At 42.4% G+C, this 70,590-nt stretch overlaps 5 protein-coding genes across 6 annotated transcripts; 3 read left to right on the top strand and 2 right to left on the bottom strand.

Moving 5' to 3' along the window:
- Positions 1-23,539: 23,539 nt before the first annotated feature.
- LOC111655076 (microfibrillar-associated protein 3-like) lies at positions 23,540-28,533 on the bottom strand. Of its 2 annotated transcripts, none has more exons than XM_023406324.2 (3): positions 28,387-28,533; positions 27,582-27,858; positions 23,540-26,327 (listed from the first exon to the last, which is right to left on the bottom strand). In XM_023406324.2, exons 2-3 carry the CDS (start codon positions 27,811-27,813, stop codon positions 25,591-25,593), a joined length of 969 nt encoding a protein of 322 aa, XP_023262092.1. In that variant the 5' UTR covers positions 27,814-27,858; positions 28,387-28,533; the 3' UTR covers positions 23,540-25,590. The 2 variants fall into 2 exon arrangements, with proteins under 2 accessions (XP_023262092.1, XP_023262093.1); XM_023406325.2 differs by having other exon boundaries at positions 27,594-27,858.
- A 770-nt stretch (positions 28,534-29,303) lies between these two features.
- On the top strand, positions 29,304-35,871 carry fam114a2 (family with sequence similarity 114 member A2). The gene is made up of 14 exons (XM_023406331.2): positions 29,304-29,553; positions 30,159-30,371; positions 30,728-30,827; positions 31,159-31,260; positions 31,404-31,507; positions 31,940-32,074; positions 32,198-32,362; positions 32,502-32,625; positions 32,711-32,796; positions 32,916-33,014; positions 33,668-33,792; positions 33,874-33,946; positions 34,383-34,436; positions 34,694-35,871. The coding sequence occupies exons 2-14, from the start codon at positions 30,180-30,182 to the stop codon at positions 34,793-34,795; spliced, it is 1,461 nt and encodes a 486-aa protein (XP_023262099.1). The 5' UTR covers positions 29,304-29,553; positions 30,159-30,179; the 3' UTR covers positions 34,796-35,871.
- An 822-nt stretch (positions 35,872-36,693) lies between these two features.
- On the top strand, positions 36,694-41,831 carry cnot8 (CCR4-NOT transcription complex, subunit 8). The gene is made up of 7 exons (XM_023406327.2): positions 36,694-36,773; positions 38,034-38,243; positions 38,370-38,563; positions 38,911-39,072; positions 39,641-39,785; positions 39,907-40,017; positions 40,998-41,831. Exons 2-7 carry the CDS (start codon positions 38,127-38,129, stop codon positions 41,124-41,126), a joined length of 858 nt encoding a protein of 285 aa, XP_023262095.1. The 5' UTR covers positions 36,694-36,773; positions 38,034-38,126; the 3' UTR covers positions 41,127-41,831.
- Positions 41,832-42,067: 236 nt separating this feature from the next.
- On the bottom strand, positions 42,068-56,000 carry gemin5 (gem (nuclear organelle) associated protein 5). The gene is made up of 28 exons (XM_023406326.2): positions 55,771-56,000; positions 54,850-55,004; positions 54,155-54,336; positions 53,665-53,816; positions 53,429-53,527; positions 53,155-53,287; positions 52,754-52,919; positions 51,865-52,077; positions 51,194-51,279; positions 50,715-50,797; positions 49,954-50,090; positions 49,442-49,515; positions 49,046-49,227; positions 48,631-48,770; positions 48,340-48,511; positions 48,043-48,255; positions 47,896-47,952; positions 47,679-47,813; positions 47,226-47,321; positions 46,913-47,050; positions 46,207-46,354; positions 45,975-46,094; positions 45,642-45,852; positions 45,165-45,431; positions 44,905-45,067; positions 44,121-44,580; positions 43,562-43,649; positions 42,068-42,958 (listed from the first exon to the last, which is right to left on the bottom strand). Exons 1-28 carry the CDS (start codon positions 55,910-55,912, stop codon positions 42,794-42,796), a joined length of 4,377 nt encoding a protein of 1,458 aa, XP_023262094.1. The 5' UTR covers positions 55,913-56,000; the 3' UTR covers positions 42,068-42,793.
- Positions 56,001-56,217: 217 nt separating this feature from the next.
- mrpl22 (mitochondrial ribosomal protein L22) lies at positions 56,218-59,470 on the top strand. Its single transcript, XM_023406328.2, has 7 exons — positions 56,218-56,313; positions 56,411-56,453; positions 57,198-57,333; positions 57,544-57,609; positions 58,092-58,169; positions 58,277-58,346; positions 59,146-59,470. The coding sequence occupies exons 1-7, from the start codon at positions 56,289-56,291 to the stop codon at positions 59,355-59,357; spliced, it is 630 nt and encodes a 209-aa protein (XP_023262096.1). The 5' UTR covers positions 56,218-56,288; the 3' UTR covers positions 59,358-59,470.
- Positions 59,471-70,590: the final 11,120 nt, after the last annotated feature.

Here is a 70,590-nt window from a genome sequence, read left to right as displayed (position 1 = left end):
AGCTGCTGACATCAGGAAGCTGAAACAATACGAGCCCACAGAAATAAGTGGACCACTTCTCCCGTGACGCATGTTTATCAGCGGTATTTCAGAATTTGACAAAGCAATTATACACAATTGTTTATTCTCACCATATAATTACCTATACACACAGCAAGAAAACAATATCACGTTTGCTTTTACAAAAACCCTGATTTGACATTAAATCCGATGCTGTGATGATGATGAGTCTGCAGGAGTCCAGGGGCGGATGTTTCCAACACGGGAGTTTCAAACGTCCCTTCTCGCCGCACAGCCGTTTGTTTTCTGCAGCGAACCCGGCGACAGAGAAGCTGTGGATTGTTTTTCAGTCAGTGGGTGTCTGATAAACAGCCCTCTAACCTTTTCAACAATTCTATCTGAACATCGTCAGCAGCTGCGGCTCAGCTGCCGGGCCTTGTACTTTTTATGAAATTATTTTCTGCTATTGTGTTGAAACAATCAACAGAAACAATAGAGTATTATAACTTATGTTGTTTTTACAAAAGTATCATAAATCACCCAATCACAATCTCGCAATCACTTCAGTTTAAGATAAATCTATCCCAGTCGCCTTGGTAACACAAATCAGTGCCTCAGTTTCTACTGAGGTGGACAATAAAGTCAATCAATCCATCAATCAATCAACTTTATCTGCAGTAATGATGATGTACAGGTGTGTAGAAGCAGCAGCTTGTGTGGCGTCTTAATTAAAGTAAAGAAAATACAGTTTGTTTTCTGATCAAGAATCTGACGAACCAATTAGGGAACTTTTTATTTTCATTTTTTATAAACAGTTTTGTGACTTGTGCTCCATTTAGACCGACATATTTAGTTGAAAGATTTAAATGTCACATCAAAAACATCACATCACATAAGAGGGAAACAAAGCTGCAGCCTTCACAGCTGACTTCTGTATCAGTGTCATGTTTGTATAAATAAGTGTGTGCGTCTGACACGACAACTTGTTAATATGGGGAAAAAAACAACTTCAGATTCCGAGCGAGCAACGATTTCGCTCCACAGGCTCTCGGCATTGATTAACAGCTCAAGTTTTCCAGCTCCTCCGTGTTTTGTTTTTCTCTTTGAGGAAGTTATGAGTTTTCTTGAATTGAGCTAAAGCGAGTTCGATGAAAAGATCCTCTGCATAATGAAAAACCCAGAGACAACCCCACAATCTCTGGGGTTTAAGTCTGGCACAGAGATGGTAATTGGTCCCTGTCTGTCTCTTTCTCTCTCTCCCTCCCTCCATTAGTGTGTGTGGGATGATAAAGCGCTCCATCACGACGGATTGCTGCCGCTGTCAGGGAGACAGACGGACAGACAGACAGACAGACAGACAGACAGACAGACAGACAGACAGACAGTTGACGAGGGGGAGGGAAAGTGAAACGAGCATAAGTGAAAATTGGCAGCGATGTGAGCGTTGATAGTGGCGTGAGAAACACTTCACGTGTGTTTTTGTGTGAGTGAAGATTTTTCTAAAGCGGCAGAGACACTTTGAAACTACACTGTATGTAAGTGACTGTTCTCTGTCACATACCTTTCATTTGTAATGATCATTTTGTATTTTGAGATAAAGTGTAGTTTTTGTTTTTTCTTTCTCTTTCTTTTTCCTGCTTCTGCTTCAGTTAATATTTTACCACATTTCCTACAACATGACCACCAGCTGCAACGGATTCTGGTCTCCACTCAATGACATCTCTACAGAAGTCGCAAATATTATATATATATATCACATATATGTTGTTATCTCGAGATAACAGCTTTGTTGTCGAGGTAACGGACTCATTATCTCGTTATCTCTAGAAATGGCCAGAAGTGTTTTCCCAGAACATTATGATGTCACAGTGAAGTTGACCTTTGACCTTTTGGATATAAAACATCATCACTTAATTTTATCCATATAGACATTTGAGTTAAATTATGTCATAATTAGTGTATGAAGTGTGAGTTATGGCCAAACCTTCATTCATTCTCTGTATAGAAATGTAACTTCGGAGACACAAGAGTGGAGGCCGAGGCTTTGGGGCCTCGGATCCGTCGGGCCCCTGGACAATTCACTAATATATTCTCGACCCAATCCAGTGTGGGATTTGTCCGTCTCTCTGTAGTTCTTACACTCCAGTAAAGCCAAACTTCCACACATGAGTTTTAATCATGTAATGTGCAGGTCACATGAGGACTTCCATCTCCCAGTGGCTTCCAGCTGCACACATCCATACGTTAGTTTCTCAGTGAAAAACAGCCTGATTAGCTTTGACTGTAGTTCATCAGATCAAAGCACATCTACATGTATGTGACCCAATGACGTTACACAGCGCCGTGTGTCCCCAGGGCACCTGACAGCTTTGTTTCAGCGACTCACTTCCAGGCAAATCCAATCAATTTCTACGCCTCCGTGAACAAGAGGCAGCGTGAAAACAGCCGCTTTCTAGTCTACACATCACGTGACCGCATATTCACTTTCTTTCATCTCTTACATCTTGCAATCAAAGTGCTTTTATGGAGCCTAATGAAACACAGATGGCAAAGTTGGTTGATAATTTAGATGAAAACGCAACAAAATTAGCTCGTGTCTCACCAGTTATTGATTGTGTGCGATGTAAAACAGGGACCATTTGTCATCAGAAAGGGGCTTTAATCTCAGCGAATTCTCCACATCTGAGAAATAATAGTGTTGATTCAGGCGGTGAGTTATTACATTAGCTACGCGTAAGCAAATTGTGTAAAAATTCTCCTCAGCCGTGCAGAATTTGAAGGTCCATTTATTTTCAAGATGTGGCTCTAAAGCAAATGTTCGTCTCTGCCATAATAACATCCCCCCACCCCCCACCCCCCTCACTCCTTCTTCCCTCCGTTAGCTCCTATGTGCTTATCATGTGTTTATTTCTGATGCTTGTTATTGTTGTGGAAGACCAGCATGCAGCAGCAGCGTCCAGTCTGTGCGCTTCAAGGCGTCAAGGCTCTGTCACACTGCCGTCATATAAAAAACACATTACACAGACTTTGTTGGAAGGTAATACTGAATTTGTCAGTTATTCCATTTCATATTTACACATGCTGCTTACTTTCACCCCTACCCTCACTGGTAGCCACACTCGGACTTCTTCAGTAGCAAAAACATGAATCATTTCACGTCCAACAGAAAAGACTGAAAAATTAAACTGTTTAGATGTTCATACAGACTTTGAAATGGAAATTTCTACCATTAGAAAATAGTTGTGATTTCATTTCAGGGATTCAAAAATGATTTAAAACATATATAGGTCTGGTGTTGCACTCACGTATTCAGCTGGTTCCCCAGTTATAAAAACAAAACCAAGCCAATTAGAGATTTGCAAGTGTGATTAGGAATGGCGATCATCTCCCTCTGCCAAGTCCAGATAAATGTGTAATGATGACGGCAGCAGAAAAAATGGCCACAAAAAAAGCTGCCAAGCACGACGATGCAGCTGCACTGGCTGTTAGTCAAAATAACAACTTTGTACATGTCAGAGTTGCATAATGCTTTATCTGTTATTTCACCTGCAGACTACTAAATGTTAACTTTTATAAATTCACTTCTTGTAACTTTAAAGGAGCTATTTGTAAGTTATTGCTATTCCTACATAGCTAACATTAGCATTAGCAGCTGGTTACTTACCAGTCTTGAAGAAACATTGCGAGTTCAAACATTAAACTAAACTAGAGCTGTGTCCAGCTGTTGAAAGCAACCCTCTTGTTTGCTTCTATTTCTATGACTTCTTTTTTTCTACTGAAGTTAGCATGCTAACTCGCTAGCCACGGTCCAGCCTGTTACTTTCCAATACCGAGTCACTGTAGCGTCCAGGCTGCCCTGAAGAAATAGCGCTGCTCATGGGGACGTATTACAACCTCTTGTCTTGTTAATGCAATGATGGCTGGAGCTGGCAAGATGGCAAATATACAGCTGTTAACGCTAATCTTAGCAATGTAGCATTAGCAAAACTTACAAATAGCTTCTTTAATGGATGTAGCAAATAACAGTAAATTAACAATTTTAATGAAAAACCATGACAGACAGCAAGAGGCTTTTCAGTTTTGCAACAAAGACAAAACTCTTATTGTTATTGTTAGCGAGATGTTAGCACAGCAACAAAACTCTTCAATAAGCTAGCTCGTTAGCAACACACAGTCTAGCTGGGCCTGGGGGTATTTCTTAGTAGAGGAGCAGTCAACCCTTGAACTGAAGTTTGAATTTGACAAATGAGGCTTTCAGAAGAATTAAGAGATAATTTGTTGGGAGAGGTCAATGTTAATGTTGCATCCTCTTTGGCGCTTTTTCTTTGCCTCATTAGTAATTAATTTTAGTTTAATGACATCTCTTGTGACTTCCAGATGTATTTTGAGATGCAGGTGCTGATCAGTGTTGATAATAAATTATAATGTCAAGCACTTAATATGCTGATATATTCCCAAAATGCCCTGGGATAATATATTGAGCCTTTATATGTTCTTGCCAAAGATTGCTTGAAAAATCGCATTAATTAGCAGCAATAAAATTGGCTCATGACTTTGATAATGACCTTGCCCCCCCGTCTTTGTCTCACAAGGATCAGTGATCTCAGTTTGTTTTCTTATAATGTTGTACCAGCTCAGGTATTACCAGATCAGCAGAATGCTAATCATGTCATTAATGCCAGAGTTATATAGTGGAGAACATCAGATTTATTAAATCAAGAGGCTGACAGCCCGAGGCGTTAAAGCAAAACATGAATCATGAGTTTATGATGGATGTAATACAGCTTTGGAAAACAGAGTAGTTGCTGACTGCTGTTGATGACTTTTCAGTATCGTTATGTGCAGAAATTCAGAAATTCAAAATGCCGTTAGGGGTTTCTCAATCAAACCAATCACAAAAGACAGCATTGTCTGATGTTGTGAAATAGCTTGGGATTATGGGAGTTGTTGTCTTCACCACCATTACCCCTCAGATTCTCCTGGTTAGGATTCCTTCAGGGTCAGAGGTTTTTACCAGCAGCTGAATTATCCACAGAGGTCTTCTCCTCTCCACAACAAACACACCAGGGGATTAAAACAAGTAGAAACACTGAATAAAACAGTTTCACAATAAAAATCTATTATTTTTATCAGTGATCAGTACCATTAACATGATTAAAATTGCAGATTTCTCTGGTTTGAAAACTGATGGAAACATTTGGGATAATGTAAGAACACAACTCAACAACATACAGAACACAGTCTAGTTGTTTTTAGGCATTTTAATGTGGAAAATTGACAAATTCTAACTTTAATACATGACAACATCCTGGAAAAATGATTAAGCAATACAACTATTGCCTGACTATGTGATCAATTTGCCTCTTTTAATCTCTACTTGCTGACTACTCCAGTCAGTCTGGGCGGAGCACTTAGAGTGTTATTAAGTACAATCAAAATTTTCAAAATCAAGCATTATTTTTTTCATTTCTCAATTACACCTGACGAGCTCCGCATAACAGTTTCTAATGGAGATGTTATTTCAACGCGGTCCCCTGCAGCTCAGCCAAAAAGTTAATTTAGAACAGTGTGTTAAGCTGTCGCCACCACCGCCACACACTCAGGTTTCATCAGCATTTCAGCTCCAGGCCTTTTATCCATCTGCCTGTGCAGGAAGACGCAGGAAATATAGGACACATTCTTTTGTCCTTGGTGCTTGAAGGAATGATCTGTTTTGATACAAATACTAATGTTGACAGTCGTAACACCATGTCCTCTGTGATGGTTTAACAACTGTGCGCTGTGACCGAGGCAACAGAGGATTTATGTCATTGTACCCTGAGGGTTTTGTGGTTCATCCTGCATCGTGTTTGCATCAAAGGAGATTACAGAAATCTCCTTCGAGCATGCAGCCATTTAACCCACAAATACCTTACATGAGGAGATACTTTAGCAAATTTTTTTCATGTGACAACCAGCCATGACACATAATAAATCTCCAAACATTTCAGATACTGTTTCATGTTGCATATAAGAAATTCCTAAGTGAGTATAGGAGCTCAAACCCCCCCCCCAAAAAAACACCAAATAAATCAATGTACAAAAGATTCCTGTTCACGTTTTTAACTCCCCAGCACCGACTCCTCTGTGTAATCATGTTTATTGTGACATGCCGCCTTCTTTTGTCTTGATAGAACACAGGTGTTGTGTTGTTTACAGAATTAGCTGATTGCAAAGTGCCTCCACAAGAGAACATTAAATCACCGTGCCATTCATCACTAATGCATAGCTGAGCTGGTTGAGATACCCAGAATCAATCATCTAAATGGGGCCATGAAAGCGTAGTGTGTGCCATTAAATGAGTTGTATCGGCGGCTGCGCTCGCTGCTCACCTCAGAGTAATCAGCATCGCGGCTGGAAGAGAGAAAAACACTTAAACATACAACAGCTGTTTAATCGCTGAACTTTAAATTAGTCTTCAAACTATGAGGTGTAGTTGGTTATGATGTCTACTAGTGAATAAAACATCGAACAGAATGTGTGTGACAAGGAGCCTTTTATCAATCTGATGAATAAATTAATAATCAGAATAAAAGCACAATCAAGACAACAACAATGCCTCATTGGTTGAACTTTGGGAAAACACATTCATCACTGCAGTGATTCACAATCACCATAGTGAGACATGGATGCAGTGTATTCTTGCTAAACTGTCATTGTTTGGTAGCAACATAGGTTGCTGTAAGTTGAGGAATAACAAGGACACAACAGCCACTCATGTTCAAGCTCCTCCAGTCTAAAGGTCTGTGTCCATGTGTAGTGTGATTATAGATCAGCTCTAGCTTCTATATTAATACTGTGAAAGTATCAAAGCCTCAGTCCACAGAGAAATGCACACAGCCTGTATTCAGAAACTGAGCCTTAAAACCAGCCGTCAGGACTTCCTGTAACTTTGTGATGTCACAATGAAACACTACTACTACACCACAGAAGCCTGAGAGAGGAAATGTAAAACTACACTGAGATGGTTTTTGGTTTGGATTACCATCCACTTTTAGCCCTTTTCCATCGCATGGTACCAGCTCGAGTTGAGAGAAGCAACAAAGTTTGATTGACTTGTAGGGTAGATCAAACTGAGGCAAACATTTCCATCATTTGATTGATTGTAATTTCTCTCTCTGACAGTGACTCTTTTTTTTTTTTCTAACAAAATAACTGTTTTCATCATAAAGTTATTTCAAAATCATGTCAGAATTTGCGGGGGCAGAGGCCGTTTTCCAGGGATTTGTTTGCCTCCAGTAGCTGCTAAACTACAAAGCAGCAGGCAGGTCAGATCAAGCAGGTAATAATTCGATCAGCCGGAGCCTGAAGCAGCTGTTCTACATGATGGCTTTCCCCCAGCGGCAAAAAAAAAACTCCTTCCTACTGCTGGCGTGGAGGATTATAGAGAGCACATCAAACACACTAATAGAGTGTGTGTATGTGTGTGTGTGTGTGCTCCAGATCTTTACCTGTCCCGTATAAACAGGAAACAAAACAATATTTCATATTTCACACTTTTAAATGTGATGCCAAACAGAGGCCGGGGCAGATACACTGCAGATGATGAGTGATAGATTGCAGGTGTGGTGGTGAGCTGCTGTACAGACCACGCCCCCACTGAGTCACCTGATGTCAGGGGAAACACACACACACACACACACACACACACACAGACACAGTGTGTGTGCAGGGGGGGTGATCATGTAAAACAATGTGTCCCCTTGTTGCAGTAGAGCTGAGGTCACTGACTTTGACATGTTTTATCAGAAGACTCTGCACTTTGCTCTGCACTTCACATCCAATTAGGGGCACTCACCTTTTCAGACTTGATCCCTGACGAGATCTGAATGTGACGTGGACTGACCTGGATCCTTCAGGTCGGACGCTGCAGCCTTCAGACGTCCATTTCTGCAAACTGGTGACCTTCCAGCAGCCGAGCTGTGGAGCTGTTGTGAGCTCAGGCTGCAGCTGGAGCACCGGGCAGATCCAAGTTCAGTTCAAACACTGACCCACAAAATACATCACACAAGCAACCGTCACCTTATAAATGCCACAAAATATATAGAAATGATTCTGGTGTATGCACGACCCTGAACAACAAAACTTTATGAGCCTTAGTGTTTTTTTAATCTCAATTTAGTAATTTATGGCCAAACTGTTCCCTTGAATTTTTTGTGAACTACTTATAATTATCTTGTTTCCTCCAGCAATCTATATCCTTGAATACTGTCTCCAGGTGAAGGGAGGCCTTAATCGTAATGGTAATTCCCGAACTCTCGCTGTTTATGTTTTTTACTCCAGTAATACCAAATTACACTAATCACACTTTATATATAATCCATCCCTCCATCCATTTATTAACACTTATCAGAAGACGGGTCGCAGTGGCAGCAGGTTAAGCCGGATGCTCCAGACGTCTCTTTCCCCAGCAACGTTTCCCAGCTCCTCCTGGAGGATCCCCAGGCGTTCCCAGGCGTTGACATATATAACCTCTGAATGCTTCAATGAGTACGAAAATGATGTCAATTATATGCAGTGGCCGTCACACTCACTGAGGATTTGCTGCTTTTCTCTGTGTATTTTATATATTTGTAAACTGAAAACCTTTTACACTGTTTCTGAGACAAGACAAGATAAATGATCTGAAATAGGATTTTTTTTTTTTTTTTTTTAATAAAACAATGAAAATATATCACATAGTTAATGAAAGGCATCATTAGTTCCAGACTTAGGTAAAAGTTTCTGAGTGAACTTATTATAGCTGTCAGTATTGTGCAGCAGTTATCTCTGCTTCACCACGTCCTGCATTAATCAATAGGCAGCCTTCACAGCTCTCGGTCCAGCTTAACGAGCTCATCAGGTCCAGGTCGAATCCATCCGGCTCCTCAGATGATCATCATCTCCAGGAAGAAATGTCTTTAGTCGCAGGAAGTCATATCCACAGTTATTTTTAACTAGCAGTCTGTACTCCATTGGGGGGTGAATTCATATGCTGCCCACCAGCTCATTAAGGGAAATTCACACAGGGATCTACTTGCCAAAGACTCTCTCTTTATGTCCTTGTTCTACCGTCCCGTCACTAAATATTGGACCAGTTGCACAGATAAAAGTAGTCATGGCTCCGATCGTACATAAGATACCAGATGTAGGTAACCAAATCTTTATCGATGAGATACAAGCTATTTCCATTTGGCAGCTTTGAACGAGCACATCCTGCCAACCCAGTGTTTAATACAGGTCCACCGTGACAGTGACATGTTTTGCTTCATCTAAACGTAACAGGAACCCACCTGTACGAAGGTGCAGCACCAGCAGGGGGCGATAATGTCGTCAATGCCGACAAATTCCCACGGACCTAAGAGTCGCATTCACTGCATATTCCAAGCTTCTTCCCCGTCAGGTGAAGATGAGGATATATGGCTGATGTATATGTTTGTATACGTTCCTTTGAGAGCTGCTTGAGCTCAGACAGGTTCTCAGGATGTCTGGTGTGAGCAGCTCTCTTCGGCTCATTCCACAGCGTCTCTGCTGGATTAAGGTCTGGTCTCGGACTAGACCACTGCAGAAGGTGGATTCCCTTTGTTTGAAGTCATTCTGCAGTAGATTTACTTTGATGATTAGGGTCATTGTCTTGTGGCATCATCCGGATACTCCTGAGCTTTCCAGGCCCAGAGGCAGCAAAGCCCCAAATCGTGATGCTCCCTCCTCCCTGCTTCACCTTTGGGATGATGTTTTCATGTTGGTAGTAGCAGAGCTCTTTTTACACCACACACACAGAGCTGCATTTTCTTCCCAAAAATTCAACCTTAGTTTCAGTTCACCTCACAAAATGTCTCACAAAGAGTTCTTCTTTGAACTGCAAAATGGTTCAAATGAGCAGATTCTTCTGGTGAATAAAGTCGTTGAGTTTTTTATTTCATGAGTCAAAGTAGCTCTAACCCACACCTCCAGTCTCGTTTCATAGACTGGACTCATTGACATTGACTCCTGACTCCTCCTGATTGATCAGCTTCTGTTGATGTCATTAGCAGCAGAGTTTTTGAGCTTTTTCCAACCCACAATGTGAATGTCTGAAAGACGTGTTCAAGTGTTGGACAAGAGCAGCGCAGTGATTTATGTGTTATTGGTTAATAGATTGTGTTTATTCATTCATTTTACCTTTTATACATGAATGCAGGTTTCAAAGGTCTCAATTTCTTTTCCTTGCCACTGTATTGTATAGATTTAAAGTACATACTCTCATGAGTATCTTACAAATTGCTCTTTTGTATAAAGGCTAAAGAATTCAATATTACTTCCCAGCAATTAAAGGTATTCAAGGTTTAGCAGAGCAGGATGGACGTAGTCATACCTTTTACAGCTCCAGGTAAATCTTCTTTTATCCGGTTTTATCCAGGTTTTAAAGAGACAATTATAAAACAGCAATAATACACTGAGCAGATGTGTGTTTTTTAATTTCCTTATAGTGCAATATGGTGCCGAGATAAAAGCAGCACTGGCCAGAGAGTAGTTGTAAAAATTGTTGCTCACACTGTAAGCAGCTCGGGTGATGGGTCAGACCGCTCTGATTGATCACTGGCATTGAAAGAGGCTTTGATTACGTTCACATTGTGGCTTGCAGTTGGCTGCAATGTAGTGAAATAAAAAGCTGAGAAGAAGCCTCGAAACTCTAAAATTAACTCATTCCTCCTTTTGCAAAGAAGCACGTAGATATATTTTACTCACGGTTGTCGGATGATAAATTGGACACAAAAATAAAAAGTTCAGCTGACAAACCTGACCAGAAATTTACCGGATGAGTTTCCCTGCTTTCCCAGCTCTGCAGGAAATAAATGGATTAGTGTGCCGCTGCGTCGTGTGCCTCTGTGTCCCAGACTTTACCAACCAACTGAATTTCTCTCTTTACATTTTCACAGCTGCACCTGTTTAATTTCCGTCCCCGTGTGTGACATTATGTCGCTGCGGCACATCACAAACACTAGCATCTGTCATGACGTCTTCCAAGATTTCCTTCTCTGTCGTGCGGGAAGGTGGTTAATGTTTAATTAATGACGAAAGGTATCTGTGTAAAAGGCCGGGGTTGTCTGTCATGCAGCATCTGGAGGAAGACAAACAGTGAGGGTAAAACCTTTGCAGCCTTGTCATATCTCTGCAGTCTCTTTGTGCCTCTCTCATGTGCTTCTCTCTCTGCCATCCATCACTGCTCTTGCCACCATGTGTTCATCAGGATCTGTTTTTCCTCTCCCGCTGATTTGTGCGCTGATGATGAAAACATAACTCATCACTCTTTTTTCAAATGGCATGAAACGTGTGAGCTGATGTGTGTGATTGTGTTGAGTAGCTGATATATTTATTTTGTGTGCGACTGCGTGCAAATGTAAGCATATGTGTGTAAATATGAATGCTTAGAGCTGCATGTACTTCTCGGCGCATATGGCACTGAAGTAAACAAAAGCCAGCAGGCCGGGTGTCGTCCTGCAGGTGCTGCTCAGTGCTGAAGTGCCTGAAATCCTCCAGATGTCACTGCAGTAACTGCTGATATGTACTCTCAACTTTGCATGACTCTGATTGCTTTCAAGTTTAACTCTAAGAGAGGAAGTGAGAGCGCCTGCAACGAGGTACTCGGATTTATGGCCAAATCACACAGCCGTACTTTAAACAGTCTGTGAGTGATTTCCGCCTTAACGCTGACGCTCTGTTTTTCACCTGTCTACACACTTGACTTTGCCTCTCCTCAACCACACTCCCACTCAGAAGTCACATTCCCCGAACTCCGCCATGCCGCGGTACAACAAGCATTTACACAACAGGGTTGCCTCGGTACGAGTTGGCGTCACTGCCAAACGTTCGGGTCTACTGGACTATCTGTTGGATAGGCCCCAGTTTGTTCGGCTGGGGAGCTCCCAGTCTGATGTGGTGGTTAGTAAGTTGGAGTACAGCAGGAATCATCTGCTCCTGAATGTGAAGAATACCAAGGAGAAGGTGGTCGACCTCAGGAGAGAGACAACCGCGACCAAACCCTCTATGATGACGTGTGAGGAGGTGGGAGTTCAGAGAGAGAGAGGACTGAAGCTGTGCACAAGAAGGGAATGAGCAGATTCTACTTCCTGGGGAAGCTCAGATCTTTCTATATGTGCAGGAAGATGTTGGAGATCTGTGCCAGAGACGCCAGCAGGATCAATACACTCATTCACAAGGCCAGACTTGTTTGAGTCAGTGACGGACAGGAAGTCACTGAACAAACTGCTCTCCCTCATCGACAATCCGTCCCATCTCATCTGTTTACATTATACTTTTACTGCATTTATTATACACCGTCATTCTCCACAGTTCTTATTGCACTCCGACTTTTCTTAAATTGCGCAGCGTCCTGGATCAGTAAAGTCTGTCCGTCTGTCTGGACGGTACGACGTTAGTATCCAGCTCTGCTCGTCCTCGTTCTCTCCAACAAAGTCTGAGAGAGATCTGCGTCACTTTGATTGATGACCAGCTCAGGATTTTGCATCTATCGCTCTGTTACCATCAGACAGATCAGGTCTGATGTGACTCAGTATGCCACTCACTCAACCCCAGGACTGAGCTGAAAGCAGGGGAAGCTCAACTTTTCTCTTTTGACTGTTTTCCTATTGCAAAGCCCATTTACGTTCATATGTCTATAACAGCTCCCTGTTCAGGTTTCTCTTGTCACTACAATCTGCTAATAAAAGTAAACTACAGATACTTTTGAAAGAAATTATTAATGCAAGTCGGGTTCAGGAAGGTTTTTTTTATTTTTATTGCTCCTTATTTTTTGTGTTGATTTTTTTCTTTTTGTCTTATTTCTTCAACTTTTGTTCTTTTCATGATGTAAAGCCTTTGAGATTTTTCTTTATCTGCGAAAGGTGCCATATAAACGCATTTCTACTCACTTACTTTACCGCCTCTACCGGGATGATACTGTGTCCCCAGAGTGTACTACGAACATTACACTAAGGTGACATCACACATAAAACTAGCATTTCCTAGGGACTTTTGACAATATAAAAATGGATCAGATATTCAATGGACTTTTTGATGGAGGTCTTCCAGACTTTAGATGAACAATGGACTGACTCAGTTAGTGTCAAATGCTGGGATAGAGTTGCGTCACAGCTCATCTTTAATTAAATATTTCTAGCAGGATAATAGTTACTTTGAGACCAGTTGCCTTGCCGTTTAAAGAAGAGGGAGGTAGACATGTCAAAAGGCCGTCACTGGCTATTTTTCAAGTGTAAATGTTTGCTACTTCCACTGGGGTGAAAAAAGCAGTTTGTAACATCAAAAGATTTTGTCCTTGTTCAGAGAGCGGCTCTCTTCATCGTTGTCCGATTGCTGTTTAAATTAACATATCTGGTGTGGATCTAAAAAAGAAAAAAAAAGCCACATGCTTTGATCAAAGGAGAATTCACAGCCTTTGATTAAGTCAGAGCCAAACAATGAGCCGGACCTGCAGTCCTTTCATCAGCAGCTCAGTGACAGCCTTTGAAACACAAGCTTTGTCTGGGACTTTATCCTTGATTTATAAAGAGCTTCAGTTTACAGATTTAGCAATTAAGAAGAATCTATGTGGGGCACGGAAACTAATTACTGCCATTTTAAATTGTCTTGACTTCTATATAACAAGGTAAAAGGTAAAGGAGCTGTAAGGAACCATTAACTTCCAAGATAACAACGAATAGATTCACTTGCATGAATTTCTAATGAAAATCAAGAGATCTGCCAAAGGAAAAAGAAAATTGTTCACTACAGCTCTGTCAGTGGCGGTTTGGTGATGAAGTTTTCAAATCATGAGTCACTGTTCTCATTTTTTGGTGCCCAGCCAAACGGAGAGGGATGCAGAGATTATATATACTATAACTGGTTGAGGCAACAGAAGCATTTTGGTCGGGTTTAGGTTTCAGGTTTGAAGTTGAGTCTGAACCGAGGACGCACAATGTTTCCTGAACCTAAACTGCCGAGGTGCCGCTTAAAAGAAGGGTGAACACACAGAAAGTTTCTCACTTGATTTCATGCGGTCTTAATGTCTTATTTAAATGTTTTTTTTTATTCGTTCAAATTTGTTTTTATTGGTTTTAAATGCAATTTTAATGTTGTGTTTTTTCTGTATTTCCATGCCTCTGTAAAACACTTGAATAGTGTCTGAATGGATCTGTATAAACAAACTTGTTTCTGGCAGAAAAACAAACTTGTTTCCTGTGACGTTATACTGATATGTTCAGTATCAACATATATGCAACTTGCAAAATACATAAATTAACGACATTTCCTCATTACAGCGATATAAAACATTATCCATTTGCAATTACATTTCCTTCAAAATATATTTGCTGTTGCAAATCAGGTGGAATTTGCAGGAACCAGGGTTTATTTCTGAGACATGCACAACGTGCTTCAACCCAACACCTGAGAGAGGTGACAAACAACGACATCAAGCTATTTCCTGTCACAACAGAAGGCTAAAACCAGAAGCCGTCAAAATAACTGTAATTCTCTCTGACACACAGATAAATACAGTGATGCAGTGAGTAATAGCAGCTAGTTTGCTGTAGAAGGTCAGATGCGCCGTTCTCTGCAGCTGCACTCAAGAAAATAGAGCTTAAAATAGCCTTGATCCATTTTTACCAAAAACTTTATCTTCTTTAAACTCGGACTCTGGTTGGGATGTTTCTCTACCTCAGGGGTCTCCAACCTTTTTTACTCTGACAAAATAAGCTTCTCATGTCTCATATTACTGGTCACATTTATTCACATCATCGTATCAAACCAAAGCGGATGAAGACCATTTAAATATCAACATCCAAAAACATATGGAACTCAAATCAGACGGAAATCTGATTCAGTCAGACCTGAAAACACCGCTGTTAATAAACCTCCATGAATCTGATTCATGGAGGGGGGGGGGGCTGGCCGCCTGCTGGAGACCCCTGCTCCACCTGATAGGACTCTCGTCGTGTTTTCACCTGTGCTCTAACAATGGCACAATGTGGATAAAAAAACTTTTAAAAAAACAGGAGGGAAAAAAAAGTGCTAAAAATGCAACATCAGAACGTCACATCAGGATTCAGAGCACGAGCCTCCCTCAGGCCACATTCATAAATATGTTATGAGCAGGGCCTGCTGCTACTATACAGACCGGCAGTGATGGATATGCAGGGTGAAGGGGGGTTCTTGTGAGAGCGGCATGTAAAGGATGACTGGGCTGGAGTTAGTAACGCACCATTAACTGACTCCTCGGGATGCTCACAGACTGGGAAGAGAAAGAAAGCCGGCCGGTCAGGAGGAAATCAATATGAAGCACATCAGTATGTGCGTCGGGGAGAGAGAGGGAGACGAGGGTGTTTGCCATATCAGAATCACTTTCACTGAGGTGCAATGAACACACAGGAGCGCTCTTGTATGTGCTTGTACTAAACAAGTTTGACTGTGCATCCTCATGTAAGTTGCAAAGACAACAGGACCTTCCGTACTGCAGTTCTTCCACACGTCATCCCTCCACCAAGTTCGGTGCAAATGTGCTCAGCGGACATTAATGACGTTTTCTGTCTAAAATAAACCAGAAATGAATTTATAATGAGGAGAAATCCAATGTTATGTCACAAGGGCGGGCACAGCTGGTGACCCCCTCACTGTATTCTCTGTAGGCCGGACCATCGAAGGGCCACACCTTCGTAGACCTCTTGGAAGGATGCGGCCCCTTGAATCAGATGCGATCACGTGACTTGGTGCATTGCTTCCTCTGATGCGCTAATCTTCAGAATATCCTGTAGCCTGTGTGTTTGAGATTAGAGAACATCCGCTACCTGATTTCTAAATCAGGATTTTAAAACTCCTGTAGTGTGAACTCAGCAGCTCAGTAGTCTGTTAATGACTTATAAACCTCCGGTGTGAAGACATCAGAGAGCTCCTGTTACGCAGAGGAAGTGTGTTTGTGTTTGCGGTGGATGTGTGTATGAATGGGTGCTGGCTCTGCAGATTACAGGTGGGAGGTTTTGCTTAATATTTTGTTTACACGAGCTGTTGCTCCCATGTGACGTTTCCTCTCCTATAAAAGCTTCCTGAAAAACTCAAGTGTGTTAAAAGTGATGCCAACAATGACTAAACGCCTCCTGACAGGGTTCGTCTGCGACGCCATTCAGCTGCAGGACTCGAAACCGTAAAACCAAGTCATCACAGCAGACGAGACGGTCGCTTCACCCATGCCAAGATCCATTGGAGTTTGGAGGGTGTGATTTTTCTCATTCAGGGAGTCAGTGAAGCTCTGAGGCAGAGGGAAACCTTGAATAAAAATAATGTAACCTCACCGGTGGAAGTGCGGCATCCATTCTGCAAGTAAAATGAACTGATGTTTCTCTTCACAACTGACTAGCTCCACGACTCCCATGATTCAGTTCGGGCTGCTGCACGTTTGCCACATAAATTAGCTGATGCCAACAGAGAGGCCTCCCAGGTTCTCAGTACAGTTTCACACGAAATAAGACATTACAGAAATTGTCAATGTCATACAAGAGTGGCCACTCAGGGGAGCTTAATGAGAACATCAGAGAAATGAACCTAAGGCTGTAGATGGTGGAGAAATGAAGCATTAAAATGATAGCACATCTCATGGGTGCAGAGAGGAAGAGACGTCTTTCTCTCGGTTCAGAGTAACACAAGGACACTCTCCTTTAATCTTAAAACCCAAGATTCATATCCCTCTCATCTGCAGCCATCCTCCCTGCATGGCTCCACTCAAACAGTCCTGCCATGTGGGAAAGGGCAGCCAGTAAGTTTTAGTGTTTTTGTTAGATCTTTAACTTTAATACAATTTCTGGTTAGACTTGTGTATTTCACAGGAGTGAGTGAGTCATTGTTTGCTCTGGATCACTCTGCTGCTGCTTTGCCCTGCAACTAGACTGTATGTATGTTTACATGCATCCTCATATTCTGATTCTAATTGGTCTATAAAACAAACAGAATAAAAACGCCCCATAAAAACACATCAAACTGAATGAACAGGCCCAAACACTGTACCATGTATATGATTTCACCTGATTTCCTCGTGGCGGTTGCGGTGGCGGTTGCGGTGGCGGCGGTGGCGGCGGCGGCGGCGGTGGTGGAGCAGCTCACTCTGAGCTTCCAAACGGAGGTTACATCCATCTTTACAGTCTGCAGAAAACGCCAGCTCGTATTAGATCACTTCTGTGGAAACAGTTGAACAGAAATCTTCAATCAGAATGAAAAACTTGTGCATGTAACAGCAGCTTGTGTATAAAAATGTCCTGCACAGTTAATATCCACAATATGGATGTGAAACAATCTCAAATTAAAGCTGAAATTGAGCCCTTTAACCCCCGAAGTCACAGTTTCATTTCAAATCCAATGTGCTGCGATACAGAGGTTAAATAAAAACGTCTGTCACAGTCCAGTCCTTAAAGCCTGAACATCGCGGTGTAAATGCAAACAGGGATTTGTATGTATATGAAATACCAACACACACATCCTGAACTTATTTCCAGTGTATCATGTATTTGAAAATTGAACACAGATTGTATAATTGACTTGCCAGTTGCCATGACCTAAATATATACGTTATTGTCATGCAGCTCATATAGAGCCCATGTCTGGTGCTGGCAAGCTAAAATAATGCTCTGCAGCCGGGGACTGCCTCTGAGAGCCTGGCTTAGACTGATTTATGTAAATATATCCAGAGCTAAGATCCTCCATTTGAATAGTGGCTTGAGTAGAAACTTGCAGACATTACAGTAATGTCATCCAGTAACTTCCAGAGTCTTATTTCACAGAGGAGCACATGATACCTGCCCGGGAGAAGATGGAAGAAGAAGGTGGTCAATAAATATTTCATGAGTTTCATTATTGCATATTTATAGTGTGTCTGCCACTCAGTAAATCTGTCTGAGACTGTGCCGTGAAACGATCTTTAACCCGACAGCCACAAAGTCGAGCAGCGCGGCGGCGCAGGGAAGGGCCGAGGCATCTCATTTAACTGTCCTGCCAAGCGAAGCCGGCAGAAACCGTCACCGCCAGCAGAAACGACAGCGGGGGCGGACTCTCGCTAACGGATCTGCTGCGGTGTGAGGTTTGTCTTCGAGAGAATCAGGACACAATATGTACAGGAGCTAAAAGCCTCAGCAAATGAAGGCAGATGAACTGTAAATTACAAATGGGTTTTTATCTATGTGGCTGCTTTTCGCAGGAACTCTCTAATTACTCAGCGGGAGAGTGAAGACGAAATGATGTGGAAGTCTGTAAGTGCTGGTTTGAGTTTGGAGGAATGAGACCAGCTCCACACTATGCACATTTAAAGTCATCTCAATTTTTTTTTTTCCTGAGCTCTGCTGAATGAAAACTAAGAGAAAACTATATGTAACAATGTTTGGCTCGAGGTCAAAGGTCACAGGGTCACTAAATAAAGTGGGTGTGTTTCAGCAGGTCTATGAATGAAAATCAAAATGTCCAGAGAGACACTCAGTTCATACCCAAGCACGGACTATGTTCAACCTAAAGTAACCCCATTCAGGACTGTCTCATCCACTATGTGAAAGACAGTCCCAGAGGATTCTGGGTATCCCCGGATAATCCGCTGTACATCGTTATTTAACGACGGTGGGGCTGTCAGCTGGTTGTACATTAGCAACACAAACCATTTTGGTCTATAGACTGTAAATAAAAATGGACGCAGCCTCCGTGACGTCACCCAAAGGTTTCTGAGGAGCGGTTTTGTAGCTCAGAGTGAGCTGCTCCGCCGCCGCCATCTTGGCATTAGCTGACTCCGCCCCCTAACTCCCAGCTAATCCAAAAATGGGCAAAGAGGTGGGGCGTGTGTGGAGCTGAGATTTCGGTGTATGTCGGTTTGTATAATGAGCTCATTACTGCCCCCCCCTGAGGCCCGGGGGAGGCAGGGGACACACCACTGGTAGTAGATGGTTTTAGTCTGAGTGTGAGTCAACGAAATTACACATTAAGTGTTACCTTTCATTGGAGTCAAACTAAGTATAAAAACAGATGAATGTCAATTTAACTCAGATGTCTGAGGTCAAATGAGATAAAATCTTAACAATCAACCTGCCTGTGATGTAGGGGAGCTGGAGGTGGAGCGGGATGTGAAGGTTTACCGGTGGCATCACCAGAGCTGTGACAAAGGACAAAATAAAAGGTCACACACGCTCAGCAGGATGAATGAAGAATGAGAAAATAGCCACACGACATGTACAGTAGCACAGTTTGAACCTTTTAAATTGCATGCTGGAGCGGAGGACAGACGTCACAGAAATCATTACCACTGCCTTTGTTGGTCTGAAGAATGATAATGGAAATGAAGGGACCTCTGGGACAAATTCTACACAACCCGGAGCCCCACTTCCAAGCACTTAATTATAGTCTGAGTAATACTCACATAATGCAACAAATTATAGCCTGCAGCAGGCTTTGTTTGCTCCTTTAAGACTCAAATTGCTCTCGGTGCAAGGAACAAACCAAGGGCTCTGAGAAAAGGCAAGTTCCTCCTCCAGTTTTCACATTTCTTACGCTCTTTGAAGTTGAAAGATTGGCCATTAATAAAACCTGAAAAAGTTTTTGCTGCGACTCCAACCAGGCACCTTCAGATCTGCTCAGGAAATCAAGCTATCCCCATCTGTCAGACAAAGGAGTGAGTCAGACCATCGGTCGGCATTTGAGAGCTTTCAAACCGAGAGAGAACTGAGCTGGAAGTTTCTTTGGGACCAGCAGGAGCGTCCTTAATGAATGGAAAAGAAGTGAAGTGATACCTTCACAAAAATCCTTGATCCATCAATAGATTCCTGGTGTGAGTGCTCCCGACCAGCCGGGGTATGTGCACGCAGTGAAGCGTTAGATTGGACATAATTCATTCAATTAATTAATTCAAATTAATTTTGAAAGACGGAAAATTTGTTTTCTATTTATTGTTTTGAAAATATGATTTAATGTAGAAGGAGAAAGAAGGAGGATGATACTTTAACACTGACCACAATGCTGTCAAGGTTTTCCATCATTGTCATGATTTGCCGCTGTATAAATAAAGATTGAGTCGACTACACTTGAATCATTGTAAGTGTGTTTTCCTTTCTGACTCACCATTACACCATTGAGTGAGTGATGAAATTATTTCCACAGGAACACACTGTGGTTTTCTTTTCTTACCTCCTGAATTCTGTCACTGATATTATTTTTAAAATATAGCATTTCCACATAATAACTATTTTTTACTGTTTATAAAGAAATAAACTGCTGAATTTCCACACATTGTCTGCACTACGTTTATTAGAGGTACAATATGTTGGAATTTAGACAAAGGTCCATGATATAGTGTTGATAGTTTTGCATGATTTCACTTTCCTATTCATCTGTTTACCAAATGTGCCTCGACCTTCGGCCTCATGAGACTTTACATCAAAGACAGTAGAAGAAGACGTCAGGGAAAAGTCTTCCTAACTAGAGTTACGGCCTCCTGGTTGTGTTCCTCCTGAGTCATACAAAATATGATCTTATATGTCATAATGTTTGTGTGGATTGTGAGAATGTCTGAGTAAAACAGTCTCATGGTGCAGTGGTCCCAGGCCTCAGGTTAAAGTGACCTACATCTCCCCTCACAGCGTCACACAGTCAGGCCTACTCACTTCCTCCCAAGTCACAACCTTCAGCTGACCACCGCCATCGCCCTCCGTTGCCACACTTTCCCTCCACGTGTTTTCTCTCTGAGCAGAGTGTATCTGTCAGACGATGGAAGGAGCCGTCCCGAGACCTGACCCCAATACTTTCACCCCGGTCCCAGAGAGCCCAGTCCGCCGCCGTGATGCTGCTGCAGCCATTATTCCCCATTAGTCCTTGACGGCAGGGCCGTTTGTTACAGCGAGACCCCCTGCGGAGGACCAGGTCAGTCACAGTGCCCCCCCGTCCCTTTGTTGGCACACGTGCTACGGACCTAACCTGGCCCGTCCCTGGGTGACCGTTTTTGTTAGAGGTTATCTAAAAATAAGTCTAAAACCTACATTTACTGTAAACAGGCTGCTTTGACACCTACAACCAACTCGTCTTGATGTAGGATCAAACAAAAATGATGATAATTTATACAACAACTTTTGTTTAAGAGAGAAAATACAAGAGATGCAGGAGACAAAGTGTAGCAGGACTAAGAGTCTCCATGTTAGCGGCTCTGTGAGGCTGTACTAGCTAAATGCTAATGTTGATATTTGTTAGGTGAATGGTCTCACCCCTCATATCCCTGCTCACTCTCTTAGATCTGCAAATCAGCTGTTGCTCTCAGTTGTGAGGTTAGGGTTATATATCTGTCTATCTATCTAAATAAATAAAAATAATAATAATAATAACAAAATAAACCACCAATCGTTGCAGCCAGGTTCAAATATTTGGTGGAAGACCATGAAACTAAAAGAAGGATGGCTGTTTGAGTGTCCACATACTTTTGACCACGTGTATATTGTTGTGCTTTTGTTCACACAGAAGGACGAAGGTAAAGCAATTAATCTGTTGTCTTTACAGAGGAAAGAAGTTTAGAGTGTTTGTCTGTCCTTCAGTGTACAAGACAATCTTGCTCAAAGCTGAGAGGACAACACTGTGTTTGGGATCATGCCAGTAAATTATGAAAGTACACACACACACACACACACACACACACACACACATAAACAACAACAGCAGAGCTAATCACGGCTGCTGCGTCTGCACCGAGTCCTCCTGTCTAATGATCAGATATGAAAAGCATTTCTCTCATCCTGTCGTTTTAATCCACACCCGTCCTTGTCTCTGGTTTTCTTCCTCCTTCCTTCAAGCTGATTGGAAATAAAATAGAAGTAGTGACAATTTTTGTTTAATTTATTTTTTTCTGACCCGATTTTATGAGCAATTTAAATTCAAGAGGTTCAAATTTACTGCAAGCGCTGGCTTCATTCATTTTTGTAAGTGTGTATAATCAGTCTTGGGGAGGCTCTGCCTTGCATGTAGACACACACAACATACACACAAGCTGGTTTAAATGTGTCCTCTAAGGTAACCAGTCTCACACACACACACACACACACACACACACACACACTGCCCGTCGTTTTCAGAACGATCAATTTGTTTAGTTTACCCCGATGACACAGATGGCCCACTGGAAATATCCTATCCTTAAAATCTTCCTCCCCACCCCGCTCTCCTTAAACGTCTGCCGCGGCTCGGCGTGATGAATGATCACTTGGGCCAATCAATTCTATTTAGATAAGCTCCAGAGAGGAGAGGAGAGGGAAGAAGGATGGATTCTTGGAGTTATTCAACACACAGGCCCAAGGTTATTGTTATTTGAGCTGCTCTCCAGACTGATATTTCACAGTTTGGGCGGGATTACTCCCGTGCTCCAGGAGATTGACCTCTGGGAAGCTGCTGTGGTTGAGTTCACAGGACGAGCCTAACGAAGCCGCGCTGCATCGTTTACTCGCCGCAGTGGAAAATGCAAAAACAAAGTGTGACAGATTTGTGGTTTTAATGTTTTTGGTGAACTAAACAATCTTTTTCTAAACACATATATTTTCTGTTATACTCACTTTAAAATCCATTCTAAAGACGTCATTATCTAAAGCAAGTTTGCACTGTATGCTTTCATTAGTCTCGGTTTTACTGATGGGAAATGGATTAGATTTATATAGAGCTTTTGTAGTCTTAACAACCACTCAAAGGGCTTTACACTGCCGGTCGCATTCACCCGTTCACAAACATTCATACAGCGATTCAGGGGTTCAGTATCTTGTTGCAGGAGTTCTTCGGGGAAAGTGTTAAATTAAATTTAATTCTGCTCGCTCCAGCCTTCACACTCATGCCGGCTGCTCAAACACACAGAACCTTGTTGTAAATTCTAGGAGAGATCGCAAAGTTTCCAAATATATTAAATAGTGAATGTGAAACTGAACTAAGCACCGTGGTCTGAATTACGTTTTGCTTAAGGGAGAAATTTAAGAGAAAAATCACGACTCGATCCCAATAAATTTGGAACAATACAACGTGTATTTCCCTTGTATAGGAGTAATGTCTGAGCAGGAGGATCTGACTCTCGTGTGATGCAGCTGTGCACGTTGTGCACGTCTGATTAACTGATTTCAGCTGGTGAGTGATTGAGTGTGAGAAGCTGCAGGGGCTCAAAATGGTGTGAAGAGGAATGAGGCAGCAGTTTGTGACTTGTCATGTTACTTTGCGGCACAATTGTGGGTTCAGGACTTTTGATTTTGCTTCCTGTTTGTTCTCAGCACCTTCACCGAGCAGGAGCCTGAAATCACTTTGCCCTGGAGACGTGACACTTCAGCTCTCGACAGTAAATCTGTCCGTTCCTTCAGTAATATCAACAGCTGTTAATGTGCAGAACAACCCTTCAGGAGTGTTTTTAGGTGGTGAACGCACCCCTGCTGCAGAGCTGATGTTTAACCCAACAGCTCCACCCGGTGGCTCGACAGCAACGTTACCTCACGGGTCAGAAATGAGGATCAGACGAACATTTACAAGTTCATGTATTTATTTATTGTCATTTTTTTTTAAACAGTTTCTCTCCGTCTCTGAGGATCATCTCTTCAGCCTGATATTTAAATATTTAAACAACTTTTTAAACGTGAAACCATTTCACACGGCAACAGCACGTAAAGCAACATACACATACTTACAAAACACATTTTGTTCAATAGTTTCAGAACTGATTCACAGTTGACACAACTCACACGAGAACGTCTTCGAAGCCGACTGAAGCCGTTTGTTCACTTTGTTTTTAGGTTTGAAAAAAAAACTGATGTTTATCAAGTTTCATGTGACTTTTTCTCTTTTACTTTAGAGCTTAAAATATATATGTTAAATATCTTTTATTTTCTGTTTTATATTTGAATGTAACAAACAGACACTTTACCCATGAAACGAACATATGTATTCATCTTTATAGAATTGATATAATCCTCTACACAAAACAATAAATGACAGATTCCTAATTAATCTAAATGTGTCTTTACAATTTGTGAAGAAACATAGAAGTTTGTCTCTGACTTTTCCTGACATGCACACACCAAAATATGATAATATTAAATCAAAATATGAATATACAAACTACAATACAAAATTACAGACATTTTCCATCCAGCCCCTTTTTTTTTTTTTTTGTATTTCTGATAGTTTGTTTTCTTTTAGCTTATGCGCCTGAGAAAATAGATAAAGGAAGATGGTTCAAAAAACCTGCAATTATCTGCTGTCCTGACAAACAAAGACCCGAATAAACAGATTCCAATGGAGGCTTAAAGAGACTGTCTCCATGTCTCTGTCTGGTGATTGACAGGAAGCAGCGACATGAAGACAACTGACAGTGAAATGAGGAGATTTCATTACGACACTTTGATCATGGAAGCTTTTGAGCGACTGTCACACTGAACAAAAGTGAAGTGGCATCTTCTGGAGGAGGAAGGATGAGCTCTGATATCTGCTGCTACTCTAACTGTGTGTGTGTGTGTGTGTGTGTGTGTGTGTGTGCGTGTGTGTGTGTGTGTGTGCGTGTGCAGACTAATATTAAGAATGTGAGTTTGAGGGAGAAATAATAAAAAATCTATATTTACGACAAGAGGAAATAGAATTGAGAGCCTTGCTTGATGCAGTGCTAAAACTTTACAGGCGACATTAGAGTTTATCTGAAATCAGAGAGAAACAAATGCACTTTTCTGAATCACTGATCAAGTGTGTGTGTGTGTGTGTGTGTGTGTGTGTGTGTGTGTGTATACAGTGTTAAAGGAAGTGTAAACCTGACAAAGGACTCACTGCATGAAAATGATTTTAAGCAGGGAGGAGGAAGAACGTGATTCAGCAGCAGTTTGATTTTCAAACATGAAGTCATGATGTCTAAGATCAAATGAAAGCAAAGTGGAAAGCAGCTGGAATCCAACGGGTACACAGCAAAATCTAATTTTTATTTACTTGTCATTCTTTGTTAAAAAGGTCCCATATTATATAAAGACATTTCAGCTCAGTCCACAGAGAAATGCACACAGCCTTAAAACCAGCCGTCAGGACAAAGCAGTCACCAAGCCCCGCCCACCTGGACCCACCATCCAAACCTTGCAGGATTTGGTTTCTCTGAGTGTTTTTACCTGAAATCTGCTGTATTTTTATTGGATCACTCAGAAAACAGTCAGCCAATCAGAAGAGAGGCTCAGAGCCTCCTCTCTTCTGATTGGCTCACCAACCTGTTGTTACTAGAGCTCCAGAGAGAAGCCTGAGAGAGGAGATGTAAAACTACACTGAGATGGTTTTTACATCTTCTGATGGATCAACACTTCAAATAAAACACAGAAGAAGAAGAAAATATGGAACCTTTTTTTGGAAGTGTAAATTTGTCGCCTTAAATAAATCTGGGTTTTTAATTCAACATGTTTTGGCTTCGTTGCTTTTCTTATGACAATATTCAACAGGTTCAACATCGATAAGCAGAATCTAAACGATAACCACACTCAGTATTTTCTCCTGATTTCTTCATCTCTAATTTGCAGGTGGACACCCGACACTTCAGGCGGACACAGGCTACATGTTGCTCTCGTAGGACGCACTTGTGCGTGAGCCTGGTCTGAGCGAACCCTCCGCCTCCTCAGACACAGTGTGGACTGACACTTTGACGTCCACACCGCCGCCACCCTCCCCTCGGCTTTCACTTGACAGCAGCGCCCGGCACACCTCCTCCTCCTCCTCCTCCTCCTCTCCGTCTCTGTCAGAGGAGGGCGGGCCTATAGCGTGTCGGTTACCGGACATCACCTTCCTGGCTGGCTCTGCGGGGTCAGACGGCGTCTCCACGGTCTCCTCCGCGGCCGTGCGGCAGTTCAGGATGAGCGGCGGCAGAGGAACGCTGCGTGCCAGCTCCTCCATGTGCCGGGCGAACTCCATGGTCTTGAACTGCGTGACCTTGGCGAGCTCCAGCGTCTTGGCCGACGTGATGATGGGAATGCGCTTGGCGACCTCGAAGGCCTTCTGCAGCTTCTCCGCGCCCTCGGTGCGGAAGAACTCGTTGATGGCCCGCTCCGTCTTCTTCAGGTGGCTGCTGACCATGCAGAGCCGCGCCACGTTCAGGATCATGGTGATGGCGAAGGCCACCAGGCAGACGATGACATAGTACAACCCCAGGCCGCTGTCGGTGTAGGCGACACGCACCGTGACGGTGTAGTTTTTGGTCCCATTGGAGGCGACGCAGGTGTAGCGACCACGGTCCTCAAAGGAGACGCCGCTGATGTTCAGGACGCCGTTCTCCTGAATCTCCCACTTTCCACCTGAGGTCAAAAGACATGACAACAAAGTTTAACCAAAAACTTTTAGAGGAGTGAGCTGAGCATTAGGAAACGAGGAAGAGGAGTTCTCATTAACAGCCAGTTTAATGAAGCATCCAAAACATTTACACAGGCCAACGAACCCAGTTAACATTAATTAAAGTTCAATTTTGCTTTATTGCATTTCAATTCTCACACGAGTGATTTTATACATTGGATTAGATTCAACAAACACAAACTGGTGCTGCATTGTGATATAAGAGTTTACTGACAGACTGAAGAAGCATTTAACTACAACACGGGCTGGACGTGACAAATATTTAACCCGTGCAATTTGACGCCTGAAAACAGAACTGAACGTCAACACATGGTTTAAATTTAATGTTCATGTCAAAATATGACAAGTAATCAGTGCTAAATTAAATTAATCATGTATCATGTGACAAAAATATTCTCTCACTGTGTTTCCACTGTATTAGTCTATTTTTTAGTGGAATTATTCTCAGATTTCCAGGTTTTATAAAGGTTTTTATAACGTGATATCCCCAGTAAACATGATTTTGGTTCAGTTTAGTTTAGTTTATTTGACACTATGAAAAAGTCCAAGACTTTTCAAAGAGAGTAAAGATGTATGAGTATTATTATTATTATTATTATTATTATTATTTCCAGATGGAAAGTTTCAACAAAATTTAAATAAAGTGGATTTTTGGACCTAATTCATGTTGAAATATAGTTCATTAAATGCTATTGTAAAGAACTTTTTATGATGGTTTACTAAAGTTTTAACCTTGATACTTAGATGTATTCTTGCTTGAAATTCACCAAATTGATGTTTATTTATATCTGTGTTTATTTTTGAGTCTGTGTTCAGAAAGAAATACACATTAGAGGGAAGGCATGGCATCTGATATGAGGCTTGGGAAATATCCAAACTTTGCACAGTTAATAATATAATCATATTTTTGTATTTCATGTTTCAGGTCCAAGCGATGCTGCCACTACACAGCAGTTCAAAGTTTTATTCATCACATGGCGAAGTGCAGTGTACACTAAGCATTATGATATTATGACAAATAAAATAAATTATATTTGGCGGGAAACATTGTGATATTCGATATGATTGTCTTGATAATAAAGATAATGAAAACCCAGTGTAGGACTACTTTACTTGTGAGCATGTACATTGACTTTATTCATAGAAAACAGCTGTGCATTGTGTTGTAACTGTGAACTTCCTCCCAGCACTCCTCCTACCTGCTCGCTCACCCAGCAGTTGTCCTTTAGAGTTGTACCACTTTACATCATCGTGGCCTCCGGTCACGTTACACTCGATCAGAGTGTTGGATCCCTCCCTCGCCACGATGGAGGGGTCGCTGGGAGGAGCCTCCACCTCTGACCTGTTCTGAGCTGCTTCTGTTGTCCAACCGTGGAGCAGCAGGACTGTGAGGAGCAGGTGTGACAGGTGGGGTTTCTGATGTGAAAACATGTCGAGGGCGGACGCAGCTCCAGCTCACATTTAGACGAGAAAAACCTGCAAAACAGGAAGCGTGAATGGTTGAGGCTCATGCAGCAACACAGTCTACACACAACCTATTTTCTTGTGGAATTATTCAGTTATTTACAGCTTTAAAATACCAAATAATCATGATTTTGGTTAATGAAAGATGAAATATTAAATGATAAAATCTACAAATGTCAAAAATGACACAATAAATCTCGAGGTTTTGGCCTATTTCTGTCTCCCTCATCACATTCTCTGATTACACAAAGTAGTTTCACATTTTATAGATTACATGGGCTTTTAACGCCTGTGTTGTCTTCAGGCTTGGCCTCACAGTGATACTACAGGAGAAAAAAAATACCATTATCTCATTAACTCAGTATAGTGTCACATAAATACTAATCTCTTCAAGATTATCTACGGGAGAAATTGTTCCTTTAAATAATTAGTATAGTTTAAAACACGTTAAACACAACACGTTTCTGCGATAACACTGTTGTATCATCAAACACAAAACCCAAAAACAGACTCTGAACCAGCACCTGAGCCTGAACTCACCTGCTGCTCCGACAGAGACAAAAACAGCAAATGAAAACCTTCTTGTTCCTTCATGTATGTTCAAAGATACTTCAGGTTTTTACTGATATTTTATAGTTTGAACAAAACAAACACGGTGCCTGCGAGCGGTGCGTTCACTTCCTAGTTCAGGACAGGTGCAAGTGAGTGGGCGTGGCCTGGTGGCAATTCATCAAAAGGTGCGTTCATGATTTCAGATGGTGGTGGGAAAGTATAACACACTGAGTAATCAGGGTTTATTTAAAGTATCTTAATAGTGATAATAAAAATAGTATTTTATTTATTTTCATTCAATATTTTTCTTCAATCATTTTACTTATTTATTTGCAAGATTTAGTTTTGCTTTATTAATAAGATTCAAAAGACAAAATGCCCTGACTGCAAGCTCAAACTGGTTAATGAAGAACAGGTATGTAAAAAGCTGCATCGTATTTTTGTTAAATATAGCATATGTACATTTTAATTGTGGTTAAGTATTTATCAGTTATTTTAATCGTCATTTTTACAGTATATACCAGTATAAATAAATATATGATTTTATTTTGACAGTTCTGGAAAATTTATTAATCTTATTTCCGATACTTGACGTGATTAGTTTATTTTGTCAAGCTACCTAACGTGCGTTAGTGATTGACCTGTCGGAAGGAGGATTTGCTATCAAAATAAATCATAAAACCTGTCCCACATCGAAAAGGGCAATTATATCTATTAAAAATGTTCACAAAACTTTTCAGAAGCGTTTTATTGTTTAAAACCAAATCTAAAGAGCACCTTTCATCTTTAACCTAGTGCAGATTCTCCGTTACTTTAAAAAAAATTAATTCTATCTTTATCGTAGTCTAAGAAATATTTTATTTTGAAGGTGCCAAAACGGAAGCTGTGTTCTTAGCGTCGCTAAATGTCGAAACTGGCGAGTGAAAACAAAATGTGACGTGGCTAATCCTGTTGGACAAAAAGAGGGAGAAAACACGAACTATTTAACTGTTTTCTGGGAAACTAAAAGGAGTTTAACGTGTAAGAACTGAACTGCAAAGCGAAATAAAGAAGATAAACGTTTCTCGTTGGTGTTTTTTGGGAGGGAAACTGTTAGCAGGCTGGGGTTACGGTTAACTGCTAGCATCAAGACTTGACACCTGAGCCAGAGACAGGGTAAGTTTGTAGTTTAGGTGAATAAGTATGTGTTGATTCATCTTAATAATTGTGCTTTGGTGTTTATTAAAGCGGGAAATGTTGCTAGAAATAAACTGACACTTCTACTGTTTAGTACATGAACGAGTCATTAGCTCAGCACAACTACTACCAGCCCACAGTGAAGCCTGCATGTGTCACTGTGACTTGAACAAACGAGTAATAATGCCATAACACAACAACATTAATTTACTACTGAATACTAATGGGATATGTGAGCCACGGGTCTAAATATCAGGTTTATTTTACATGATTTAAAACCCTGGATTTCCCTTTATATACGTGTGGTGTTTGCTTTAGGATTTAAAACCAACACTCCCCAGATGCACAGATAATAAACAGCTGTATAGTTGACTGCTGTTCCCTGAGTGTTGTTGAAATGCATACTGGGAAATGTATGACATCACTGTTTGAGTGGGGTTCAACAAGACAGTAGATTTCAGTATTTTATTATATCCTGGAATGTATTTGAATCAAACCATGAAAGAATGATTGGATTTTTCCTTAAGTTGGATATTTATTTGATTAGTAATAACTATTTCTTCGTTCTTTTATTCTGTTTGAAGGCATGTGCTAAAGACATAACGATGTCAGACAGCGAAGCTACAGCAGCGGAGGGTCCAGAGGTTCAGGATGCCTCTCCTGCTGAGATGCCCGACAGCTCCTCACCTGACAATGCGACCGACGTGGCCCCGACAAGGAAGGCCAGGAGGAGGCCGGAGGTCGCACCTGCAGCCGAAGCTGAGGAGAGGCCGAGAGCAGAGGAGCAGCCGCCCAAGGTAGTGATGGAATAATCAGCGTTTATACCAGAAAATAACTACAAACAATAAGTAAAAGGAAACTTTACTTTGTGAATTAGCACTACGACACATCTACATTTGCTGATCTGGGAAAAATTAAATCAACTGTCCTGTTTCCAACAAGCTGCAGTTGTTGAGAGATAAGCCTTGTCTTGTGTCATAACTTCTACATCATCAAACCAAAGGTCACTTCTGTTTGTGTACAAATAAATTGATTTATTTTTTTATAATTCTCTTCTTCTCCCATAATCTCTGTTTCTTTCTCTCTCTCTCTCTCTCTCTCTCTCTCTCTCTCTCTCTCTCTGCCTTCTGTCTTCATCCTCTCATCTCATCAGGCCTCCAGTGAGTCCACTGTGGCTCAGGGTGGTTGGGGATACTGGGGCAGCTGGGGAAAATCTATCTTGTCCACAGCCACAGCTACTGTGGCCACTGTGGGTGAGTATAAAACACCTAACTCAATCCTTTATATACAGTGTGTACGGTGGGTTTTTAAAGCATCTAATCAGAGAGCTGTCCACAGAAAAATGTCAGCACCCAGTCCTCATTCAATCACATGATGAGTCTTAAGTTAAAGCTTTAATAGTTCAACATATGATCCCGCCATGCATCTGAACAGAAGCAATCAAAGATAGTCCAAGAAATATTTTAAACATACCCCCTAAACAAAACTCTCTCCTACGTTATGTATGTGTTTCACCGCACAGTTTTTTTTCTGTCTGATGCTGTTTTAAACTTCTAACGTGCTGCTTGTCTCACGTCTGTGCAGGACAAGGACTCACTCAGGTGATCGAGAAGGCTGAGACGTCTCTGGGAATCCCCAGCCCGACCGAACTGTCAGCGCAGGTGGAGGAAGAAGAGAAACAGCAGGGTAAGACATCAAATGGCAAAAACACTGTTAGGGCCAGCGGCTCCTTCTTGGTGACTATGAGGAACATTACATATTTTCTGTTTTTATTTTCTTTTGTAAACCTTTTATATCAGAATATATGTTGATTGTTTCCTCTGCTGCAGGTGAAGCCGGCAGTGAGACGGACAAAGCAGCGGCAGATGGATCCATGGCGGTTGGAGGTGCAATGGGAATGTTGTCATCGCTCACCAGCGTCGTCCAGAGCACAGTAAGCAGATGTTTAAGAACCTGTGCTTGAATGTTCTCTTTTGTGATAGGGTTTTAATTCATTCACGATTATTCACAAATGATTTTCAGCTCACCTTTTGAGCAACCCAGTAAACTGTGGTGAGGAGGAGAGAAGCTGATTTCAGTGGCTAGAAGAGCCAATCAGAAGAGGGGAGGCTCTGAGCCTCTCTTGGGGGCATGACTGTTTTGTTGTGACATCACAAAGTTACAGGAAGTCCTGACGGCTGGTTTTAAGGCTCAGTTTCTGAATACAGGCTGTGTGCATTTCTCTGTGGACTGAGGCTTTGATACTTTCACAGTATTAATATAGAAGCTAGAGCTGATCTATAATCACACTACACATGGACAGAGACCTTTATACAATATAGGATCTTTAAGTGTTGCTTATCACTGTAACTAAACCTCCTCACAGGGGAAGACGGTGATAACAGGCGGTCTGGACGCTCTGGAGTTCATCGGGAAGAAGACGATGGATGTGATAGCAGAAGGTGATCCCGGCTTTAAGAAGACCAAAGGACTGATGATCAGGAACTCCACTCTGTCTCAGGTAAGCAGACGAGGAATGAGACTGAACATTAGACTAAATTCATCTCAGTTCATGTTTCGCTGGTTTCACTGCTTGGAGTTGTGTCCCCTTCATCTGCCGCTTCCTCACAACTCTGTCTCTCAGGTGCTGAGGGAGGCGAAGGAGCGGGAGGAGCTGCAGACGGCAGAGACAGAGTCGTCAGACTCCGAGAAGAAGGTGGTCGCTCACTATGGGATGCTGTTTGATGAATTTCAGGGTCTGTCACACCTCGAGGCTCTGGAGATTTTGTCCAGGGAGAGCGAGTCTAAGGTACGATAAAATCTCTTATTACATAATATGATGCGTACAGTGGATGGATAGATAAACTGAGATGTATTTATGTTTCACAGCTCTATGGAATCTGGTAAAAGCCTGTAATGTGGCTGTGGTTCTTTGTGTGTTTCTGTAGGTGAAGTCGGTGCTGACCACCCTGTCAGGAGACGAGCTGGTTCAGCTCAGAGAAGAGCTGGAGGACATCAAGGACTCTTTCTCCCTGGTGGAGTTTGATGATGAGGAGGTCGATGAGAGGAAAGGTAATGTCTCTGTGTCACTGCACTGCCAGAGCAGTTCAGCACCACCATCATCTGAAACGACTGATTTCCACATTTCTGATTCCAGACGGAGACGGCAACGAGTTCGAGCGGGAGCTAACGAAGGCCTTGGAGGGTCTCAACGTCTCCACCACCGCCGACAAACTCAGCAAAGTACCAGTGACACGTTTCTATGTTTCTGATCAGATTCCTGTTCCTTTGTTGTTGAGGTGTGAGACGTGTCAGTGACTCGGTTGTAATGTTCTTACTGTGCGCTCTCTAACCTCCAACAGGCCTGTAAGAGCGTCAACAGCCAGATCAGTGACATGACGCAGCCAGGGAAGGAAGAGGAGGAGAGCGAGGAGGTGGAGAAGAAAACGCTCTCTGTGGAGGTCCGTCAGTATTAACTCACATCTTTATTACAAGACTTGATCAAGAGCTAAATCCGTGTGGGAGAAAGGAAGTGTAATTTAGTCATCGTTAGACATTTTAATCAGTCACATTAATGGGGCACAAAGGAACTTTTGAAGTAACTGAGACATTATAAAACTGTAGAAGCGACAGACACAGTTACAGCTCCAGTCCTGCTTTGGCTAATCAGTTTACCCATCAACCTGCAATGGCTCTTTTTCAATTGACTGTTTAATCTTATTAAATATTAATAATAATTCTCCAGAGGCAACATGTTCAAATCACCTGTTTTATTCTACCAGCACTCAAAAAAAACTCCAAAGATAATTAAGATAATTTAAGAGAAAAGCAGCAAATCGTCACTTTTGAGAAGGTGGAAGCAGAGAAACATGGTGTTTTTTTAATTGATAAAGACAAAAACGATTGATTATCAAAAGGGTCACTGCTAAATGTTTCTATTGTTTGAGAGCAGGGTGCATTCATTTTCACACTGCTGGATGTCTTTGACTTTTTATGTTTCAGTTCATGTTGTTTCCTCTGTGTGTGTTTCCTGGTCCACTCAGCTGTGTGTGTGTGTGTGTGTGTGTGTGTGTGCGTGCGTGTGTGTGTTTACATGTGTGTTCACTCTTGTCAGGAGGTCCACGCCGCAGCCATCAGGAGTCTGGCGGAGCTGACGGCTCGATCCATCGAGCTTTTCCACAAACTGGCTGAGATGATCCTCTTCTCCAACGGCAGGACGGAGGCCGGCGTCCTTTCACAGTAAGACGACGCAGATGTTCAGTCGCTGCAGGACGTTTATGGTGAAAACTGTCTCACGGTTTCATGTGTATGTGTCCTCAGGTTAACTGTTGTCTTGTGTAAAGAAATGTCACTGCTCTCCAAGAAGTTCACCTCCTGCTTAACGACTGCGGGGGTAAGTGTGGTCTTTGTTTTAATGTGACAGTAGAACAGATAATAAATGTGTTTACTGTAAGACTAACTGACTTAGCAAGGGATGTTCATCCAGTTCCATCATCATCATCATCATCATCATATAATTTTGAAGTATTACACAAAATAACAAGTGACGAATGACATTTTCATCATGTGAATTAGTTTGATTGAGGGTTAATAGGAACGTGTTTTATCCTCTTTAACTCGGCTTCATCCTTCTGTTTGTTTTCCATCCACATTTTTCCGGTCTGTTTAAATGTCAGTCACTTACTGTAGCAGAGCTCTTAATACATGCTGCTCTTTTCACCTTCAGCATTTTCATTTTCCAAACTGTTTCCCTCAGTTTTCACACGTCACAGTTGTTTGATCATCTGTGGAGAGCTGAGTGTAATTACATCTAACCGTCTGTGTTACAGTCGAACGAGAAGGGAGACGTCCTCAACCCGCTGATAACAGGCGTCTTTTTAGAGGTTAGTGTCATGTTACTACAACAACACACACACACACACACACACACACACACACACACACTAACAGTGCAATTACCCATTGTTGCAGTTTTATCTGTCTGTTTTCTTGCCTCCACAAAGGGTCAGTTTCTCCTTGAAACACATAGATAACATGTTATAGAGGATGTTTTCCACATGTGCAGGGTCACAGATGGACATTGCAGAATATTTTCTACACTGTGTGCTTCATGTTGACGTGTTGTGAATCTTCCTCACAGGCGTCCAACAGTGCTTCTTACATCCAGGATGCTTTCCAGCTGCTCATGCCGATACTGGAGATCTCCCACATCCAGAGGAGAGCCGAGTCCACTGAGCAGTGATCAGCTGATGTCGCCTCTGCCCTCCGTCGCCGCCACCATCACGCTGCGACTCGGTCACAGCTGATAACTGACACGTCTTTGAAACTTTTCCAGAAATCGCCTGTGTCAGCTTTTACTCTGTCTGGTTTTTCAGCTCAGGACAAAATCAATTTCACGCCTGGGAGGAAAAAGTGTGTTATTGTCAAACAGTATTAACTTTTTTTGTGCATTGCTGGTTTATTTGTAAAGCACATCAGATGGACTCATTGGAGTACAGTGTTGAGGAAGGTCTGGATCTGCCAGCTCCGGTCTAATAGGAACAAAGTGGATTTGTGATAAACAAGGAGCAGCTTATTGTTCTTTGTTTTATTCTAACATGTCAACTTTTTCTGGCTGCACTCGTGTTATTATCTTAAAACTCTAAATTCTGCCTCAAAGAACACTTATCTTAAAAAATGATGGAAACACAGGTTGTAAAGTGTCTCAGTCTCAAAATAAATAGTGAGATATAATGATAAAGTATTTTCCCCTTTGCTGCACAGAGACTAGTTTTGGTTTTTCTATGCATATCTTTCTTAAACCTTGACATCCAACATGTTGCTGGTTGGTCCTGGATCAGTTGGGGCTCAAGTGTCGTTGCTTGCTGATACCTCAGTAGAAATCCTCCATTGCATCTCATTTAAATCAAGTAATCAAAAAGCACTAGATTGCCAGTGATGCAGTATTTAAGAAGTGACGATCCTGCTTCATTCACTCCTCATCCTTCTCAATCCCTGAAGTAACTGACAACACTCACAGCTCTGTTTCTCTTTGTTTCTCTTGTAAATGTCCAATGTCCACTATTATAAATACAGATTGTAAATCTCAGCTATTTAAAATCTGTTCAAAAGTTTAACATAATCTCAGAATTTCAGGTGATTATTTATCCAATGAAGTGGCTTCTATCTGCCATGAAGAGTTGGATTCTGATCTCTGCTATTGACCTGCTAACAGCTGTGTGTTGTGGGCATGTGAGGTGATCTTTATCAGAGCAATATACTGTACTGTGTATCAGGTATATGAGATGATTTTCAAATAAATGTGCTTTCTTATAGGCACAGTCTGTCACTCTTTTTTCTTTTTGGTTGGGGTGGGGACATGTAGTTTGTGTTCTTTTGTTCTGAGGCTGTTTTTCATGGCTTGGGCCCATTTGTTCCAATGTAAGGAATGTGATCTTAATGTTACAACATACACACTTTAGATAACAGTGTGCTTCCAGATTTGTTTCAACAATCTGCACAAATCCAGGCCTGTAGAGAAATGGTTTTGGTGTGGATGAACTTGACTGGTCTGCACATGCACAGAGCCCTGACTTCAACTTTATCCAACAACTTTGGGATTAACTGGAACACCAACTGTGAGCCAAAACTTATTTCCCAGTATCAGTGGCTGACCTCCTGGGGTTGAGTGGAAGCAAATCTCTCTGAAGCCAGGATCCAAAATCTGCTGGGAAGCCATATTCACTAACTATTCACTATTATCAGCAAAATCTTAATCTACTGACATTTCAATAGTAGTGGCACATATCCTTACATATTTCTAATTTGTATTTATATATCATAGTGTAAGGACATATTTTATATTTTATCTTTATAATATGACTTCCTATTCCTATTCCTACTCTATTTGCTGTTATATTTCCATTCTTGAGGGAGCAACTGTAATTTAAACTAATATCCCCCTGGGGATCAATAAAGTGACCTGATTCTGATTCACTGTTTGATCATTTAGCAATTAAACAAATTCAAATGTACCGGTTGAGGCAACGTTATAAAGGCTTATTTCACGTCGTTACTCCCTCCGGTACACTAGGTGGAGGTGTGCGCGTTCAACGTCTGAGTAGCAACTGAGTAGCCGCCAATAAACACAAAGAAGAAGAATAGGCAGTAGGAGAAAGCGAAGAAGAAGCCACAGCGGCGCTATCAACTAGCTTGGCAGGTTACGTCGAGGAAATTCTCTGGTAAACGAATTTATTTTAATACTTTTATCGTTTCCACAGCGACTCTCTGTCATGTCCGCGGTGTGTGTAGCCGTTGTGAGATACTGATAAGTGAAAGAGCAGCGCCGTTTTCTTTAATGTTCGCTCCCGTGATGTTAGCTTGCTCGATAACGCGAGGATTAGCCTGGAAACGTTAGCCGTCCATGCTAAAGCCTCCGGCTAGTGCTTTAGCCGCTCGCTGCAACACCGTTAGCTGCTATTAACAATATTTCAAATTACGTACTTACTAGAACCGCCCAAGTTGTTAAAGATTGTCAAGTCTTCCTGAAAAGCGTAAATTAAGAAGAACGCTCTTCAAATGTGGTGTCACTTTGTGTTCGGTTTAAGTTGTGTTAGCTAGCTTCAATAGTATAAACAGCCACCAGCTATGGAGGGTTAGTCCAACTTGATGTCATGGTAACACAGAGTTAATTAAGAGGAAATTATCCCTCATACTTATTCTACAGGAGCTGTATCTAAATGTTTTTGTCTCTGCAGTCTATGCAGATTGTAAATAAGAGTGTATATAAGACAGTAGAGGATGCTAAATATTAAAAAAGACCTCACAGATGCAATAGTAGTACAGACTACAGCCTCCAGAATTACCATGAAGTTGAATCGGCAACTTCTCTAACACAGTTTCAGCATAAACCTAACATTATTACGTTCAGGAAGGTAGATTTTATTGCAAGTTTGTTGTGTTGGAGTGCACTAATTGTACCAAGGTGGTGCATCTCTGATATACTAACTTGATATCAAAAGGCGTGATGAAAATGGTTCACAGAAACAGAAGTACCTTCCGTCTGGCTGTAGAAGGAAATTGAAATGCCATATGATTCATTGATGAAGTAATAAGAAGTATTATGAGGAATAAAATAATTGAAAGTTGCAGCCTACCCACCACAATAATTTTTTCACAGCAGTAACTGCAGGAAGCTTTTCTTAATAAACCGTTTGCTTCTTCTCGCTAGTTCACTCTTTAATTTACATCTCTGTCAGTGGCAATCATGTCCCATTGCTGTCATAATGCTTTGTATTTTTTCTTATTACGATGATGTTTTATATTTGATTATTCTTGTTAGATTTTTCACGTTTTATCAGAGTTACTTTCCTGCAGTACCTTTTTGTTATTGGTGACACCAGCAGTCCTCCTCGACCATCATTCATATCATTGTTCTGATGCTAAAGTTAACCTGAGGTTTCAGTGTGTTCATTACCTGCTTACTTTTCATTCTCTCCCAGAGTTCTGTTCTTCATCACACACCGCCTCGGCTTCGTCCCCCTTCACGAGCACTGCAGGATTGTTGGAGTTTCAGCTCTCCCTGACCTGCCAACATGCCAGCCGCACTTACAGATTCCAGTCAGATAATCTGTGAAGTCTGGGCGAGCAATGTGGAGGAGGAAATGAGAAAGATCCGGCAGATTATTCAAAGCTACAATTACATTGCCATGGTGAGAAACCTTCATGGATGTTGGTGGTGTTTAAATGAATGATAACTTCAAGATTAGTGGAAAGAACATAGTTAAAATTATAGGTATTTTTCATTGTATTTATTTATTTTTTCTGTTGTTCACCAGGACACAGAATTCCCTGGAGTCGTCGTCCGACCAATTGGCGAGTTCCGCAGCACAGTGGACTACCAGTACCAGCTGCTGAGGTGTAACGTCGACCTCCTGAAGATCATCCAGCTCGGGCTCACGTTCATGAACGAGGACGGAGACTATCCCCCCGGCACAACGACGTGGCAGTTCAACTTCAAATTCAACCTCACGTAGGCGACTTGTTGCTCTCCCCTTTCTCCTTCTTCCAGCACTCTCTGAAATTCAGGAAGTCTTTTTTTCATCTCATACCAGGCAGAAGTTGATGAAAGTTGTACTGAAAGTTGCTGGTGCTGAAAAAGTTAGTGGAGTTAATATTGAAATTATAAAATTTTCGATTCTTGAATCACCGGTATCTTTATACGAAAGCCAATAATGTACGATAATGTGTTTTTGTTGTACACTGTTAAGTCTTTATTTGCTGAAGTTGTGATCATCTTCACGTAAAAGCTGTATCAGCTGATGGATGAGCTTGATGATAACACTACCTGAATCTTTTTTTTCTCTCTCTTCCTCACAGAGAAGACATGTACTCACAGGACTCCATAGACCTGCTCCAGAACTCCGGCCTCCAGTTTAAAAAGCATGAAGAAGAAGGAATCGACACGCTCTACTTCGCTGAGCTGCTCATGACGTCCGGTCTGGTGCTTTGTGAAAACGTCAAGTGGCTCTCGTTTCACAGGTCTGTTGTTTGTCCTGATTCAGCTTTTACATTGTTACCACCAGTTCAGACATCTCTGCATCCTACAGTGTTTTCAGTCTTTACATTGTGCACAAATAAAATGACTCTTTTGTTCTTCCCTTTTCAGCAAGTAAATTAAAAACACCATTATATTTCGGCTTGCATTTAGAATACTAACAATTAGAATAACTTTTGGCACTTGCAGCCCTCCACTTGTGTGAACAAAATAAAATTTTAAAATCAAAAAGGTTTCTCAGACTCACATTACTGATCCAGGGGACATTTTGAAGCCTGTTACTGAAGCCAAAAAATCAGTTCTACCATGTAAAGCGAGTAGAACTGAGGAGGAATGGAAACAGTGGTCACTACCATGGTGCAGGTTGTGATAAACTTGGACACCTCAAGACAAACAAATATACCCCCTCTCCACTCTTCAATGTTATCTTAAGAAATAACAGGAATGCTCAACTTTGAGCCATGGTGATTGTTTATTAGTTTAAATCCAGTAACTTCAGTGTAGTCCAGCAGTCGTGACCTGACTCCTCCTGCTCTGGTCTGTGTTTTCCAGCGGCTACGACTTTGGTTACCTGGTGAAACTCTTGACGGACGCACGGCTCCCTGAGGAGGAACACGACTTCTTCCAGATCCTCAACTTGTTCTTCCCAGCGATCTACGACGTCAAGTATCTGATGAAGAGCTGCAAGAACCTAAAGGTACCGTATCCTGAATACAGATGGGCAGAGTAACGTTGTGTCCACTCAGCAGTTTGAGACTCCACTGTATGAGAAGTTGTATGATAGTCTTGAGATGTCTGACTGCTGTGTTTCTGCGCAGGGGGGGCTACAGGAAGTGGCGGACCAGCTGGAGCTGAAGAGGATCGGGCGGCAGCATCAGGCTGGATCAGACTCTCTGCTCACCGGTATGGCTTTCTTCAGGATGAAAGAGGTGAGAGCACAATTATCCACTAGTCTGGTGTTTTATAATTTCCACTGTAGATCTGCAACATCATCAGAATTTCAACCCAGTTTCCTTTAACTTTTATATTTCGTCAAGCATAGTCTGTATTGTCCACACCACCAGAGGACCTGGTTTACTTTTACTGTGCTGATCAGTGTCCTCAGAGAACATTACTTTATTTCAATGCTTTGGAAAATAAAATCAGGTCAAAAATGGACTGATTTGTCATTTAAGAAAATTATCAGCTTTTTTTTTTTTTTTTTGGTGAAAATCTGTTGAAAAAGTCCAACATCAATAGACAATTAAACTTTGAGGAAAACCGTGGTGACTAGTACACACTGCTAAAAAGTCCAGCCTTAACAAGTCATCACAACCTTTATACAGGAAATCAGGATAAGCTTAACAGCATTTAATGTTTAATCTGCATGTTTTTATAAAGACATTTAATGTAAAATATTAAATTAAATACATTCAAAATGTACTCAACGTACTCGTCAGATTATCCTCAGTTATAGACACAAACTAGAAATAAGTAGATTAGAAGAATTTATTCATCTGCTCTCAGCTCATAAAAAATCATCAACCACAAACATTTGTTTAACAGAATAAACTGTCATAGTTCGAATTAAGACTAATGAAACTAAATGAGATATTTACAAGCACTTAGAAAAGTTCCTGTTAAAGCTAATAATGCTGGTCACACATGTGGCAGGTGAGCTTTTAGACAAGGGGAAAGACGTGTTTCCCATGGTGCACAGAGGTCTTGTAGTCAGGATGTCGCAAATGCCTGACTCTAAACAAAAAACTGCGGCCGCCTGAACCTCGTGAGTTGTGTCGTGGTTGATTCTGTGCAGGACTGATTCATCTCAAACAAGCCTGTTCATTTCATGGTTCCTTTATTTAAAAGTTCAAAGCACGGTGCAAAAGATCAGACACGTCGTCTAAGTTAAACTTTTTTTCTTGTTCAGCTTTTCTTTGAAGACAACATTGACGATGCAAAGTATTGTGGGAGATTGTACGGCCTGGGCTCGGGCTCCACCCAACCGCAGAACGGCATCTCCAGCTCGGGCCAGGAGGAGACGAACAACAAGCACTGACCGAGCGCTCGACCTCTCAAGTGGAACTCGCACTTGTTTTAATAGAGAAAAAAAAAAACCCCCAACCAGCAGATTTCCCCTCTGAGCTCCCTCGACACTCGATCCCTGAACGAGACGGAAGTAAATATTTCTTTAAATTTCCCTCCTGAGTGACTGTAAAATGGACTCACGGTGACACCGGCTCACTCGTTTCTTTTTAGTCACTTGTACTGAATGTATGGCCATATATTCAGAACACTTTTTTAAAGATCTTTCTTCATTTACAGCATTAGTGACACCCTTCTTTACAGCATGGGACCAGCTCCTGTATCACACTGTGATTTCAGACCAAACCTTGACAGGAACAGTCAGATCCTTCAGTTCAGACTAAACTTCTCATCAGCGGGGACTCGTATTCTTGTTGCAGGGATTTTATTTTTTTAAGTTAATGCTGGAAGGGCCTGTAAATTAAAATGTATAATTTTGATGAGAATAAAATGTTTTAGCTCTTTTCCACTTTCAGAAACTTTTAACAGTGTATAACTGTGCTTGGTTATGCATGTGTTTCGATGGGGAAAAAACTACTACTACTACTGTTCTGTATATTCACGCACCAAACCAAACTGTCCACCGTCAGGTTTACAGATGTTGTGCTTACTGTTGTTTTTACATTCTACATTGTTTTAAACAGTTGTATATTAAATTGTTTTGTATTTTGAATGTAAATGTTAAGTATTAGATCCTTTTCTTTAACCACACTGACACACAGCTTCTCTGACATTTCATTTCCGACCTGTGACTTAAAGTTCAGTTTCCTCCTTACCTAGAAAGTTGTCTGCAGTCTCAGAAGGAAAGCTTTAAAATATAAGGAATGCAACGAGTGCTGAAACAATTACGTGATTTAAGAAAGATTTGATATTTTGCTAATTAATTATTCGGCACAAATGTTCTCTTACTCTAGCTTGTGTTTACAAAGATTAAAATTTAATCAAAAGTTACAGTAAGCGCTAACTAATTTAGTTTTCCAATAACACTGTGTGATGTCAGTGATCCCACTGATCCGACCGTCGTTTCAGAACCCAAAGATTTTCAAAAGTACAAAACAAATCAGACATTTGTTGGCATTTTAAAAGGAAGTGTTTGCATTTCTTCCAAGGTTGTCCTAAAACAGAAAATGTTACAGTGAATCTACAGAAACTACATCAGACAGTCCAATTAGTTTCCATCTTTAGAATCTAACCTGACAAACATTTTCAGTTCTGAACAGGCCTTTCATTGATATACAGCCACAGTCCAGTATTTCACTGTTTGGTTGGATATTTAATATTAAATGTACATGTATTAACTGTGGGCTCAGACGGGTACAAGCACAACATTGTTTAGATTTTTTGCGGTGGTTAAAAAAATGACCAGTAGAAATCCATTTACCAGTGTTGACTGCTCAGTCACATCAGGACACGGGAGATAAAACAAGCTGGAGTCCTTCGTTGAATCAAATGACATCACTCAGCTGTGACCTGCTGCTCCTGTTCCAGCTTCAGGCCGCACAACTCGGCCTCTCTCACGCACATCTGGATGTAGAATCAAACTGACTCAGGATGTTTCATCATCTTGTTATTAAAGATTTTTTTTAATTCAACAAACAGCTGTACAGTGGAAGTGCTTCTTTTAGTCTCGCAGTGAGAGGCTCAGGTGAGGAATCGCTGGGCGGCTTTCAGGACCGGCGGCACTGATGCGTATTTACGGAGCAGGTCTTTGGCCTCCTGCTGCAGGGACTCGGAGACAGACGGTGAAGACTTGGTGAAGTGAAGGAGAACGAGGCAGCACTCGACAACATCTGGATGAGGATACATCTGAGAGAGAAAACAGACAAAAGATGTAACTGCTGAAGACGGAGATGATGAGATGTGGGTGTGCGACTTCTTAAAGTCTGACCACATCAAATTCAACTTTAATCCTTTAGGAGTTCATACAAGAAGGTGAACACCTGGATAAATTATTCATAATCTCCCCAGGACGAACCCCACTGACATTTCCTCCAGCGCCACCAGCAGGTTGATGCTTTTAGTTTTCAGTGACATGATTCCTCTCAGGATGAACTGTGATAACCTCAGTGATCCCTTTAACTTTTCATCCGGTGCCATCATCAGGTCAGAGTTTAATTTGTCCAGAGCATTTCATTTATCACCAAATATTGAATAAGATTAAAAAAAATATTATTTCATTCCCATCAGTCTCAGCTCTACTTTTTGTTTAGTGCTAATTAGCAAATGGTAGCATGCTAACATGCTAAACTAAGATGGTGAATACATACAGTTAACATATCTGCTTGTTGTTGTCATTGTTAGCATTTTAGCTCCGTGCCGTGCAGCCTCATGGAGCCGCTAATGTGGCTGTAGACTCTTTTTTTCTGTTTGGGTCATGCGATCTCATACTGTGTGTGTGTTGTGTCGTACCTTGATTGTGTCTGGCAGGTCAGCCAGCTGTTTCTGGTGCTCTGACATCCTGGTAGACAAAGAGAGGAAGGTCTCCTGATCGTCAGGCCTGAGGGAGAGAAGACACACACAAAGATCAACAACCGTCAAACTGCAGGCAACTACGAGTCCATTACTAATCAATCCAGGCAGCTCAAACATTTAAAATCTGAACTGTTTGATTATTAAGCTGACTTCAGATCAGTCTCCACTAGCAGTAACTTAGCTGCTGTAAACTCTATATCTACAAACTAAGTGGTAACTACAGCTGCCGGATAATACAATCTACAGTATCTCCCTCTGAAAAGTAGGAGTACAAGTATAAAAAGTGGTGTAAACTGCAAAGTATAAGTTCTACAAAACTGTACTTAACTACAGTACTTAAGTAAATGTACCTATTTATTTCCCACCACTATAAGTCTATGTCACAAAGCGTCTGAACTATCTGAGGTTTCATGTGGTTTTTGAAGCTTCAAACATCACAAAATGGAACAGAACAAGAAACAAGTCCATCATGAATCATCAGTATCAGAGTCCTCACCCCCGTCTGTTATCTGATATCTGCGTGGACGCGTCGGCCTGTTCCTCCCCAGAGTCGAGCTGCTCTCCCTGGGCGTGGCTGTGCTGCAGCACCATGGCCGACAGCCGCTCCTGGATCTGTCTGACTGACCTCTGCGTCGCCTGATACGCAGCGTGAGACTCACACAGGAGAAGTGAAGCATCAAAGTCCAGTTTATCATCCACCTCCCCGTTTGGCGGTGACTCTGACAACCCTTCGTTCACCACCTTGTCCTTCACCTCGTCTCCAGCGCCGGACTCAGCTGCTGAGGGGGGCGACCCGTTCTGGATCTGGTGGTTTTCGCCCGAGCTGCTCCACCAGCGTTCGTACAGACGGTGGTACTGGACGAAGGCCTGCAGACTGTCGGCAGCAGCTGAAGCAGCTTCTTCTTCTGTGTGATGAAGGGTTCTGGGATATTTCCTGGAACAAACTGTGACGTCACCTGATGAAACAGAGAACGGTGGCATCACAGCTCAGAAAATAAAAATTATACACACTGTGTTTTTTCCTGGATGATTGACTTGTTAAATCAATAATCAAAAGTACAGCTGATTAATTATGACCAAATCAGTCATAACAGAAATCTTTAGGATCAATATCTGTCTCTGATTCATGCTAAAGAAAAAGTGTATTTAAAGTTGAAATAGTGAAAAATTTCTGTTGCACCAATTCAGACATTAGAGAGAGAGAGAGAGAGAGAGAGAGAGAGAGAGAGAGAGACAGACAGACAGACAGACAGACAGACAGACAGACAGACAGTGAGTACCATCAGGGAACAGCAGCCTGCAGAGCTCTGCAGAGACACAGAGATGTCCGGCGTCTCTCAGCCAAGCTGCTGCCTGCCACAGTTCCTTCATCAGCTGTCCATCATCATCCATCAACCAGCTCAGTACAGACCGGGTCAGATGGAGGGATGAATACAGCAGAACCTGAGGACGAAGAGAAAGAGAGAGAAAGAGACGTGAAGAAAGACAGGAGGACAGCCAGAGACAGGAAACAGCTGGAATCAGTCTGAGGACTCTGTACCTGTCTCAGGGGGACGTTGGTCGTGGGCGCTGGACTCTCCACAGACTTCAGTTCCTGCAGGAGAGTGGTGACGCTGCGATGTCCCGCCGACTTTTGTGAGACGCCAAACTGCTCCTCCCACACGTCTCTCACCCGGTCCAGGATGCTGATGTGACCCTCGCCCGGCGACGCCCACAGGTGGCTGGAGACGCAGGACTGAGGAGCGACCCCAGAGTCGGCCAGCGTCACGGAGAGCAGCTCGGTGACGCAGAGGTGAAGCCTGTGGACCTGCAGACGATGGACATCACTCTTCAAGTCAGTCATCTGACTTTCACAACATCTTTTTCAGACAAAATTATTCACTCTGTTCTTTTAATTCACATTTTTAAAGACTCTGAACCTGCAGGTCTCCTGTTGCATTTGGCTTGTCTTGGTTTGCATGTGTTAATAAGCTGCATGATTTTATTTTCCTGTGTTCGTGATGTTTTTGCCACTTACCAACAGACCCTCCAGTGAGCTCAGGACCTCCTGGGCTCCGACCCAGTTCTCAGCAGCGGCCAGGTCTTTAGCGCACCTCAGCGCCAGCGACTCAGCCAGAGCGGCCTCCCCGGAAACTCTGGCCAGGCTGGCCGCCGTCCTCAGCGAGGAGACGTCGTTCTTCCTGGCGATGACTTTGGCTGCGTCGAAACTGGCGCCGGCAGCCAAGTAACTGGGAGAAGAGAGGAAACACAGGTTTAGATAATGTCTGTATAGAGATGTTAGTTTAACCACAGCAGAGAGGTGAGAAACTAAACGCTGGGAGAACGTTTTCTAAATCTTTCCATCTCTCACCATTTGGCAGCAGCAGAGAAATGTCCGTCCTTCTCCAGCACAGAGGCCCAGCAGGTGTAGAGCTCCTTCAGGACCGGCTCGTCTGCCGGCAGCCGGGCTTTCACCAGAGCTATGGCCTCCCTGTCACGACACACACACATATATGAATATCACCTGGAGACGACACTGGCAACAAGAAGCACGTGTGTGTCGTTACATGTCTGTTCAAAACTGAAGGAGTAAAGCGGTGAACCTGTAGAGCTTGTGAGAGCGCAGCAGGTCGACGGCTTCGTACAGCTTGTTGATGGACAGCAGGTGGGACGCTGCCTTCAGGTACTGCTCCTGCAGACACAGCTGCTTGACGAAGGCCTCCACCGCCCGGCTCCACACCTGGAACCCAGCTGGAGGAGCACGTTTCAAAATCAGCAGCAAGAAGACCAATGAAGGAAGGATGAAAGACTAATGTGAGGGAACAAGCAAAGAAGCAAGTCCCTGCTTCTTCTGTCAGATGTTGTTTTTAAGTTTAGAAACTCTTTTGAGTTACAAGTTTTATGAAAAGAAATTTATTCCATAGAAACGAAAAATAAATGAGACACCAGTCAAAATGATAGATGTTCCAATAAAACCAAATAAAAAGATCAGTAACATCAGTAAAAATGAGTTGTGACTTTCATAATTCAAATTATAATTCTAGTTATGATTTCAAGTTTAAATAATTTCATGCCAATTATTTATAAAAACTTTTTATTTAATTATTACATAATAATTATGATTATTTCTTCAAATTAGGAGATACTTAGTAAAACTCCAGTGCAACCAGCCCCAGTTGCTCTTAATTAAGAATCTAGTTCTTAAATTAACTAAATGTAATTTAATCAGTCGAATTTTAGCATCGGAGGTTCTGAGTGTCCGTCACAGCTCAGGTTTAACGCGACATGTGTCAGTATTAAAGTCATCACCCATGGGAGCGACGGAGAGCAGGTGGTCGTTCAGCTCTCCCTTCTCTGTGGCGAGCTGCAGCGCCCCCTCCAGGTCTCCACTCCACAGCCGCAGGTACACCACAGACTCAAAGTGACCCGCCTCCATGTGACCCTCCTCTGAAGACACACACACACACACACACACACACACACACACACACACACAGACACACACACGGTGAAGGTGTCAGTTTTTAATTATGTGTTAATTAAACCTTTGAATTTATAAACAACACACAGTACATCTGTGCTAATCTGATTACAACACAAGAAAAATAAAAAACACACACACCTTCAGACTCAAACATGCGGTGCAGAGCCTGTCTGTCAGAGAAGAGGCCGAGGTGGATGTGCTCTCCTTGGCCTGGGACACAGCCTGCAGGGGGCGCTGGAACACACACACACACACACACACACACACGTTAATGGACATAATACAATGCCGAACCCTTTACCCTAACCTCAACCACCACAACTAAATAATAATAATAATAATAATAATACATCCCTGTGAAGAGGTGGTACATGCATTAGTTTATTTTTATCTATGTAGATATACATTAATTAATCGTTTCTGTGAGCAGTGACAATAAAAGTGAATCAAATCTTATTGAATCTGAACTCAACCAGATGGAAACAAAGTGTGCGATGCAAAGGCGATCACTCATTCTGACAAACAGTCTCTTTCTATATTCTCATCACAGCCCAGTGAACAGAACCGGGCCTCGGCAGAACTCAGACTCACCGCTGTCGTGTGTGACCGAGGCCAGAGTGATGCAGTCCTGCAGCAGCTCCTCTTTGGGCCGATGGTCCATGGACGTACTGATGGGCAGCATGGAGCGAGGCTTCTTCTTCTTCAGCAGGTTTGAGTCCGCAAACACTGACACAAACAAACCCACACAGTTACAGACACAAACGTGCACACACGCCACTTCCAGCTGAAGTTCAAGTACAAACTGTACCTGGTTTGTCTTTGCTCTTCGCAGCAGCAGAAGATTTTCTTTGTATCTCAAAAGTGGCTGAAACAAAACGTCAGAATTAATTTGTGACGCTTAAAAAAAAAAAAAAAGGTCCCAACAATCTTACTCTGTTGTTTCCGGCTCCGTTACCTGGGGGAGGTGCAGGACTGTTCGTTGAGCTGACGTCATCTTCCTCATCTTCACCGGACAGTTCCTGCCCCGTCACACTCTTCTCTCCTCCTGTAACCGGCCCTCCGTTCATCTCTGACGCTGCGGCCCCTCCGGCCCCGGGCGTCTTCTTGTTCTTCTTCTTCTGCTTGGGATTGGCTTTCATCTTCTCCCTCAGATCCACCATCTTCTTCCCTGAGAAGTCAAGCATGTGAACGTTAGTGTGTAACCTGTTGTTTTTTAGTGTTGGAGCTTCTGGGTGTTTGAACAGTGTTTCACCTTTAGGTGGTTTTGTAAACTCTTGTTTGGAGACTCTCCACTCCTGCACGGTGAAGTCCTTCCCTCCGGTCCAGATCACATCTGGATCGACGGGAGACCAGTCCGCGCTGAGCAGGTAACCAACGTGACCGCGGTAGTTAGAGACAGCTGCCTCCTGCAGCACGTCCCACACCTGAAGAGAGCATCCAGCAGCGTCACCCCATGTTAGATTGACTGGATTCAAGTGGGTGAATTGAAACAGAGGAAAAGGTCATTTATCATGGTTTTGTACCCATGATGCTTAGTACTGACCTGAGCTGTGCCGTCGTACGAGACGGTGACCAGCCGGGCCTCGTGATGCGGACTCCAGGCCATGCCGGTGATTTTACCTGTGTGACCACACAGCCTGCGGTACGGCTCCGTCAGCACCACGGGGCTCTCTGGAGGATCCTCTGCACGGACACACAACACTCACGTTAAAACCTTTAAATGTTACATCGCTAACACGTGATCTTCATCCCAGAGGAACTACTACAAGTCACAGACGTGCTGTAGGTTTTTATTTTCCTCTTCTTTAGTCTGTGATTTCTCACATTCACTGAGATTTGAACTGGTGGAGCTTGTAGGAGGTGCGGCCCTCTCTGGGAATGAGCCACCTTCAGGGTAAAGAGAGTCCCATGGGCGCTAACAGACTGAGTAAAACGGTGTGTTTGAGGACTCTGCCCACCTATGATGGAGCGGAGATCGTGCACGTAGACGATGGCGTTGCTGGAGCCAGAGGCCAGGAGGCAGTGCAGCTCGGGCGGAGAGCCATGGTCGTGGTGCCACCGCAGCGTGTTGATGATCTTGTGGTGCTGCTGGATGCTGCACAGCAGCTTCAGACCGGGAGCCTGATACACATCGATGCACCTGCAGCAGAGGGTGATTCAGATGAGTCAGTGTGACACCCGCTCATACACCCAGAATGTGACCCAGTTAACAGAGCGCAGCCGTTCACACACAAGCTAATCCATTTCCCTGTCGCCTAAAGACTCTGCTCTGTCATCGGACAGTTGGTCCCTCCCAGGACGCCACAGCACAATTGTCTATTATGAGAAAAGGTCAGGCCAGGTTGTCCACTCACCCGTCCTCGTTGCCGATAGCAACCACTTTCCCATCTGGCTTCCAGCTGAGGTCAGTGTGTGGAGACAGCTTGTGCTGTTGGGAAGCAGAGATCACCTTTATAATTTGTTCAAATCACTTCATTCACATTCAAACAGATATCTGCTCCATCAACGCGTCCACACTGACGACCTCAAGTCTGTCAGCTTCTCCTGTGACGTTCCTGGGTGTTTTCTCCACCCTGAGAGGTGTGTGTGTGTGTGTGTGTGCGTGCGTGCGTGCAATATCATTTTATATTACGACATTAAAACTACTTGCATCCATTTGAAAAGATACATAGACCAAGAGTGGATCCCTCTGGGGGCACTCAGCATCTAGCTGTTACTTTCTAACGACATGCAGAAAGAGGCTGAAGAGCTCGACTGCTTCAGGATTCTGCACAAAACTGGAAGGACGGTTCACGAAGAGTCCAAATCTCCCAGACACCCAGAGAAGTACATCATCATATCATCATCACGTCAACTTCGCTCCCACCTTGATGTTGTTCGTGTCTCTGATCAGCCTGTCGATGTCGGACGCCTCTCCGCTCAGCTTCGACGGGTCGTGCTGCAGGATGACGCCTTCGCCGGCGCAGCTGTACAGGCTGTAGGACGACTTTCCTCCCGCCGCACCTGAACATCACATGCACAGACTTACAGATGGTTTCAGGTTGATGGAGACTAATGTTGATGTTAATTGTTGAGATTCTGCATGAAGCCAATTATCTCAAACACTTCCTGGTTCAGCTGTGATTTAGCATGTTTGCAATTAATTGGACAATTTAATGTTTCACATATTTGTGTCTTGTTTAAAACTAGTTTAATGGCTCGTACACCTACGTCCCTTCATCTCTATTAAAAGCTATGAAAGAAAACTATGAAACTCCAAGGTTGTTGTCACCTGCATTTATCTGCTCAATAGCAGGTAAAATGTGTAGTTTACCCTTCATTCATGCAAACTCAAAGGATTTAATATAAAGAACAAGGAGCAGCAGGTAAAAATCTACTTCCTGCATCTTGATATCGCCATGAGTGGCTGAAGGGGGGGGGGGGGGGGGGGGGTGAACAGTCAGTGTTTTCTGAGCTCATTCAATTACAGACGATTACAAAAGGGCGAGCAGAAATGTTTCAGCTTTTTTTTTTTTTTTTCTGTTTCGCTGACTCGCTGCTTTTCGGCTTCCCGCCGCCGGTGTTTTTGCTGGGTCAGAGCGTTCGGGGCAAACAGCAGCAGTTGCTAAGAGTTCATTAGGAACTTACCAAATGACATCGGGGGCACTGGGGGTCCCCAAGCCAATGTGTACACTGTTTTTCGGTGATAGGAGCTCGATATCTGAGGAGGCCTGGGAGGAGACGGAGCAGAACAAATGACCAGTCAGGAGTAAAGGACGTGGACAGCTGCAGGAAAATGGAACATCGGGGACCCCAAAGGGATTATGGGAAGGATCCACAAGGTCCCCCGTGAAAAAAAACAAAAACGGTTCAACTTCATGACTTTCACTAAAAGTTCCCAAACTTAAAGTGCAACTGAAATCGCAACAGTCATCTGTTTTTGCAGGTTGGGGGGGGGGGCACTCTTCACAGCTTTTATTAGCACATTGCTGCACTTCTCTACGAGCTACTTTCTCAAAAATGCTAATTTACACCCGTAGTCCCCAGGCAGGTCACATAAAACTGAAAACTACTGGAAACCATCAGGTGACGAAACTTAAGACAAAAGTAAAATGTGAAGAACTTACTTGTTTGAAAAGACGTCGTAGATTCCGACTTTACCATCGTCTGTTCCAAAGGACAAGGATCCCTCCCTGTTCGGGTGCCACGCCAGCTGTGATGAGAGAAAAACTTTCCTAATGCATCTTTATCTCAACCGCTTCTCCTGCGTTATCTCACAGTTTGTGAAAGGAGTAATGGCCAGACGCCTGATATCGTTCAGCTGTTGTCATTAACCTCAGACACGACTGAGGTTTCAAACATTACAATGAAAAATATTAGGAGAGAGTGTGTATGTATGTGTGTGTGTGTGTGTGTGTGTGTGTGTGTGGCCTTATCAGCAGCTCAGCTGAGGAATTTATTAAAAAGCCGACTTTCTGACAGCAGAGAAATGTCATTGTTTTCTTTTTCCTCGCTGCTCTGAGATTTCCTCTTCTAATATATTTCACAAAACTCCCAGAGCCTCAAATACAGACTATATGAATTACAACTACTCTAAGTTGTCTTCATCACTCCCAGATATACGATGGGCTAATACCATAGATCAGCGCAGGCAGCTGTTTTTGTGAATATCTTTTCTATAGACTTGTTTTTACAAACAAATAAAAAGAGGCTACATGCTTTGTTGAATCCTTCAGAAGTCAATTAAAGTTCATGTTTCACTTCGATAAACTTCCACGAGGTGTTTTAAACTTCTTACCGCCGTGACCTTGGACTTGATGCCCTGCCAGAAGGACCTGGTGTCGTACTGGTTCTGGGTGGTCAGCGTGTTCCAGACCCGGATCATGCTGTCGCCGACGCCCAGCGCCAGACACCCTGCACCCACGGGGGAGAAGGTCAGGGTGTAGACGAAGCCGCCCAGGGTGGGAAGAGTCCAGCAGCAGTCCAGCGAGTCCAGGTCCCAGCATTTAATCTGGAGGATAAAGACTCAGGTCAGGGCTGTTTGCAGATGCACGACTCCTTCAATATATCGGCTTGCTAAAAGCAACAAGATGAACCAGCTATTAGTCGGATGCTAAGCTAACCCAACTAGCTGCTGACTGTAGCTTCATATTTAGTAGACAGATATGAGAGTTGTACCAGTTTTCTCATTTGCACTTTCCTGCTGAGAGTTATATTATATATATATATATATATATATATATATATATATATATATATATACACATCTCAGCCTCATCAAGCTTGTTGCTAATCAACAGACAAAACAAGAGCAATAAAACTAGAAGAAGAGTTGATTTAATGTAAGTGTTCATTCACCAAAATTGAGTCAATTCAGGCTTTTCCTGCTTTTATAGAGCAGAGACTTCCTGTGTTGAAATAAAGGTCAATATCTGCTGTTACTCAAAGGTATGAGTTTCTAAAAGAGCTGTGTAAGGGGGCTGAGACTGCCGTGAATGTCAAGCACGGACTGACTCATGATTTGGTATTTCAGCCCTAAAAGATATCTCTACCTGGCCCGGATGAAAGGTCATCAAAGCCCCGTCCAATAACAAATAAATATATATTATACAGCAGACCTACAAAAAAGTGAAGTTTGTCTGGATGTGTCAGAACAAAGGTTGTTAGAAGCTCCTGCTGTGACGCACCTCTCTGTCCATGGAGGTGCTGATGAGCAGCTCTCTGTCGTCCTGCAGGTGAACTGAACTCATGTTGAAGACGATCCTGCTGTGGTTCTGACCGTCTGAAGACGTGCCCAACAGAGTCCACCGCTGCTTCCCCGACTTGGTGAGGTCCCACAGCACCAGCTCTCCACTGAGGACGCACACAGACACAAACCCAAGAAGGCTCATAACTAATGTAGGCATTTGTTAAATAACGTCTCTGTAAAGTACTTCTGCACCGATAGCTCCTCTCAAAACACGATATATCATCAACACATACGTGCACAACAAATGACCAACACTGCTGAAAGCCACTACAGAGCTCTGCTGTTATCGTGTTTCATCAGGTTGCCGCCGATGTTCTGATTAAAAAGACGCGCGTGTACCCGAAGCAGCTGGACACCAGTTGTGTCGGTCGTCCCTTCGGCCAGTGGACGCTGAGCCAGAGTCTCTCTTTAACTCCGGGGTCGACCGCAGAGCCTCTTTTCTTCAGATACGGCAGCTTCAGAGTCATCACACCTGCAGGTGGAGGACGACGAGAGGATCCATCTTACTTAAAAGGACGTCAGCAGTGAGTGTGATAAATGACGACTACTGACTCTCCTGCAACTAGAATCAATAGAGAATCTAATTTGGTTGAAACTTGGCTGAATCTCTCACCTTTGCCCTTCACTGTGCTCCAGATCCTCACCGTCTGGTCTTTGCTCCCAGAGGCCAGATAGCAGCCCTTCTCCTCCCCTGCACACGCTCCATTAGTTACTATCGGATAAAACCAACAACCGTGTTCCATCACCACTTAGTGTCTTTGTCTTTGTCCCAGCAAAATCTTGTCAGTTGTGTAAAAGAAACTGCACTAAGCGAATGTGGGACTGGTGTTTGTATGAACTGACCGCTACCTTCACTGTCCTCGGGTCTGCTGCAGAGGGCGTCCTCGCCGGGGAGAGGCGACCACGCCAGCGAATGGATCTCATCGTCGTGTCCACGGAGACGCTGCATCACCTCGCCTTTCTTACTCACGTCGATCAGTACGATCATCCCGTCCTTGTACCTGCGACAGTGCAATGACAGCGTCGTCACAGTCACTGATGTTTCCATGCTTCTTTGGTTTTGCTGATAAATGTTGTGCGTGTGAGAGCTGAAACTAATTTTCAACAGCTGTGATTCGAGACAGACAGCGGAAACAGAGCGTCTGTCTGCAGATGTCAGATTTAAAAGATTTTTATTTGATGAATCTTTCAGAAGCAAATAAAAAGAAGTTTTGTGGATGCTATTTTTTTTTTTCTTTAAATGGGGGGCTCCAGAGAGATGTTTGAATTTCTTTCTACATAAGTAAGTTTAAGTATTTCAGGGTTTTGTTGAGAAGAAAACCATTTTAAATCTTCTTACCCGACGGCCACAGAGTTCCAGCTGTGAGGGGAGCAGGTGAGGCAGAAGATGGTCCTGGGCTCGGGAAAGAAGCTGGCAGTGTCTCCTGTGTTGTACCAGTGACAGACAACGATGCCCTTCTCATCCCCCGACACCACCAGGTTCTTATCCACCGGGGACCAGTGCACTGCTGAGACGGGGCTCTGCGAGGGGACAAAACAGCTGTAAGCGACGTCATGTTCACACTGTACGACAAAATAATGAATTAGTCTGAATTCAGTGGAAGGTTTTCGTATCTTATGATGGTCAAAATGCTTTTGATGTCTCCTTTACAATGAAAGGAAAATAAGTAATGCCCTCTCTAACTTTGACCGCCAATAAATAAACAGTCACTGAGTTTCTGCAGAAGAGCCAACTGTAGAAATGTGTTGAGCCGTTTGTCAGAGTGAAAACTGTCCTCTGCATCCAGTCGAGCTCGGATGCTTCATTTCTCCCCAGACTGGGACAGCGGTCCAGTGTCTCCATGACAGCACAGAAATGTGAAACCAAAAATGTGTGACAGTGTCTGAACAGAAGAAAAATAAAATGCCTTTGCTTCAGAGCTGAGAAAGCTGCCTCCTGCTTACCTTCTGCTGCTGGTACAAAGCAGACAGCAGCCTGAAGGGGGCGCCAGCACGGTGTGTGTCGAAATGCAACAGTGGCGATGAGACACTCACCTGATGAGCTGCATGCTCCTTGATCAGCGTCCTGTTGTCCGAGTCCCAGAAGCGAATACTGCCATCAGCGGCGGAGCTGACACAGATGTGACTCTGTCCTGCGTGCTGACAGAACGAGAAGCCTGACACCAGGTCTTTATGGCCGACGAGCTCGCCTGAGACACACAGAGGTTTGGACGTCAGTGTCATCACAATGCAAAGACAGGACAAAGGCCACAAGGTGCTGAAACATGAGTGGACATTTGCTCGGGAGGTTCTAATGAAAGATGCTACTGAACTGCATTATGGGAATGGATCCTCTGTTTTTGGAGGCTCATGAAAGTGCATTAAACAAATTATGATTGATTAATTATTTAATCTAAAAAACTGACTATCACAGTTTCTCAGTGCCCAACATTTAACATCTGCATATTGTTTGTTTTAACAAAGTTCTCCAGTTTACAATGATGAAACACATTAGAAAAGCTGAAACCAACAAATGGGTCATTTTTGCTTGATAAATGGATTAACGGATTCACTGATTGTGAAAATTTGTTAAACTGATTGATCATCTGATCTTTCCAGCTCAAATCACAAGGGGATTGTACAGTTTTAATGCTCAATCACCCATTTAAAAAAGTACATCACTGATGTAAATGTTACTTGAACTTGGGTAGATTAAACATCAAAGATTTAATTGATCTTTCTATGGCTGACGAGTTGGTTAATCAACTAATAGTTTTCATCCTTTTCCTGTAACTTCTCCATCCTATAACTGAGATTTGTTTCTCTGACAGCACAGACTCCCAACATCAGCTTGATTTGGACAAAGACACGACTTCTACCGGTGTTTAACACATTTTCTGGCAGCAGGGACTTAAACACAAACAGCAGAGTGAACCGCGTGTTGTGTGTGAAGTCCAGCAGTGACAGCAGACTCACCTACAACCCTGCAGGAGGATGCAGACACATCAATCAAATAAATGATGTTTTTAGCTCCGACGCCCAGCAAACCGCCGCTGTTGACATCACTGCAGCGCGAGCAGTACCAGTTGGGAGAAGCGGGAAGCGACCTTTCGTGCATGGCGCCTCGGATAGTTAAAATTTATTTATTTTTCTCAAATAAAGTCTGAAAATCCAAAACCAAACTTCTCACATGGTACCCGCACTATCGTAGCTACAACATTAACTGCCGTACGATCGGCGCACTGTCGTAAATTTTGCCGGTGCCGACTACGGCATTGTAGTTGGGTCAAACCGTGCCGAGTTTGCTTTCTCAACCCACATTTACACACGTTAAAAAACACAGTATTACCAATAGATTTAACTACCAACGTGTTGTCAGGTGTAATAGGTTATATACACCGTGAAGGCGGCAAATAACAAAGCAAACGTCGCAGCTAACGCTGTAAACATAGCTAACGTAAAGCTAACAGGAGAGTGTCGTAAAAAAATGCAAGATGGCGACGGCAATGACAGGACGTGGTGAGAGAAATGCAGCCTGTTTAAATACAAATTTTCCATTAAATAACACTAATTACATCTGCTGACGATGTTTTAATGGATTGATGCTTGTTTTCAGGTTTCGCTTTTATTAGGAATCTATCTGGGGTGTTACACTCAAGGTAAGATATCAGTAGAGCATCATAGTTACAGCTGACTTACCTCTCGCTTTAGAAGGGCAAATTAGCTGGAAATAATGGTTTGTTTATACTAGTAACTTAAATACTAACCATGTTACATGCAGCGATAACAACGACAATGTCCTTGGTGGTATTTACAAAGAGAAGGAGGGCTTGTGAATTACTAGCTAAAGGGACATTTTATTAGGTTAGTTTAAAGGATGAACATGTTGATTGGTTTAACAAATCAATTAAACGAATATACGTAATTAAAAAAAAAAATTTAAAATATCGACTAATAATGACGGATATGTAAGTGTTTTCTCTTATTTTACCCAATTAATACTGACCTTTATCTTTCTTACTATGAGGAAATGTACACACATAGACATCTATAGAGCATGTCACACGATAATCAATTTTTAGGTATAGGCACAGGAAGCAGCATGTGCACAGATACTGTATATTCTGCAGTTAGGAGTAGAGTTGTCAGTCTTTATTGCTGAGGAAAAACATATGTCCTTAATGCTGAATAGTTTGGTAGACAGAGACCTGTAGCACCTCCCAGAGGGCAGAGCCTGGAATAGATATTGTTAAAGATAAGATTAGTCACATTTGATTGTATCTGGTCTTTTGATTTTTCTGTTGTTTTACAGTGATTCATTTGATAGTTTGTGAGAATCTATGATTTAAGGATGGTCTACAGTCACATACATTTCTTTTCATCTTTACTCTACATCTCTCTAGACTACAGGCTCTGGGTGGCAGTCCTCAGCAGCTCTCATGTCTCCACACCAGCACTTCACTGGAAGCAAAACACTGGGAGAGGAGGAACAAAACGGTGTATCCACCTCAACTGTCAGAAGAGCCTCGCAGACCAGCAGTGAGTCTTTCTGAGTTGATATAAGGACTTACTGACTGCCCTGCTTCTGACTTTGTTTGAATAGCTAACCGCAGAGTTATAGATGTACAGTGTATGTATGTTTATATAGAAGCTGAGGAGTCGTCTCTGTATGTTTAAACAGTGTAAAAGTTGATCCATGACTCCATCATCTCCATCATCTGATGACTTTTGTTTGTTTTTTTCCCACAGGAGGTCCACCACAGTAGGAGGCAGATTAAGTACAGCAAAGACAAGATGTGGTACCTGGCCAAAATGGTAAGACCTACAACCGAGACCTTTCTCATCAATAGCATCAATCTGTATCACACTATCATATCTGTCCAATTTAGTTATCTTGCAACATTCACCTCCAAAAGCTGATGCTTGTTCAACAGACATTCCTTCTTATGTTACAAGTGAAAATAGTATTTCTTAGTAGTTTCTTAACATTGTCAGGTTTCTGTGAACACTATTTACTATTTTGACATCATCTACTGTGCTTAGAAGATGAAAATAAATCTGGCATATGTGTGCCATGATTATCTGGCAGTTTGTGTACTTTGATGCATTACTGTACAAACCTTCTATATGTTATATGCTGTTTTCACGTGGTTGTTCTGTTTATGGAGCCACTGTGGTCTGGGTGCTGCAGATACAAAGCAGCCTCCTCAGGCAGTGCAACTCCCCCTGTCGTCCTAACAGCTGCGCAACAAAGGCTCATTTTGTCGTTTCATCTCACCGTTTGTTCTCCGTCGCAGATTAAAGGGATGAGCATTGATGAGGCCGTTGCCCAGCTGGAGTTCAATGACAAGAAAGGGGCTAAGATCATGAAAGAGGTTCGTAGCTCCGAGCTGTCATTTACTCATATTTTTCATTTCATCCTCCATCCTGTCTTTGCAGTAGATGTGTATGGATGAATGTCACAGCTCTTTGTTTGTTTCAGGTCCTTCTTGAAGCTCAAGAGATGGCAGTCAAGAATCACAATGTAGAGTACAAGTCCAACCTGTATGTGGGTGAGTGTCTGTAGCACTGACAACTGCACAACACAAGCTGGATGGCCTAGAATGAACAAGTACAGCCTGCTCTATATTCATCATTCATTCCATTTTTATTAAGGACACAGCTCATGGGGGGGGGGGTTCACAACAAAATAATCAGACTTTTCCAAACTGTAATGGCAGTGGTTCCTCATTCCAGATGAGAGGTCCCAGCTTCTTGGGGCTTTAAGCAGCAGCCTCATACTGTCATTATAAGCCACATGAGTGTCTGCATGCTGCCACAGGTGGGGCAGGGAGAGAGATCTTAACTGTCTCTGAGCAAACACTGTCAGTCTTTTGGTTTCTAGTTAAGGTGGAAGCTAATGTGCGTTGTTGCTACAGGTCTCTGCTGTAAGTCATTTTGCCCCATGTACTGATGCCTGGGATTCATTAATGTCTCAACATGAAGCAGTTGATAGAAAGTAGTTTTTGAGGCATCCTGCTAACTAACAAGAAAAAACAGACAAGACTAAATCCTGTGTGTCTATACTGTATCTAATGTATTTTAATGCAGTGTTCTTTAAATATGTAGACTTGAATGTTGAAAGATCTTCAATTTATAGTTATCTCATATTGGTCCTCACACGCGCAGCAGATTTCCTTGAGTTCAGATGCTGTGTGACAGAGTGAGTCATTTATGTGGCGTCGCAGCCGTAATTACAGATAAGCTCAGACTCACTTCCATTTTTATTTTGACCTGTCGTCATTCAAAGGCACCTCCGCAAAGTAAATGAGTTGTACTGTCCCTTATCGCTCTCTTTCTGTTTATCTGCAGCTGAGTCCTACTCCGGCAAAGGGAGGTACCTGAAGCGGATCCGTTACCACGGCCGCGGGATGTTTGGCATCATGGACAAAGTTTACTGTCACTACTTCGTCAAGCTGGTGGAGGGCTCGCCACCCAAACCGGAGCAGAAGAAGACAGGCTTCGACCAGGCCAAAGAGTACGTCCAGAACCTCAAGAGCCGAACCATCATCCACAGCCTGTAGATCATGTGACCGAGTACTGTTTCACATGTACTTTTTACTGTGTGTCTCTGTGTGTGTGTGTGTATGTGTCATTTGACATTTGTAAATAAAAAATGACTGACTGGATAATGATACCTTCTAGCATTTGTATTTTTTCATTGTTTTTTATATGTATGCTTGTGATACTGACTGTGGTCCATCAGTGTTTATCTCGCACATTCAGAACTTTACACAGATCCCCTGCAGTAAAATACATGACCAAAGAAACACACCACATATCAGGTTAGTCAGTTCATTCACACTCATCTCATTCAACCCATAATCAGATGTTCTTCTCCTCCTTGCTGCCTTAATTGGAAGCAGCTGCTACCTGCACAGGTGTGCTGATGGCAGAGGAAACTGGGTCAGGGGTTAAGTTACAGAAGTAATGAAACTGTGATAAGGTTTTGGGATTTATTTGAGTGACTGACCTGGGATATGGTGTTTCTGTTAATAAGTTATACGGGTTCAACCTGAAAACTGACACTGGAGTTGCATATTGTGAGAAATGGATGGTAATTGATGTAATTAGATTTTGGTTGGTCCAGGGGGAGGGGCTTGGCAGTTATAACCCTCTGGCCAACAAGCCTCTCCAGTGGCAGTCCAAGACTCTGAGGGTGACAGCTGTAGAGAACTTTGGTTGATCTGTTTTACTGTGGACGTCCATGTTTTTCTTCTCCTCATTATAAAAGCAGCACTTCAATCTACTTTTGTGACTCAAGCCATCCTGTTATTTTTGTGACAGTCCAGCTCTGACTGTTCCTGATATAAAAACACCTGACTACACCACTAAACAAGAAAACTGCTCTGTACCACCCCCCAAACACAAAAATAGAGTCCCGTGTGTGTGTGTGTGTGTGTGTGTGTGTGTGTGTCAGCCTGTCACTGCTTCACTGTGATGGGTGTGGTAGTTGGGTTGGGGTGACAGCAGTCACCACAAACTCCTCCCGTGAGTCCAGACCTGTCAGCCTGGCTGTTCTTCATGCCTTCACTTCCACCTGCGGACGCTCACGGAGCCGTCGTCACAAGATGCAGGAAACAATGAGCTGGAAGTGATTGACTTCGGTCTGGAGGAAAGAGGAAGTTTATGTTGGATTTCATAGGCACCAGCAGCCGTGGAAGTCATTTTTATAATGTTTAACTCCACTTCATTATTTTTTGAATGTTTTCCTGTGTCTGAGAAACGACATAATTTACTTTTAATTTGTTGCTTTTTTCTGCCTCTTCTTTTTGTTGCTTCTGTGTTTTTGTATTTAAAACTCCCATAGAATGTAGTAATGTTTGCGTCTTTTATGCCTTCATCTATTTATTATTAGCATTTCTCAGCCTCCTACTAATCATTATTACCTGTTGTAATAAACTGAATTTAGAAGAAAACAGAAAAGCCTTTCGGAGAACAAACCTGGGGATTTGTATTTTCCAAAGGTCGCAGTGTGTCAGTGTTGTTAAGGCTCAGAGCTTTGGTCTCTGCTGTTCCTAATTGGCCTTTAACTTTCCTCTTCCTGATGTGAGTGATCCGGCTCGTGTGTCCTCCCGCCACCACGTCTGCCCCAAAAGCCCTCGTCAGCTCCGAGCAGCTCCGAGTGTATTTTCAAATAAAATGCCATATGCTGGCCCCAATTTCAGCAGAGAAGTGCCCTCAATCTCAGGTTGGAGTCCGACTCGGTCCCACAGCACAAAGCAGCACCAACCTCTGAAAAGAGCAAAAGGCTTCATCTTCCTCCTTTTTTTTTTTTTCTTTTCTTTTTTCCCTCTCTGAACACAAACATGAAAACATTTTTGTAAGATATTTATTATTTGCAATACAATTATTTACAAGTTCCCGCCACTAGCAGCAGCAGTTCTGGTTTTACGCTGCCACAAACACAAACAGCCATTTGCGAGTGGGAAGCCGGTGAGGGATCAAATTATTATCAGGTCCTCTTCACAGCGGGATGGGGAAGCCAAAACTATTACTGACCAGATGATACACTTGGAAATATTTGCCATAATGTATTAATATGGGCCAACCAAATGTTCAGTTAGTTTTGACATATTTAAAAAATAGTGAGAGTAAAAAATAACTGACTGGAAACAGACGGACATGAAGAAAAAAAGACAAGAACCACATTGAAAAACATCATGATACAAAAAAATGATTGATTATATGCTGACTAATGTCTCTGTCCACGGGAAGAGTGTGTCCTTGAGGCATTCTCGATAAAAAGTTTGAAATAAAGAAAAAACTGAAAGGAATTGTTAACTAAATTAGCATATAATAAATAAATCGCCTGAGACTCAAACCCAATTTCACCAGATGAAAGTCTTACACAGGATTCACTCACCTCACCTTATCATCTCTGCGAGCTTTGCTTCTTGTTACACAATCTCACCTGACTTCCTGAAGCGTTTCTGGCAGAAAACCTTCATAAAATACATTTATAGCCAAGAGATGGAACTGTAACGTTACGTAACTTGCTAACACACATTATATGTACCTTGTGTTAGTGCATGGATTAATTTATAAATCACCTAGAGGGAAACATGAAGGCTTTTAGTCAGATTGAGACTGGGGTAGTGGTGCACTTCACCCTCTTGTGGCTGAAATCAGTATTACAAAAGCAAACAGAAAATCCTGATGGAAAAAAAACCGGTGAACTTGCTTGTCTTCTGTTGCCACTAATTAACCAAATGAATCCCTTCAAACAAATGGAATTAAACATTGTTTTGATCGTTACAACAGATTGCACCTACAGTCCAAGTATGGAGTCTGTCTGGGGTTTTTCTCAAGGTGGATTAAAAACCTTTGGTGAAAATCCATGGCATGATTGGTTAGTGTTCCTTTAAATACACTGAGACTAATTGAAAGATTGAATGGATCCATGAGGTCAGTAAACTGAGCAGTGATGCATTCAAGAGCACTGAGGAAAAAAAACAACAAAATACTGCACTGACTTTTGTTTTCCTTCTCTCCAACTATAATCTTGAAAAGACAGACAAAGACAAACACACACACACACACACACACACACACACACACACACACGCACGCACGTACACACACAACTCGAGTGTGATGTCTCCACCAATTAGTCTGCATTGTACAGATGACTGCCTCCGCCCGGTGGCTACAGACGCAGTTACACACTGAGATTGAAGTGAAAAATGTTTGGCAAAGCTTCGGCCAATAAACCTGAGAGGTTCGGGGTCCGTCTGGGCTTTCTGTCAGATAACAGCAAGTTTCTGTGAGTCATGTTGGTGAGGGGGCAATACCGCTGATTAATGGATGTTAAGATACCGTGCCGTTTGTGTGTGTGAGGGAGTGAACGAAAATGTGTGTGTAGTATATTATCGAAGGACCACACCGGTGTTTTTGCATGATTTAGCTCGTTTACTTTAAGCTGATCATTTTGATAATTGTGCTCCATGGTTCTATAAAGATTAACAGTCCCAACTCAAGGTCCACTTACCAGCTTTTTACTTGACTTTCAAATGTACAGCAGCAGCTGTTGCTCAGATGTCATAGAGAGGGAATAAACTACTGTAAGTGTCCCTTTAGTTGGGATTCTTCAGTCAAACTGTTTCCAAGCTCAAGAATTAACTCAACTTTTCATGGAATAATTGAACATTTGAGGGAAATGTGAGTCAGACGAGGGGACTGACATCACTCTCATGTCTGTGCATTAAGAGCTAGAGTATAAGCGTCAAGTTGTGACAAGACGCAGCTTGTATTTCAACAGACGACGCAGTTAAATGCTCAAGGAAAAGCTAGTAAGTGGACCTTGAGTAGGGACTTTTTTTAAGGTTCGCTTTTGTTTTTGTTGTCTGTTGTTGTCGTACATGTCGTAGGATAATGACTAATGACTAATGACTAATTTAGCAGTAAAACACACTCATCACACAGCAAGGTGCACATTCAAGCCAGCATTCCTTTATCCGGTACATGAGTGTGTCCTGGTAATGGTCACGACATGTCCCGCCTCCCTGGCTCCATTCCAGCCAGTGACATTTACTGCACGTCGTAGCCCTCTCTCTCTCTCTCTCTCCCCTTGTTTCCTGTCTGTGTTTTCACCATCAGCTCTCCAATAAAGGCAAAAATGAACCCAAAAAAATCAACAGATTTTCCTCGTATATCCACCACACACACTCATACTGTAAGTGCGTGTGGGAATAACACATCATTTTCACAATCCAAATGTGTTTTGCCACGAGTCACTGGTGTGGTGAAACATTTATTTTCCTCCACTGTGGTTTCATGAGAAGTAACATAAATAAATGATCAAAAATGAGACACTAAGGTTCTATCCAGCTCTGTTTGCCCCACCTCCCTCCCTTCCACCACCACCACCACCCCACCGCAGGGATGCCATGGTGGTATTCAGTGGTTACATGAAGTGAATTATGTATCATCTCTTTCCAAGCATGAGCTCATCCGCCAACAAGACAAGAAAAAAACGTGCTACCAGTGCTGGGAATTAACTGCTACAAAGATTCAAATCCTCTGGACTGTATTATTCATGACGGGTGAAACTGTGCATTGAAAATATTCTGTAGACAAGCGCACGCTACACTGCACAACCCGGGCCACCACACACACACACACACACACACACACACACACACACGTACATACACACACCTGGATAAAACAAATGGATGTCATGATGCTTCCTTTCATTTGTTTTTAATGTCGCTTGTCGGTCATTGTGCCGCGCGGCCCAGAGGAGGCTCAGATTGAGAAACAAATAGAAATCAGAAGCCAGTTGTGCAGGGAGTGCCTCGGGGTGTTATTCATTTCCTTTTAACTTTCCCATTTTATGTTTTTTTTTCTCTCTCTCTCTCTCTCTCTCTCTCTCTGCCTCCCTGTCTCTCTGTGGTGGTGGTGTGCAGAGAACGACAGCCACAAAATGGTGTTAGCTCCCAAATGAAAGCTTCGGCACAAACACCACAGAGCAGGCTGCCTGCTGGCCGGCGCTGGATGCTTTGCCCTTGAGAAACAAATCCAGACACCAAACACTTTGTTGGCTCTCTGGACAGCCTCCAATAAAGCGGCATTCACCTCCTTTTCCTCCAGAAAAAGCTCACAGTCTTTATCTGCCTGAAAAGGGACACATCTGTTTTTAAAAGAAAAGAGAGGAAGGAAGAAGCAGAAATGAAAGTATGTGAGCTCAATATCTTTAGTTTTTATTGGGAACAACAACAGCGAGGCTCAGAAAAAGACGTATCATCACACTCTTCAGTGTAAGAGATACTCCACCTCACTGCCTTTGATCCTTCAATCTTTTGAGATTAAGCCTTGTAGGCTATAAAGGTGGTTGTCAAAGGATCATGGTTTCCTTCATGAGAATAGTATCTGTGGTCATTCGTGTCAGCCACAATGATTTCTGATGTTTTTCACAGCAGAAAAACAGAAACAGAAACTCAAACTATTACTGGAAGTCCACCTCGCCCCTGTCTATCTGTATATCCATCCATCGCTTACCAATGTTTTGTTGGCAATAGTGCTATAGATAATAGAGTTATTTGTAAGTTTTGCTATTGCTACATAGTCATTGTTTTCCTTTTATTTCTATCACTTCTTTTCCTCTACTGATGTTAGCATGCTAACCAGCTAGCCCTGGCGCAGGCTGACCTTGTAATTACTTTCCGATACTGAGTCACTTTAGTCCAGGCGAATCCAAGTGAAAAAGGAGACCTTAACTCCTGCGCAACTTGGCCAATGCTTAGGTACGTGGTGTTTATGAATCAATCTCTTCATTTTTGAACTGTCTCTCTCCACGTTCTCTCCAGCCTGGTTTGCCAACTTTAGAAACATGTATAATTACCAATGAAAACACCCCCGAAAAGGGAAAGTAGATACAGATCAGCTGAACAGCAGATCTGCGTTTAAATCATCAGGCCTCCCTCCTCTGCTTTGTGTTAACGCTTTGTTCAAGTAACACAAATCCCCCATTAGATTCACAAACTCTTTCAAAAAAGCTCAGAGAAAAGAGACACCTGAGTGCCCTGAAATAATGCATGTTATGAAATGATGATGTATATGATCTGATCAAACAGAATATAATTGAGAGCAGATACACTGAACTAACAGCAGTCAGAGGTGGCAAATTGCCTTTTGGGTAAAACTTTGATCATGAGGAGATGGTGATCAATATTCAGTTATATACTCATACTTCCATGTAGGTTTTCATGACCCACCTCAGAGTTTCCTGGTGATGAGTGTCCTCCTGCATTCTGAGTGACACTGGGTGTCACTGTTGCCTCACATCTGAAATCCTCCTGCTCCAAGCTGCATGTCAGAGGCTTCAGCCGCAGCAGCCCAAAGCCTGAGAGTCATGTTTCACACAACGCTGAGGACGGCTTCCCTTAATATGTCTGCAGACCTCTCCAACGGATCACAACCCACATGAAACCAGAAGCCCAGAGACACAGAAAACCAATCTGACACAATCCTGCTGGGTATGTGCGCTGCATGTCTTTCAATTCATCAAGATGAATTTCAATATTTCAATTCGTCACGCATGCTGCAGCTCTCAGCGCGGGGACGTGCAGTGCAGGGACGATGTGCAGCAGGCTGAGGGAAAAAAGTACTATTAAAGACTGTTACAGTAAAATTGATTTTGTGTGATTCTGACACTCTGCCTGTGCATTTCAATATTTCATTACAGCTCTACAATAGTTAATCAAATGTCCAGGCATACAGCCCTGAAAGACAAAAAATCACTGTGTTTGCACTGAGACCAAAACTTCACAGTGTTTCCTCTCACTCCAATCCACCTAAAGCCGAGTCAAAGTGTAAAGCTGACTCAAATTTTGTAGCATCAAAAGGTGCAAAGTCAAAAATACAAGACAAACAAACACGTTTACAGCAGCTGTACCGACTCATTTCTACCTCGCTTTCTTGCCTTTACCCAAATCTGAATTTTTTGGCTACAAAACAGGACTTTCACTGTAGACATCTTTGGGTGAGGTCCCTGTTTTTCTACCCTTTGTGCTACCATCTAGCCGGGCCAAATAACGTCTCTATGTGCTAACAGCAGCTGATATATAGTCCAAATGGATGGTGGTTTGCTCGAACGGTAAATTTTCAACACTCAAGGAAGAAAAAGGGTTGAAACCTCAAAATGAGGCAAATATTTAGGCTAGTGTGCAGAAAAAACTGCAGTTTTTATATCCTCTTCACACAAACTCCTCAAAACTTTGGAGAAATTGAAGGAGGCACTTCCCCCAAAATTCTGAATGACACTCAGTCGTTCAGCACGATTCAATAAAAGTATTAAAAAACTGAGTATTTTCTCTGTCTTTTAACAAGATGAAGATCAACAAAGATCAAAAATAGCAAAACTGGGATTTGATATCAATAAGTCTGTAAAAAAAAATTTTTACCAAATATTTGAAAATATTAAATCAGCCCTTCAGAACTGTCAAAAAACATCATCAGAAGACAGAAAACTACTCACTACACAGGGGATTCTATTCAAAGGACAACACAGTGTGATGGATGACTAAATATTTTTCAGCCTGTATACATACATAAATAATGTTTGTGATAAATAACTCCAACTGGTTAGCTAGCAAGCAAGTACCTGTGTCACATTTGTGTGTCTGGGAAAGTTAAAATTACTCGTCCACGGCTTTCTCTCTAGTTTGCCAGGTTTGTGGTGTTAGCTAGCAGCTGGTGTGCTAGCTATGGGAAACTGGTACTGTTAGCTTAATTTGCAGCGACTGTATCAACAGTTTGCTATCTGTCTCGTTGTTAGCTCTGTATCAAGGTATTTGTACGTACTACATGCTAAAGGTAAGCTAAAAACACCAGTTTGCTATCACAGCTGATTTATTTCATTTGACGCACAATTTGCAATGCTACGTGCTATTTATGTGCTAAAAAAAGGTACGTATTGTTTCTGGGGGAATACACTCACTAAAATTAGTTTTGCCACTGTCAACGTTTGTCATACAGTAAAATGTAAAATATTACTCCAGTAAGTAAGTGAATATCAGCTGAAACAAGTAACCTTTTAGCTGAATATAAAATTTGAATGCTGATGAGGCCGTCACAGCTGTGTGGTTGTTCAAATTAAAAAAATATGCACCCCCTCCAGCCAATCAGAGTTGAATATTCTCAGTGATCATAAATTGGTTTAAGTCTCTACCCTAATCCCAAACATCTCTTTAAAAGTGAAGCACACAGCCGCCTCTGTGAGCTAATTCTGTCCTGATCTTCTCCCTGTATTTACAGCGTTGTTAGTGCGTCAGTTACACCTTCTCTGTCACTTGAATTAAGGACCAAAGTCAGAGGAGGCACGCGTTTGTTTCTCGCCGTTGCCGCGAGGAAAGTCACCTGATGCCCGGCGACGCTGGAGAACAGAGGCTCTCCGCTCATAAAACGGCCCATAAACACAGAAACAATCAAGGGAGGACCAGGCGCGTGTGTGCGTCTCCGATTGTATACTGGGTGTGTGTGTGTGTGTGTGTTTGTGTGTGTGAAGGCCAGGTGGAACATAACTGCCGCCTGAAATTCACTAAAGCTAAACGTTAACGCTGTGCTGAGCCAAACCTTCTTTATTAACAAGGAACATTGCACCTCTATCCAGTTAATGAAATATTGATTTGGAAATTGTATTGTAAGACGATGGAAAGCTTTTAAAGCGCTTAGTGCCTTTGCTCAGAGCCAACTTCATCAGTTATTATTTTTTAATGGTATTATTTGAAAATGCTCCTAAAGCACAGAGCAGTTTTCTCCAGGCTTGGCGTGCACTGTGTCCGTGATTAGCGTCATATTTCTGTACCGAGGGAACTCGGGGGCCACAAATGGCTGCATGTTTTTTTAATGAAAGATGTTGGCATCAAACTGAGTTTCATAATGACAACGACAGTGGGACATTGCTGATTTAATGATGTGTTTGTTCCTATTCCAGTTGAGCTGTTAAAAGAGAAATTTAAAAAAAAAAAAAAAAAAGAAAAAAAAAAGGGAATTAGTCACATTTCCAAATGTAGTTCACAATCAGCGACTCAGTATAATGGGATTGTGTGTCTCTGGTGTCCGAGCCGGGCCAATTCTGAGAACCTCATGAATCAAAAATGACAAAAAATTTGAATGTGTCTGCACTGTAGAATCCATCTGTACAGTACAGATAAGAAACTAATCCAAACCAAATGGAAACCACTTGGTGCTTGAATTTGGTATTTTTGGTATCTGTGTGGAGCAGCAGAGTCGTGAGGTTCACCAACCTCACGACTCAAACTGAGATAAAACTAACCACTGCAATAAATGAAAAAACAAAAAAACACAACATCTACTATACGTGTAGGGGATGTTATAACATGGGTCAGGTGTAACACCTCCAATTTCTCCAAACAGGAACAAGTTACGAATCACCTGAGTCACTCTATACCTGCTCAATTCAGCCCTTATCCACATGACAGGAAGTAGCTCCCTAATTAAAACTATTTTGAATTAAGAAAGTAGTTGCTGTGTAATGTTGTATTGTGAGTCTATGTAAATAATTTTCAGTTGTCAGTGATAATGTTTTAGCTGTTAGCTGTTAGCTAAGCTAGTTCATGCTAGTCTGGGTTAGTTGTAACATCAATACATATTGAAGGACACACACTTAAAGTGACAGTAACTAACATACTTGACTCACACACTCCCTTACATGTGAATAAGCAACTACCCCAAAACTAATTCCAATAGTTTTCATTCTGTTCACCTCTATATTGTTGTGGCTTTTGCATTCGAGTTGTGGCTTCTGCATTGAGTTGACCCATCTAGGCCACCGTACCTCTACAGTATTGGAGTGGCAGCCTATCTCACAACACTTGGCTCGTAAAGGATCTGCATAGCCAGATGCCACAAAAAGACACTGGAAACCAGAAGAGAAACTGGGTGAACTGACCCGTGTATCCTGTGAAATTCACCCACAATCAAATACACCTGTAGGCAAACTGATGTTGTATCACACACAAGCAGCAGAAAAATGGCACTAAACAGCAAAAGACCCACCTTGATGAGGCACCTGCAAGCTAGGATTAAGTATTTATGTTTTAATCCAGCAGGATAAAGTATTGGGTAGATTAAAACAGCCTTGTGGCCTGGATTGATGTGAGAACTGAGGATGAACCCTCTCCCTCGTCTGCCTGATGTTCTGCTGTAACTGTATCCTGCTTCCAGCAACTACTCTGAACCATCAGACTCAATGCAATGTGTCAAAACAATCAATTTAAACATACTGTCTTTACATATGTCATAATAAACCTGGAATTTGGTTTTCTGCCACCCGTGTTCTGCCTTACTACACTCTCGCTTTTATCACTGTTCCACCATGGTGCTTTATTTTTTCTCACCAGAAACAACTTTGGTCTTCATGGGAGCGATGGCATCGATCATGTTCATAACGTAAGAACTGAAACTGTTTACAAAATCATTGACAGAAAGTGACGGCAGAGCTGGTGTTGGGCGTAAAAGCCTGGGTGAAGAATACGCAGGTGTTTTTTGTTGATGCAGCGCTTCCTGATTACATCTGTTTTAATTCTGCTGCTGTCAGCGGGGATGGTCATTAGAAAAAAAAAACCCAGTAATGATCTGAAAGAGCAACATCAGGCACCACAACGTGAAAAATGTTTAGACCTTCAGTAATAAGTAGGTCTGAAATATGTCTTTTATAATGTGTTGAATCTGTTACACGCTGGGAAAGTCCAAAGTCATCCAGGGTGTACAAGAGTTCCTGTAGATTATATAAGTATATTGCTCCACAGGAGGATCTCAGCTGAAGCGCAACATATTCAAAAGAGCCAAACTCTCTCTCAGTGACGACAGCGGCGGCTCCACCTCCTTCCCTAAGTCCTCTAACGTCACTGATAAAAGTCTGGAGGAGCTGATTCGATAAGGGGCTGCTGCACTATTGTTTTCTTTTAACCAACTTTCAGTTAAAAACATGAAATCAGGGTTTTTCTTGATAATAAAATCATTAATTAATAGTGACTTGCCAGCAAACTAAAAGCCTTGTCTGACACAGTCTGCGGCTGACGCACAACTGGAGTCAGATTAGATAAAGTAGCTGCGCGCTCTGAGTACGTCTTCGTTCATCCTGATGCTGGTTGAAGCGGGAGTGGCAGATACTGGAGCTGCTCCTCGCCGTCTGGGGTGGGCTGTATCATCAGCAGCGGGTCCCAGGGGAGACATAGGATGAAAGGTGGGGGGGGGGGTAATGCTGTAATGCTGACTGCAGGGAGACTG

The sequence above is a fragment of the Seriola lalandi genome, unplaced genomic scaffold (assembly GCF_002814215.2).
Source record: "Seriola lalandi dorsalis isolate HSWRI2012SDOR001 ecotype SW California unplaced genomic scaffold, Sedor1 jcf7180002054303, whole genome shotgun sequence".
Lineage (NCBI taxonomy): Eukaryota > Metazoa > Chordata > Actinopteri > Carangiformes > Carangidae > Seriola > Seriola lalandi.
This window is presented reverse-complemented; position numbering and strand designations above follow the sequence as displayed.

Coding starts and splice junctions, on each gene's coding strand:
- LOC111655076 (XM_023406324.2), bottom strand. CDS start 27,813: ATGTTTTCACATCAGAAACCCCACCTGTCACACCTGCTCCTCACAGTC. Junction 26,328..27,581: donor ACTGCTGGGTGAGCGAGCAG/GTAGGAGGAGTG, acceptor TTTTGACCTCAG/GTGGAAAGTGGGAGATTCAG.
- fam114a2 (XM_023406331.2), top strand. CDS start 30,180: ATGTCAGACAGCGAAGCTACAGCAGCGGAGGGTCCAGAGGTTCAGGAT. Junction 30,372..30,727: donor CAGAGGAGCAGCCGCCCAAG/GTAGTGATGGAA, acceptor TCATCTCATCAG/GCCTCCAGTGAGTCCACTGT. Junction 31,508..31,939: donor CCAGCGTCGTCCAGAGCACA/GTAAGCAGATGT, acceptor ACCTCCTCACAG/GGGAAGACGGTGATAACAGG.
- cnot8 (XM_023406327.2), top strand. CDS start 38,127: ATGCCAGCCGCACTTACAGATTCCAGTCAGATAATCTGTGAAGTCTGG. Junction 38,564..38,910: donor AACTTCAAATTCAACCTCAC/GTAGGCGACTTG, acceptor TCTTCCTCACAG/AGAAGACATGTACTCACAGG. Junction 40,018..40,997: donor CTTTCTTCAGGATGAAAGAG/GTGAGAGCACAA, acceptor TTTCTTGTTCAG/CTTTTCTTTGAAGACAACAT.
- gemin5 (XM_023406326.2), bottom strand. CDS start 55,912: ATGCACGAAAGGTCGCTTCCCGCTTCTCCCAACTGGTACTGCTCGCGC. Junction 51,280..51,864: donor TCAAGTCCAAGGTCACGGCG/GTAAGAAGTTTA, acceptor CTCTCATCACAG/CTGGCGTGGCACCCGAACAG. Junction 48,771..49,045: donor CGATCTCCGCTCCATCATAG/GTGGGCAGAGTC, acceptor GTGTCCGTGCAG/AGGATCCTCCAGAGAGCCCC.
- mrpl22 (XM_023406328.2), top strand. CDS start 56,289: ATGGCGACGGCAATGACAGGACGTG. Junction 56,314..56,410: donor GACGGCAATGACAGGACGTG/GTGAGAGAAATG, acceptor GCTTGTTTTCAG/GTTTCGCTTTTATTAGGAAT. Junction 57,334..57,543: donor AAGAGCCTCGCAGACCAGCA/GTGAGTCTTTCT, acceptor TTTTTCCCACAG/GAGGTCCACCACAGTAGGAG.